This window comes from Budorcas taxicolor, chromosome X, assembly GCF_023091745.1.
Source record: "Budorcas taxicolor isolate Tak-1 chromosome X, Takin1.1, whole genome shotgun sequence".
Classification (NCBI taxonomy): Eukaryota; Metazoa; Chordata; class Mammalia; order Artiodactyla; family Bovidae; genus Budorcas; species Budorcas taxicolor.
In genome coordinates, this window is record NC_068935.1 from 106120488 (window position 1) to 106182922 (window position 62435).

Below are 62435 nucleotides of genomic sequence, written 5' to 3' on the forward strand. Positions count from 1 at the left end.
TAGGATTCCTAATTCTCCAGAGAAGAGAATTCTCTTCCCTGCTTCTCTTGGATGCCCGCAGATCCACAATTCCACTTCAAGGACACAAATACAATCCTACTAATCGGTATTCTCACAAGATAATTGGATGTAATTGTTCCTATTTTTTCAACATATGACTTTCTGCTGCTGCTGCTGCTGCTGCGTCACTTCAGTCGTGTCCGACTCTGTGTGACCCCACAGACGGCAGCTCACCAGGCTCCCCCATCCCTGGGATTCTCCAGGCAAGAACACTGGAGTGGGTTGCCATTTCCTTCTCCAATGCATGAAAGTGAAAAGTGAAAGGGAAGTTGCTCAGTCGTGTCCGACTCTTCGTGACCCCACGGACTACAGCCTACAAGGCTCCTCCGTCCATTGGACTTTTCAGGCAAGAGTACTGGAGTGGGGTGCCATTGCCTTCTCCCTGAGAGTTTCTTTATCAGGGACATATAATGCAAAAGGAGATAAGTACAGGATTTTGTTTTTGGAGGGGAGACAGGGAGCTTTCATATTCTTCCCAAATTCATCACCTTAGCTGAATTTTTTTTTTTTTTTTGGCTGTGCCACCTTAAGATTAATGTGGAATCTTAATTACCCAACCAGGGATCAAACTTGTGCCCTCTGCATTAGAAGCGTGGACTCATAAACACTGGACCACTAGGGAAGTCTTTGAATCTTTATTTTTTAAAAATGACAGGGCTTCCCTGGTGGCTCAGCAGTAAAGAATTCACCTGCCAATGCAGGAGACATGGGTTTGATCCTTGATCCAGAAAGATCCCACATGCCATGGAGCAGCTAAGCCTGTGTACTTCAACTACTGAAGACCACACACCCTAGAACCCATACTCCACAACAAGAGAAGCCACCGCAATGAGAAGCCTGAGCACTGCAACTTGAGAGGAGTCCATGCTCACCACAACTAGAGAAAAGCCTGTGCAAAAACGAGGCCCCAGCACAGCCAAAAATAAATTTTAAGAAATGAGAGTGGAATGTCAGATGGCCCAGCAAATGGCCATTTCCCCCACTTGTTGCTGTTTTCAGACTCCTATTTTTGTGGATGTTTTTCCTCCCATAAGCTAAAGGATAGTGGCCTCTTTGTCAGCCCCAAGGAATGACTGCTGTGTAGTCAAATGAAACCATGACAACATCATTCTGCTTGCCAGAGACAGCTTTAGAGGTAAGGATATGACAAGTCCAGCCAATAAGAAACTTACGGAATTCTGCTGAAGGGGATAGGTGGCTTCTAGGAAAGATTTCCTCCTGAAAGAAGAAAAATAGTTTTTCTAATTTTGGTTCAGTTGTGTACTTGTGACGCCTGGAGCCCAGGCTGTCATGTTGCAATCATAAGGAGGCAAATGTGAAGATGAAGCAGCAAAACTTCTTAGGTCAGATAACAAAATCTTATTGTTTAAGCCACTTCTAATCAGGTGTTCTTCAGTTTAGAAGACTTAAATTGAAGAAAGTGGGGAAAACCACTAGACCATTCAGGTATGACCTAAATCAAATCCCTTATGATTATACAGTGGAAGTGAGAAATAGATTTAAGAGGCTAGATCTGATAGACAGAGTGCCTGATGAACTATGGACGGAGGTTCGTGACACTGTACAGGAGACAGGAATCAAGACCATCCCCAAGAGAAAGAAATGCAAAAAAGCAAAATGGCTGTCTGAGGAGGCCTTATAAATAGCTGTGAAAAAGAGAAGTGAAAAGCAAAGGAGAAAAGGAAAGATATACCCATTTGAATGCAGAATTCCAAAGAATAGCAAGGAGAGATAAGAAAGCCTTCCTCAATGATCAATGCAAAGAAATAGAGGAAAACAACAGAAAGGGAAAGACCAGAGATCTCTTCAAGAAAATGAGAGATACCAAGGGAACATTTCATGCAAAAATGGGCTTGATAAAGGACAGAAAGGGTAGGGACCTAACAGAAGCAGGAGATATTAAGAAGAGGTGGCAAAAATACACAAAAGAACTATACAAAAAAGATCTTCATGACCAAGATAATCACGATGGTGTGATCACTCACCTAGAGCCAGACATCCTGGAATGTGAAATCAAGTGGGCGTTAGAAAGCATCACTATGAACAAAGCTAGTGGAGGTGACAGAATTCCAGTTGAGCTACTTCAAATCCTAAAAGATGATGCTGTTAAAGTGCTGCACTCAATATGCCAGCAAATTTGGAAACTCAACAGTGGCCACAGGACTGGAAAAGGTCAGTGTTCATTCCAATCCCAAAGAAAGGCAATGCCAAAGAATGCTCAAACTACCACACAATTGCACTCATCTCACACGCTAGTAAAGTAATGCTCAAAATTCTCCAAGCCAGGCTTCACCAATACATGAACCGTGAACTTCCAGATGTTTAAGCGGGTTTTAGAAAAGGCAGAGGAACCAGAGATCAAATTGCCAACATCTGCTGGATCATGGAAAAAGGAAGAAAGTTCCAGAAAAACATTTATTTCTGCTTTATTGACTATGCCAAAGCCTTTGACTGTGTGGATCACAATAAACTGTGGAAATTTCTGAAGGAGATGGGAATACCAGATCACCTGATCTGCCTCTTGAGAAACCTGTATATAGGTCAGGAAGCAACAGTTAGAACTGGACATGGAACAACAGACTGGTTCGAAATAGGAAAAGGAGTACGTCAAGGCTGTATAGTGTCACCCTGCTTATTTAACTTATATGCAGAGTACATCATGAGAAATGCTGGGCTGGAGGAAGCACAAGCTGGAATCAAGATTGCAGGGAAAAATATATGCAGATGACACCACCCTTATAGCAGAAAGTGAAGAGGAACTAAAGAGCTTCTTGATGAAAGTGAAATAAGAGAGTGAAAGAGTTGGCTTAAAGCTCAACAGTCAGAAAACTAAGATCATGGTATCCAGTCCCATCACTTCATGGCAAATAGATGGGGAAACAGTGGAAACAGTGGCTGACTTTATCTTTTGGGGTTCCAAAATCACTACAGATGGTGATTGCAGCCATGAAATTAAAAGACGCTTACTCCTTGGAAGGAAAATTATGACCAACCTAGACAGCATATTAAAAAGCAGAGACATTATTTTGCCAGCAAAGGTCCATCTAGTCAAGGCTATGGTTTTTCCAGTAGTCATGTATGGATGTGAGAGTTGGACTGTGAAGAAAGCTGAGCGCCGAGGAATTGATGCTTTTGAACTGTGGTGTTGGAGAAGACTCTTGAGAGTCCCTTGGACTGCAAGGAGATCCAACCAGTCCATCCTAAAGGAGATCGGTCCTGGATGTTCATTGGAAGGACTAATGTTGAAGCTGAAACTCCAATACTTTGGCCACCTGATGCAAAGAGCTGACTCATCTGAACAGACCCTGATGCTGGGAAAGATTGAGGGCAGGAGAAGGGGACGACAGAGGATGAGATGGTTGGATAGCATCACTGACTCAATGGACATGAGTTTAGGTAAACTCTGGGAGTTGGTGATGGACAGGGAGGCCTGGCGTGCTGTGGTTCATGGGGTTGCAGAGAGTCGAATATGAGTGAGTGACTGAACTGAACTGAATCAGGTGTTCTACGAACTGTAGCTGAAAGCACCTTGATAGAATTTCTTATGAATCCAAGGAAGTGAACTGAAGAATGTGTAGAAATCTCATTATTTTGATGGTTATCATGATAAATAATACATATCTTTTTAGTACTTTGAAATTGTAAAAGCGTTTCACCTTGATGACACACTTTGTGTAAAGGTAGATAATTTACTTCTTGAAGATAGAATACTCACAAAGTCACATTCAGTTCAGTTCAGTTCAGTTGCTCAGTTGTGTCCGACTCTTTGCGACCCCATGAATCGCAGCACATTACATTTTCAAAATTAAAAAAAAATATTTTATTGTCTCTTGAATCAAGCTGGAAATGAGAGAAGCCAAGTGATTTGTGTGTGAACAACTTTCATTTCAAAAGGAAAAAAGTAGACTTTAAATACATATGAGAAGATATTCATCAGTGAAAAAACTTTCTAGAGTAGTAATTCTCAACAGGGTGGGATAAATTTGGAGAATGGGACTGACATACACACACTACTATATATAAAATAGATACCTAATAAAGACCCACTCAATACTGTGTAATGGCCTATATGGGGAAAGAAACTGAAAAAGAATGCATACATGTATATACAATATAAAAGATTCATGTTGCTGTTCACTTGAAACTAACACAACATTGTAAATCAAATATATACCCCCCAAAATTAAAGAAAAAATAATTCCCCACACTCTCAATTACAAAGCAGGTCTTTTAAGGTCACCTCCCATATGATGGTGGTTGAATTTTTAACACCTGTTCAAGGTAGGGACTTGGGAGGGGGGGATGACAAAGTTACTTTAAATACAGTGACACTTTAAATCAGTCTTGTTCTATCACTCACAACAGCATCCTCATAGGTGTGAAAAACAATTGTACAAATGTGTGCCAGACATCTCTGAATAGTGTCAAACATCCCTTGTCAGTGGAGAGGAGTGCAATGCTTCTGCAATTGGTGGAGGTCTGCAGCTCTACAGCTGAGTACTGTTGTTCTAAAAAATTCTGCCGCTCTACTTCAGGTCACCTTGTCGGGAGAAGGCAGGGCAGCAGTTTCCTGTGCAGTGGACAGGGCGGAGGGGTGAGGTGGGGGGGGTGGTGATGGTGGTGGGGTGAGGATAGTCCTGCAGCCCCACTCCAAAACAGAATTTCTAAATCCTATTTTTTCTCTTGAGTGCCATCGCTCCTAAGAACCCGATTCATTAACTGTCAAATTTAGGTAATTAAAATAGGAAGCTGAGTGATAAGAAATGAAACCAGTATGCATAATGCAGATGTCTATGGAGGAAGATATTCCCAGGGCTCTAGGAAGCAGGCTAATCAGGAACTTCAATCAGGAACTCATCATTTGGAGACAGACAATTAATTCAGGACAGGAGGCAGGGAGGGAGCAGAAGCACAGGCAGAATCTTAAAATCTCTCTGGATGAATCTCTCGTTGGGAGAAGGCAGATGCTGAAACCTCACACGGGGGAGTCTGGGTGAGGTTTTCTGAAAAAACCACTGCAAAGAGATACTGCTGCATCCTGCTGTGGACTTCTCAAGGACGCTCTGGGTACAAAACCTGGCTTAAAACAGCACTGTTTTATACCTCCTTGGTCTAGACCTCCAGAGCGTTTCTAGAGAAACGACCACACAGGGAGGGTGACAGGGAGCCACAAGGCATCACCTTAGGTAGGCTTCTGCAGTGGACACACACATTCTTAGCAGGTTAGAGGCCTAGTCTGATGGGGTTTCTTGTCCCCTGGGAAAGAAGGGATTGGGAATATTTCTGAATTCCCAGCTCTCTTCATATCGTATGCTGATATGAAGTGCCTTTTTTGAAAAAAGGCTCAAAACATCACTCATTATAGTGTTTAGAGTTGGTATTTCTGAGCTCTTTCCCAGTTGGAAAGTTGTTCACAGAAAATATAGTCTCCTGGAATGGAGCACCTGGAAAAATGTGGTCATGGAGGAATAATATATACTGTACTTCCCTCACCTGCTTCCAAATCTTTAGAAACTTGGGCCTAAAAACTGTAAAATGAACTATCACAGTGGGATGGGGGCAGGGTATGAACTACACGTTCATGTATTAAGCATGATGGTTAAGATGGGGATCCATGAAAAAGCATCACCCATAGTTTGCATATTAAAAAGCAGAGACATTACTTTGCCAACAAAAGTCCCTATAGTCGAACCTGTGGTTTTTCCAGCAGTCATGTACAGATGTAATAGATCATAAAGAAGGCTAAGTGCTGAAGAATCGATGCTTTCAAACTGTGGTGCTGGAGAAGACTCTTGAGAGTTCCTTGGACTTCAATGAGATCAAGCCAGTCAATCCTATAGAAATCAACCCTGAATATTCATTGGAAGGACTGATACTGAGACTGAAGCTCCAATACTTTGGCCACCTGATGTGAAGAGACGGTTTATTAGAAAAGACCCTGATGCTGGGAAAGATTGAAGGCAAAAGGAGAAGGGAGAGGCAAAGGATGAAATGGTTAGATAGCATCACCAACTCAAGGGACTTAAATTTGAGCAAATTCTGGGAGACAGTGCAGGACAGAGGGGCCTGCTGAGATGCAGTCCATGGGGTCACAAAGAGTGAGATTCAACTTACCAGCTGAACAACACAGTTTGCCAGTAAACATCCCAAATTTATGCCATTAAGCCATTAGTACTGATAAAATGCATGTTTTCTTCAAATAGATTTTCAAAGTCTGCTCTAGTTTTCCCAGCTTTCACAGGGAGGTTACAATTTCATCATAACTTTAAACAAAGAGAACTCATAGAAGAGAACTGAGTAGATTCACATTGTTAAGGAAGGTTTCTGGAAACGAATTGATTCAATTGTTAAATGGAATATGAACTCTAGATTAGATACCAGTATCATAATCATGTTGAATTTCCAGAATTTGATCACTGTTCTATGGCTATGTAAGAAAATGACCTTGTTCAGTGTATAAATATACAGTGAAGTGTTTAGGAATAAAGGGGAAAAAGAGTAAAAGAAAGAATTATAAAGTAAACATGACACAATATTAATACATGAAACTGAGTGAAGGATAAAGGAATTCCTTGCACCATTCCTAAGGCTCTTCTATTAGCTTGAAATTATTTCAAAATAAAACATTTACAAACACCATATGAAGTAATTTTAGAATGACCTATTTAAACACTACTCTTGTTGACCTTCTGTTTTCTCAAGGGGTTGACTGAATACCAAGAGATCTCTTCCAAAAGACTTATCCTATAGCTAAGTCTTTCCAAATTGCAAGGTCACCTTCAGAGGCAAAGAAATGATTGCAACAATCCTTGTCTAGTTCATGCTCCAAAAATGACCCCTTTAATAACTGATAGTTTTTTTAGATTTCACATATAGGTAAAATAATACAGTATGTATCTTTCTTAAAATAAACAAACAAAAAACCCCTTATAGATATAGAGGGCTTCCCTGGTGGCTCAGATGGTAAAAGTGTCTGCCCACAATGTGGGATAGCCGGGTTCGATCCCTGGGTCAGGAAGAACCCCTGGAGAGGAAATGGCAACCCACTCCAGTACTCTTGCCTGGAAAACTTCATGGATGGAAGAGCCTAGTGGGCTATAGTCCATGGGGTTGCAAAGAGTCAGACATGACTGAGCAACCTCACATAGATATAGATAATAGATTAGTGGTTGCCAGTTGGGGGTGAGTGGGTAAAATCCACAGAGGGGATCTAGAGGCACAAACTTCTAGTCCTAAATAAGTCACAGGTATAATAAACAGCATGGTGACCAGAGTCAACAATATTGTACTGCCTATTTCAAAGTTGCTAAGAGAGTAAATCTTAAAACTCATCACAAGAAAAAAGTTTTGTAATCTTGTATGGTGACTGACAGATGGTAAGTAGAATTACTGGTTATCATTTTGCAATGTATACAAATATTGAATCATTATACATCTGAACCTAATATGTCAAGTATACCTCAATAAAAAAAAAATAATGCATTTTGACATGTAGAAAAAACCTGATTTTTTTCCAACCACAGATTATCATTTACAATTTGACTATTTGCTTATGTAACTATTAAGTCACTCATTTCATATCTTATATTTCTGGATCAGTATACCACTTACGTTTGAGCAGAATTTTAGGATTTAGCAGTGTAGCTTTAAAAAATGGGATAAAGGCTTATAAAACAATCAGAGGAATTTTATGGACTGCTGGTGTGTTGCCAGGCAGAGTGCTAGCACTCTCAAATGTCTCATCCTACAGACAAAATTTCCAGGTGAGATTACACAATCATAATTAATCACAAAAAAACCAGTTTCAATTTTGTTTCTAAAATAGTCCCTGAAGTAAAAAAGCCATGCAAGGACTCTAAGGCATGAAAAACAAGGAGAAATTGAAAAATTAATTTATTATATGAAGAAACATAAACAATATTTATTAGAGTGAATGGCTGCTGAGAAGCAGCCTGCAAAAGCTCTCATCCACAATGTACAGGCTGAGAAGTACTGATACATACACTCATAACCATAGCAATAATGTTCTAAGGAGGTTTCCAAGGAAATGCTACATTTAACAATCAATTTTAAAGTTTTATTTTTCCCATTTACAAGGCTGAAAAGATTATATCCACATTCAGTTAAAGTCTAGCAGGATCAGGCATTCAAATTGTAAAGCAAAATTAACAAAAGATGCTGTTATATCCTTTATGAAACATGACAGATACAAAAACGATAAGCTCATCTGCTATCAAAACCAATTTTTCAGATTTCGGTGGGTCTTTTTCCTCCAAGTACTATATGTTTGAGTGCTAATTTTTTACGTAACTGATGGTAAGAGAAAGGGCAAATGCTGAGTTCTCTCCAAGAGTAAAAGACCATTTACACTTGTCCTTCCATAAGGTAAAAGGCCGACATATTCCCTGAAGACACTCACATGAATGATATTTGTTTCTTTTCTAACAGTAAAACAAAAACAATAACCTGTTTCGGGATTTGAGTAACTATAAAAACAACTCCTTTAAACATGCATGGCACTTTAAAAACATTTTCAAAGCATTTTCACAGCTATTATTTAAATTTGTTCTGCTGACAACCTTGTGAGGTAGGCTGGGCAAGAATATCATGCAAATCTGATGGGTGAGGAAACTGAGGCAGAGATCAAGTAAGTAATTTGCTGGGTTATCAGGGTGATGCCAACCCCTATACTGCACTGTCTCCAGTAATGAAGAAAGTCTAAACATGTTTCATGACCTTGTTTCAATATATTTGGAGGAAATACTTCACTTCCACCCAGTCAAATGATAGTAACTCAGTTGGTGCATCTCTTATGACAAGTTAAGGCATGTAATTAATTAGACCAAGCACTGAGAGTTTTAAAAATTGGAATTATAACTGAAAAAGATGTTTTAACTCTCAAGATAGGAGATTTGCTGGTTTGTCTTTAGGGCAACCTAGTTCTGCATAATTTTGTCTTTTTAGAGGTATAATATAAATCATTAAAAATTTTTTTCTCAGTTCACTAGGATTTAAATTTTTGCCATGAAAAAAGCAGTGGTTTCTTTCCCCAAAGTGACTACATGTATATGGTCTCAAAGTGGGGGTATCTGCATATCAAGAGTTAAAGATGACAAAATATCCAATTTAGTTACCAAACCTTATAAATATCCTTATAAATGTGGCTTAAAATTGGGCTTTGGGAGTGTGACAGACCATCACTGTTAGATTGATTTGGGGTCACTCAATATGCTTACCTACATGCTACATTAAAATGATTTTAAATTTATTTGAAGGCCCAGATTTTGTAATGGTTCTTGAGACAGGCTTCCAAATGAAGGCTGGGGAAGTACTAGTCTCTCTATCCTGGTCTAATTCTGACCACAACTCCTGCTCAAACTCACCATTTTAACCTGTACCCCGACAAACTAGCTATTAGAAACTGGATGGTTCAGAAAGTTCAGCCATTAGGGTCCTAAGACTGTCAACCCTGACTGACCTGCAATGTCCAGGCTTGTCAGTGACAGGTCACCTGCTCCCAGGTATTTCATTATCAAGGTTTTTATGGTACAAATAATGGCACTAGATCCAGGCATTTTCCCTGGACAACTGAGGAGATTCTGCAGATCCTTTTACGAAAGAAACAGGGTTCCAAATTAAAGGAGAAATACTGAAGATAGGAGAGTGTAGGAGGATAAAATTGAAGTTCTTATTCAAATTAACTCATAATCATACCAAATCAAGGTACATTCAGTTAAAGATAAAAATCTTCTGGTCATGCCATCTCTGAAAATTTAAGTTTCTGAAGTCTGTATCTAACTGAAGGGGGGAACTCTGCTCCTTCAAATAATGAAACTTAAAATGCCCTATATACCTGTGCTAGGTGAGGAATTTCTATGGAGTTTTCTACTAGAAATTTCCAAAACTGTAGGATGGGACTGAATCTTGAAGAGGTTAAGCCTACCTTCTAGCAGAGTCACATCTTCAACCATCACAAGAAGGTAAGAATTCTGCTTATAAAAGCCAAAATCATTTTGATATTTTAACAATCCCCTCGATCCAGAGTTTATCCAACATATCAAAGGAACACTACTTCTCTAAAACTCTATGGCTTCCATAACCAAATTTAGAATTCAATTTTGCATCCATGGATTCTTAAGAATAGAGTTTGCAAATACAGACTTTTGAGTCAATGAGAAATAGGAGGCCAAGGTTGCTATGGCTGGTTATGTACAAAGAGCCCTAGTGAGATGAAAATGGAACATCTGTCTATTCAAAAACCAAACTTGAACAGCTTTCTCTGAAAACTCTGACAGGAATGATGTGGCTGATGGCAAAAACCCCAGTGACCATCTCTGGTCATCAGACAGCTCTTAGGTGAGAACTCTTCTCGGGGATAATAAAACATTAGGCTACCTAAACCAGTAGTCCAGAAAACTAGAACAGAAGAAATCCCCTGTCCTCATTCTATGTGATGGCTCTCAACAGCCAACTCAGTTATCATGGGTACTTTGTCAATGACAAGGCCAGTAACGTCTGGTCAACTGTGAATGGTGGTGCTTTAGGCTGCCTCTGCAACACTCACGGGTTCCCCTGACTTCTCTCCATGGTTCCCACTCACCTGACCAAGAGCTCTCTAAAGGGGAGCAACTCACAAGGAGTTGAGAGCTAAATTCCTGCTTTGTTAATTGTGCAGGGCCCATCACTTGCATGAAGAACAGGGATCAACCCAGCAAATACTACATCTGGGCCTCAAGAGATTCAGGTCCCACTAAGCAGAAGAGAGTTCATCAGTATTCAAGATCTGGCTGGGCATGGAACTTATTTTACTGCTAGAAGGGGTCTCCTCTCTGTCTGTGGGTGACCTTAGGTCTGTATTTTCTGCAGACTCGCAGGATTCCCGCCGCCTGCGGTTACAGCAGGCACATTTTAGCCACTCCTGAAAGCTTTCAGAAGCATTAGGGGAAAAGAGCTTTTTGCAAGGGTGGAAGAACTGATAGAACACAACCATGAACAGAATGGCTGTGCAGTACCCAATGAGCAACTGCAGCATCAGCAGGGGTGCACACACATACATATAGATATCCGTCTTGTAAAGATACCACATGAGGAGGAGGAAGGCATTCTCGATGAACCTCACCATGTAGTACACCAGGAGCCGGTACCAGTTCTGAGACTTGCTGATGAGGTCGGGGTTGTTGATTTTCAGCTGCACCGCCGACCAGCAGAACATGTTGATCCCGGCGTAGAGGAGGGTGAGGAAGCACAGCACAATGGTGGTGCCCAGCCGACTGAAGGCCTTCTCAAAGTTCTCAGGGAAGGGGGAGCCACTGCACCAGAAGAGGATCCAAGGGTAGAAGAGGAAGCCGAGGAAGTTGATGAGTATGTCTATGACCACCCAGGCCTTCAGGACAGAGGTAAAGAGGACCAGGACAATGACTCGGGTGACAATCTCAAAGCTCCTCCAGAGGAAGATACAGACATAGGCCAGGGGCTTCACCTTGACATCATATTCATCGTATTTGATCTTGATGGCTAGGATGTTACAGCGCAAGGCTCCGTACACAATGGACAATAGGGAAAGGACCATGAACAGACCTGAGGAGAGAAGAGAAAGAGTGCTCTCAAGTCTCACCTCCACCAAGAATCCTCCTGTGGCGGCCATGGTCACTCCCCTAGCTGCATTCCTTGGACCCTTCTGTTTTATATGCACAGGCAGACTGCCGGCTGTCAGGGTCACTCACTGTGCCTGAGGGCTTTTTTTCAGGGTTGCAGAAGCCTGCTGTGCCCAGGTGCCAGGCAGGCAGAAGTGCCCCGGAATTAATACCCTGGGAGAACCCTTCAATACCCCAACCCTAGCCCTGAAAAGAGCTGGAATATAACAAACCAAATTTCCCTACCCTTTGGGTAGAATAATTCGGAGATGTGTGTTCTGTACTCTTGGGGTTAACCAAAAAGTTCCTTTGTGTTTTTCCATAGCATTTTAAGGAAACATCAAGTGAACTTTTTGGCTCAGTATTTATCGGTGTTTCCTCACAGGATTATTTTCTAGTCACCCACAGAAACTGTTGCCTAATAATGCTCCCTTTATTGGCCACTTTCTCTTCCCTGTCTCACTACCCTTCTCCCATGGTTCTTACACCTTTGTCTAGAAAGACCTGTGCTCAGATTCCTTGTCTTGGTCTACTTCACGGTCAACTGAAACTAAAACACCTTTGGACCCCATCTTGCTCTGTCTGAATATGAAGAGTCCTTTACATGATCCTCAAGAAAAAGAAAGAAAAAATGGTTGTCTGAGGAAGCCTTACAATAGCTGAGAAAAGAACAGAAGTGAAAGGCAAAGGAGAAAAGGAAAGATATACCGATTTGAACACAGAGTTCCAAAGAATAGCAAGGAGAGATAAGAAAGCCTTCCTCAGTGATCAATGCAAAGAAATAGAGGAAAACAACAGAATGGGAAAGACTAGAGATCTCTTCAAGAAAATTAGAGATACCAAGGGAACATTTCATTCAAAGATGGGCACAATAAAGGACAGAAACAGTATGGACCTAATAGAAGCAGAAGATATTAAGAAGAGGTGGCAAAAATACACAGAAGAACTATACAAAAAAGATCTTCATGACTCAGATCACCACGATGGTGTGATCACTCACCTAGAGCCAGACATCCTGGAGTGTGAAGTCAAGTGGGCCTTAGGAAGCATCACTACAAATAAAGCTAGTGGAGGTGATGGCATTCCAGTTGAGCTATTTCAAATCCTAAAAGACAATGCTGTGAAAGTGCTGCACTCAATATGCCAGCAAATTTGGAAAACTTGACAGTGGCCACAGGACTAGAAAAGGTCAGTTTTCATTTGAATCCCAAAGAAAGGCAGTATCAAAGAATGTACAAACTACCACACAATCACACTCATCTCACATACTAGCAAAGTAATGTTCAAAATTCTCCAAGCTACGCTTCAATAGTACATGAACTGAGAACTTCCAGATGTTCAAGTTGGATTTAGAAAAGGCAGAGGAACCAGAGATCAAAATGTCAACATCCATTGGATTACAGAAAAAGCAAGAGAGTTCCAGGAAAACATCTACTACTGCTTCACTGACTACACTAAAGCCTTTGAGTGTGTGGGTCACAACAAACTGTGGAAAATTGTTCAAGAGATGGGAATACCAGACCACCTTACCTGCCTCCTGAGAAATCTGTATGCAGGTCAAGAAGCAGCAGTTAGAACCAGACATGGAACAATGGACTGGGTCCAAATTGGGAAAGGAGTACATCAAGGCTGTATATTGTCACCCTGCTTATTTAACTTATATGCAGAGTACATCATGAGAAACACTGGGCTGGAGGAAGCACAAGCTGGAATCAAGATTGCAGGGAGAAATATGTGCAAATGACACCACCCTTATGGCAGAAAGTGAAGAGGAACTAAAGAGCCTCTTGATGAGTGAAAGAGGAGAGTGAAAAAGCTTGCTTAAAACTTAATATTCAAAAACCAAAGATCATGGCATCTGGTCCCATCACTTCATGGCAAACAGATGGGCAAAACAACAACAACAACAACAACAGTTTTCTTGGGCTCCAAAATCACTGGAGATGGTAACTGCAGCCATGAAATTAAAAGATACTTGCTCCTTGGAAGAAAAGCTATGACCAACCTAGAGAGCATAATTAAAAAACAGAGACATTACTTTGCTGACAAAGGTCCATCTAGTCAAAGCTATGGTTTTTGCAGTAGTCAGGTATGGATGTGAGAGTTGGACCACAAAGAAAGCTGAGCACTGAAGAATGGATGCTTCTGAACTGTGGTGTTGGAGAAGATTCTTGAGAGTCCCTTGGACTGCAAGGAAATCAGTCCTGAATATTCACTGGAAGGACTGATGGTAAAGCTGAAGCTCCAATACTTTGGCCACCTGATGTAAAGAACTGACTCATTTGAAAAGACCCTGATGCTGGGAAAGATTGAAGGAAGGAGAAGGGGATGACAGAGGATGAGATGGATAGATGGCATCACTGACTCGACGGACATGAATTTGAGCAAGCTCCGGGAGTTGGTGATGGACAGGGAAGCCTGGTGTGCTGCAGTCCATGGGGTCGCAAAGAGTTGGACATGACCAAGCAATTGAACTGAACTTTACATGGTGTGTTTTGTTTCCTCGATTAACTTATAGGCTCCTGAGGAGTCAAGAGTGACCCGGTTAGATATTTCTTCTCGAGGTCTCAACATATAGCCATGTAGAAACCGAAACAGAGAACATGCCATAATATACTGCTCATGAGTTCCTCTCTATCTGTAGGATCTTTTAAATATATATACTGACTATAGATTGCTCACTTTTCTTTGGTCTTCAGTTATTTTCTTAAATTCTGTACATTGCTAAAGAAGTGAGGACCTCACTGTTGCCAAGAATCTGTCTGTCTTAGGCTGAAAGGCCTTAATATTTCAAGAAATCTCAACCCTACTTATTTATTTCTTAAAATGACTTATGGCTAATGGGTTTACTCAGTTTATATAGAGCAGCAGTATGTTGGGGGTGGGGCCAAGATGTGGCTCATTGAATGGACCATGGTACTATGTTTGAGAGCACCACACTGCTGGCTGTGAGTTCTATTATCTTAAAAATGTAGTGCTAACCCATGAGCACTACATGATGTTGAAGCTGAAACTGCAATATTTTGGCCACCTGATGCAAAGAACTGACTCATCTGAAAAGACCCTGATGCTGGGAAAAATTGAGGGCAGGAGGAGAAGGGGATGACAGAGGATGAGATGGTTGGATGGCATCACCGACTCGATGGACATGGGTTTGGGTGGACTCTGGGAGTTGGTGACGGACAGGGAGGCCTGGAGTGCTGTGGTTTATGGGGTCGCAAAGAGTCAGACATGACTGAGCGACTGAACTATACTGGACCCATGAGCACACACTGTGTGGTCAAAACTGGAATACAGTCACTTACTGTAGGCTGCCACCACCTCCAAATATTAGAGAAGGGAGGGACAGGAGGTGGGGTTTGGAGTTAGGAACCGAGAGTCTCGCTCTGGTTTACTCTGGTCTCTCCACGCCTCACTGGGGAAATGGTAATCTCCTTGGGTTTTGTTTTCTTGCCCATAAAATTGCTCTGTATAAACTGAAGCATCTTAAAATGCAAAGTTCCTATTACAAAATTGTCTTTATTTATAATTTAAATGTGTGGAAATAAAGGGTTCTTTCCCTTAAGTTCTGAATCAATGGAGCTTTGGTAGTTAAGTTTCCTGGAAGAAGCTCAGTTTTACTTAAAGCATCTGTTTCTCTCACAGTCTTGTTGCACAGATTTAAATCACTGATATCATTCTCTGGAAAGACTGTCATCTACTGATCAAATTTAAAAGACAGAAATACTATCACAGGAGTATACTGGGAAGTAATTGTACTGAATTATTTTTCCTGAGAGGTTAGTTCAATGGAGCATTATAAAGCAGTACATACTGCTGATACACTTTTTGTTTTTATTGAAGTATAGTTGATTTACAATGTTTATTAATCTCTGCCGTACAGCAAAGTGACTCAGTTGTACATATACATACATTCTTATATTCTTTTCATCATGGTTTATCCCAGGTGATATACTCTTATATGTGCTTGTGCTCAGTTACTAAGTTGTGTCCAACTTTTTGCAATCCCATGGATTGTAGCCCACCTGGTTCCTCTGTCCATGGGATTTCCTCCTCCACGGGATCTTCCCAACCCAGAGATGGAACTGCATCTCCTGCATTGGCAGGCTGATTCTTTACCACTGTGCCGCCTGAGAAGTCCATACTTTTATATGTGTGGTTACAAATTTCTACAGATCTTAACAATCTAGTATTGGATCCATTTCTTTTAGTCCTTATGTTTTTTCCACTATAAGAAAAATAACATCAAATGTATAAGGTGAGCTAAGCATAAATTATCGTTAATTATATATTCATATACATATATATGTATGTATATGAAGCGACTGAAGTGACTCAGCAGCAGCAGTCTTTATCTTTGGAGAAGGCAACGGCAACCCACTCCAGTATTCTTGCCTGGAAAATCCCATGGACGGAGGAGCCTGGTAGGCTGCAGTCCACGGGGTCGCTAAGAGTAGGACACAACTGAGCGATTTCACTTTCACCCGTTGGAGAAGGAAATGGCAACCCACTCCAGTGTTCTTGCCTTGAGAATCCCAGGGACGGGGGTGCCTGGTGGGCTGGCGTCTATGGGATCGCACAGAGTTGGACACGACTGAAGGGACTTAGCAGCAGTAGCAGCAGCAGCATACATATAATATTTACATTGTTATATTTATGGTTACTTACTATTATTTAAAATTACTTACTACTTTTAACAATGCAATGACCCAAACAATTTTTTAAGCATCTATCCATTTTTCTCTTGTTAGGTCAATTATTTCCAAATAACATGTTTTTCTCTACAAGAGAGTTAGCCAATTATCACCCAATTGGTGATCTGTAGCATTTAATCACTGAAGCCTTCTGCGAATGCAAGAAAATTACCTTGAAAGCACTGCCTTCAACCATCATTCCTATTGTTGGATGCTCCCTTCAAAATGTCACCGATAGAAAGGTACTTGGGAAGAGAGGTATACCTGGGAGACAAGGATCCTGTACAAAATGAGTGGAATGTACATTTCTACCTCTAGAATTAAGTGGTTATCTAATGAATGGCTAGGACGATATTCAGGCAAATACCTACTTATTCAGACTTAAATGGGGAAACATTCCTGACATCACTTCCCAACCTTCTCTTCCCAGAGTCAACACAAAAGAGGGTCAGTTGGAGGTCCCGCCCATTTATGTGGCACTTCATAGAAGCCTAATATCTCCTAATAATCTTATTCTCATATCTGATGAGTGTGTGTGGGGTCAGGGCGGGGGTCAGGGGGGCATTCTGCTGTTATTTTTTATTATAAGGCGAGACATCACTTGAGGTAAAGCTAAAAGGGAGGTTGTGGCAATATTCCAAATAGCTGCCACACTTAGAAAGCTTCTTCCCACTCAATTCCAGCCAAATCAACTCCTCCAAATAAAGTCTTCCTATTTCACAGAGAAATTCATTGCTATTAGGAATGAATTTTCTCATTTCCTGACTTGACACCAAAACCTTAATCTCTCTGTTAAGTGAGGGAGAACATTTTATTCCTCAGGATTCCTCTTAGGAGGGGAATTCTATTTGTAGGACAAGGTCAGCAGTTTCTCTGTGGCTTTGGAGAGAGAACCAAGGCTGTTTCCAAGATGGAGACCCACTGGGAAGTGGGGATTCTCTGTAAAGTGACTACTCTCCACTGGATCTTCAATAAAATGACTGAATTCACAAAACGCTTGGGTGGAATAGATTTTTCAAAAAATAGCTAATGACTTCAAGGCAGGAAGTGAAACAATCTGAAGGGGTACAGTACACAGCGGCAGAGGAAAATTGGAGGACTTAACACAGAAGTTTCTGGAAATGGAAATCTCAACCAGATTCTGAGAGGCTGTGAGTTTTGCCTCTTTTGCTGTTCCCTCAGTAGACAATGTGTCTTTCTTACTATTTGGAGCCAGGATCTCCACCTGTACTGTACTCCATCACTTGCCTTCTCCAAAATCTTACTCAATTAGGATCTTTCTCTTCTAAATTTTCAACTGCTCACAGACATCATAGATACCTTTATGTCATCACTTGGTACCTTGGGTTTAGTGCAAGCTCTTAGAGGTAGCCACTGTTTCATACAGATTTTTACTACTAGCACCTAGCATAGTGACTGGCACAAAGTTGGTAACTGATACATGTATGTTGAATAAATGAATGAATTGAAAACTGTATAATCCATGCTGCTGCTGCTGCTAAGTCACTTCAGTTGTGTCCAGCTCCGTGTGACCTCATAGATGGCAGCCCACCAGGCTCCCCCATCCCTGGGATTCTCCAGGCAAGAACACTAAAAGAAAAAAAAAAAAAAAACCTGAACAAGGAATTGAAGCTCTAAGCCTCTCACAGATGCAACTTAAGTGAGAACTCTTGAAGCTCCTTCCCAGAGGGTGACTTCTGGGGTTATAGGCTTCCTAAGCAAATATATCTGCTTTATGTGCCTTTCTCAATCATGAAGTTGCACCTGTTTCCAACACTTCCAGAAAAGTAGGATCCAAATTAGAAAAAGTCTTTGAGATCTAAGTTTAGACTCTAAAGAATCTCTTTTAGGTACATAAGAGACTTGCAAAACAAGGTTAGGAACAGAGCAATTTCTGGTCTCAGGACGAACTAAGGAAGCTAGTTACCGCTTCAGGATGTGGAGTGCAACCAGGATTAAGACAAGTCTGGATTATCTCAGCAGTGGTATCCCTGGTCAGTTATCCAGATCACTGTTCTTGCTGGAAACCATGGCTTATTCTTACTTGAGTTATTTTTCACCACTTATTATAGGACCCTGTGTTCTGCTTTAACTCCACCCTAGGCCCTGACAACTACAAATTGCTAATGAAAAGATTGAAAATGAGCGAGATCATCATCACTTTGAGCTCACACCCATATCTGCCACTTTCCCTCTCCAGCTGCTATCACAAATATTGCTTTGGTCCTTTATTGTAACAGCTTCATTGAGACATAATTTACATACCATACAATTCACAATTTAAACTGTGTAATTCACTGCCTCTTTAAAAGTAGATTCACAGATATGTACACCTGTCACCAGAGTCACTTTTAGTATGTTTTCATCACTTCAAAAAGAAATCCTATATATAAGGTCTTTAGTTTCTTTAGGAAGATATATTCCTAAGTATTTCATTCTTTTCGTTGCAATGGTGAATGGAATTGTTTCCTTAATTTCTTTTTCTACTTTCTCATTATTAGTGTATAGGAATGCAAGGGATTTCTGTGTGTTGATTTTATATCCTGCAACTTTACTATATTCATTGATTAGCTCTAGTAATTTTCTGGTGGAGTCTTTAGGGTTTTCTATATAGAGGATCATGTCATCTGCAAATAGTGAGAGCTTCAGTTCTTCTTTTCCAATTTGGATTCCTTTTATTTCTTTTTCTGCTGTGATTGTAGTGGACAAAACTTCCAGAACTATTTTGAATAGTAGTGGTAAAAGTGGGCACCCTTGTCTTGTTCCTGACTTTAGGGGAAATGCTTTCAATTTTTCACCATTGAGGATGATGTTTGCTGTGGGTTTGTCATAGATAGCTTTTATTATGTTGGGTATGTACCTTCTATTCCTGCTTTCTGGAGAGTTTTTATCATAAATGGATGTTGAATTTTGTCAAAGGCCTTCTCTGCATCTATTGAGATAATCATATGGCTTTTATTTTTCAATTTGTTAATGTGGTGAATTACATTGATTGATTTGCAGATATTGAAGAATCCTTGCATCCCTGGGATAAAGCCCACTTGGTCAAGGTGTATGATATTTTTAATGTGTTGCTGGATTCTGATTGCTAGAATTTTGTTAAGGATTTTTGCATCTATGTTCATCAGTGATATTGGCCTATAGTTTTCTCTTTTTGTGGCGTCTTTGTCAGGTTTTGGTATTAGGGTGATGGCGGCCTCATAGAATGAGTTTGGAAGTTTACCTTCCTCTGCAATTTTCTGGAAGAGTTTGAGTAGGATCGGTGTTAGCTCTTCTCTAAATTTTTGGTAGAATTCAGCTGTGAAGCCGTCTGGACCTGGGCTTTTGTTTGCTGGAAGATTTCTGATTACAGTTTCAATTCCCGTGCTTGTGATGGGTCTTTTATGATTTTCTATTTCTTCCTGGTTCAGTTTTGGAAAGTTGTACTTTTCTAAGAATTTGTCCATTTCTTCCACGTTGTCCATTTTATTGGCATATAATTGCTGATAGTAGTCTCTTATGATCCTTTGTATTTCTGTGTTGTCTGTTGTGATCTCTCCATTTTCATTTCTAATTTTATTGATTTGATTTTTCTCCCTTTGTTTCTTGATGAGTCTGGCTAATGGTTTGTCAATTTTATTTATCCTTTCAAAGAACCAGCTTTTGGCTTTGCTGATTTTTGCTATGGTCTCTTTTGTTTCTTTTGCATTTATTTCTTTCCTTCTACTAACCCTGGGGTTATCCATTTCTTCCTTTTCTAGTTGCTTTAGGTGTAGAGTTAGGTTATTTATTTGACTTTTTTCTTGTTTCTTGAGGTATGCCTATAATGCTATGAACTTTCACAGAGCTAGAACAAGTAATTTCACAATTTGTATGGAAATACAAAAAACCTCGAATACCCAAAGCAATCTTGAGAAAGAAGAATGGAACTGGAGGAATCAACCTGCCTGATTTCAAGCTCTACTACAAAGCCACAGTCATCAAGACAGTATGGTACTGGCACAAAGACAGAAATATAGATCAATGGAACAAAATAGAAAGCCCAGAGATAAATCCACACACATATGGACACCTTATCTTCAACAAAGGAGGCAAGAATATACAATGGAGTAAAGACAGTCTCTTTAACAAGTGGTGCTGGGAAAACTGCTCAACCACTTGTAAAAGAATGAAACTAGAACACTTTCTAACACCATACACAAAAATAAACTCAAAATGAATTAAAGATCTAAACGTAAGACCAGAAACTATAAAACTCCTACAGGAGAACATAGGCAAAACATTCTCCAACATAAATCACAGCAGGATCCTCTATGACCCACCTCCCAGAATACTGGAAATAAAAGCACAAATAAACAAATGGGACCTAATTAAACTTAAAAGCTTCTGCACAACAAAGGAAACTATAAGCAAGGTGAAAAGACACCCTTCAGAATGGGAGAAAATAATAGCAAATGAAGCAAATGACAAACAACTAATTTCAAAAATTTACAAGCAACTCATGCAGCTCAATTCCAGAATAATAAACGACCCAATCAAAAAATGGGCCAAAGAACTAAATAGGCATTTCTCCAAAGAAGACATACAGATGGCTAACAAACACATGAAAAGATGCTCAACATCACTCATTATCAGAGAAATGCAAATCAAAACCACAATGAGGTACCATTTCACACCAGTCAGAATGGCTGCAATCCAAAAGTCTACAAGCAATAAATGCTGGAGAGGGTGTGGAGAAAAGGGAATCCTCTTACACTGTTGGTGGGAATGCAAACTAGTACAGCCACTATGGAGAACAGTGTGGCGATTCCTTAAAAAACTGGAAATAGAACTGCCTTATGACCCAGCAATCCCACTGCTGGGGATACACACCAAGGAAACCAGAATTGAAAGAGACACGTGTACCCCAATGTTCATTGCAGCACTGTTTATAATAGCCAGGACATGGAAGCAACCTAGATGCCCATCAACAGATGAATGGATGAGAAAGCTGTGGTACATATACACAATGGAGTATTACTCAGCCATTGAAAAGAATATATTTGAATTAGTTCTAATGAGGTGGATGAAACTGGAGCCGATTATACAGAGTGAAGTAAGCCAGAAAGAAAAACACAAATACAGTATACTAACACACATATATGGAATTTAGAAAGATGGTAATGATAACCCTGTATGCGAGATAGCAAAAGAGACACAGATGTACAGAACAGACTTTTTGACTCTGTGGGAGAGGGAGAGGGTGGGATGATTTGGGAGAATGGCATTGAAACATGTATAATATCATATAAGAAATGAATCGCCAGTCTAGGTTCGATGCAGGATACAGGATGCTTGGGGCTGGTGCACTGGGATAACCCAGAGGGATCGTATGGGGAGGGAGGTGGGAGGGGGGTTCAGGAGTGGGAAAAAAAAGAGAAAAGAAATAGATTTATATTTGTCATTTAGTATATGGTGATTTTCAACTATATAATGTGTATTGCATTAAAGAAATCTGGAAAGAAACCATTACATGTAATTTATCAGTATACAGAAAAGAAACCAAAATGGCTTTGTCTGCTAAAAAAAAAAAAGAAGAAATCCTGTACCCTTTAACTCTCATTCCTCTATCCCTTCCCCCACCCAGTCATGAACAAGCACTAACTACTTTCTGTCTCTACAGATTTCCCGATTCTGGACTTCCATATGAAGAAAATCATGTAATGTGTGGTCTTTTGTGACTGGTTTCTTTCACTTAACATAATGTTTTCAACATTCATGTATACTGTAACATGCATCAGTCCTTCATTCATTTCATGGTCAAACAATATTCCATTGTATGGATATACTATATTTTGTTTATCCATTCATCAGCTGATAAAAATTTGGGTTGTTTCCACCTTCTGGCTATTGTGAAGAGTGCTGCTCCAAACATTTGCATATGGACATGTTTTTACTTGGGTCTATAGAAGTAGAACTGCCTGGTCATATGGCAACTTTATGTTTAATTATTTGAGGAATGGCCAGACTGTATTCCAAAGTGATTGAACCATTTTACATTCCCACCGGCAGTGTATGAAGGTTATAATTTCTCCATATACTCACCAGTGTTTGCTATTATTATTAACTTAAATTTTTATTATTAACTTTTTGATTCTAGTCATGCCAGTTGGTGTGAAGTGGTAACCTTTTCTGATTTCAGTTTCTATTTTCCTAATGACTAATGATATAGATTATCTTTTCCTGATATCATAAGGAAGGCTGAGTGCTGAAGAATTGATGCTTTTGAATTGTGGTGCTGGAGAAGACTCTTGAGAATCCCTAGGACAGCAAGGAGATCAAACCAGTCAATCTTAAAGGAAATCAACCCTGAATAGTCATTGGAAGGACTGATACTGAAGCTGAAGCTCCAATACTTTGGCCACCTGATATGAAGAGCTGACTCATTGGAAGAGACCCTGATGCTGGGAAAGACTGAGGGCAGGAGAAGGGGGTGACAGAGGAAGAGATGGTTGGATGGCATCACCGACTGAATGGACATGGGTTTGAGCAAACTCTGGGAGATAGAGAAAGACAGGGAAGCCTGGTGTGTTGCAGTCCAAGGGGTTGCAAAGACTCAGACATAACTTAGCAACTGAACAACAGTCTTCTCATGTGTTTACTGGTATTTGCATATCTTCCTTACTTGCTTTGGTTCTTAGCTATAGCACACACTCATAATAATTTCACATCATCTCATATGTATCCCCCAAACTGCCAGAATTCAAGGCCAGTTTTGCACAGACTGACTTAAGAACAATATATTAGCTTTATCAACAGCTGTCAATGAGCACTTAAAATGAAAAAAAAGAAAGTATAATTTGATCTTCTCATGCTTCTAAAATTCCCTATAAATGCATTAAAAAGCAAAAAAGAGGATTTCCATGCTGGCAATGGCAGATTAGTTTGTTCTGGTCCAATACTTCTGCCAAGAACAACTGTACGAACACCTGTTCAAAGGCATCAGAGATCTACCAAAGCCCTCAGTACTTTGGAGCTAAGATCTTAAAGAAAAGTCCTAAGAGAAAATTCTGAAGCTGCTTTTCCCCTTGAGACATTTGCCTGTATGATAGTAGTGGTTATACTATTACAGAATCTGAATACAGGTTTCATCAGTCTCTCAAATCTGGTGAGTGTGGGAGCAACTATTGACATTCTGGCTCTATAGTGGTCCTGGATACAGCCAAAGCTTTCTGGTGGGAACCTCAAAGACTAGACACTAGGAGTAAGGGTGACCAGAAATAGATAATCCCTCATAACAGCTGAAGTACGGATTTTAACCAACTCAAGTTATGACTGAATCAGTTCAACCTGTATCTAATCCAATATTTGCAATAAAAAAAAGTAAAATCTTCCTGGAGAAAGAAAACTCATTCAGAGCCTCAAATTATCTCTATTTTTTACTACAGATATCTGACATTTAGTTAAAAGTACCACAGCATGTCAACAACAAAAACAAAAGAAATGATCAAAATCCAAGAACTGAAATATACCCATAAGAAATAGAGATTCTGTAATTATCTAACATGGACTTAAAATATTCATAATTAATATATGCTCAAGAAATTATGACAAGAGAGAGAATTTATCAGAGACTGGAAACCATTCTAAAAACTAGAATAGTTGCTATGAAATAAAATGAAAATTCTATAACTGAAAAATAAAATAAGTGCAATTAAAAAATCAACAGTGGCTTTAATATATTAGAAACAGCTATAAAGATAAATAGTACTAAGTAGAAGGCAAGTCAGAAGAAAATGGAGAAACAAAAAGCATGAGAGACCCACAGAAAAGTAAAAATGTTGGCGAGAGAGACAGAGATAGAAAAAAGAAAAAGAATGGGTCAGAGGCCATAAGAATTTCCCCAAACTGTTAAAATATCAAATTAAACTCCAAGTAGGACAAATACGAAGAAAACCTCAATAAGCATACATATCGTGTTAAAATTGCTGAACATCAAAGTCTAAATGAAAATCTTAAAAAGCAGTTAGAAACAATCAAAAATGAGATAAACTTCAAAGGAGCAACAATAATAACAGCTGGCATCTCAATCGAAATAATGGAAGCCAGAAGACAAAAGAATGGTAACATCAAATTGGGAAGAAAATAACCACTAACTTAAGTTTCCCATATACAGAGGTCAAGGGAAAAGAAAGGTATTTTATGACAAAACAAAAATGAGGGTACTTGTCACTAGACCTGCTCTGAAGAAAATATTAAAGGTGGCATTTCAGACCAAATGAAAATGATCCCACATGGAAGCATGGAGATACATGAAGGTCTGAACAGGGACCAAAAGGATACATGTGGCTGTTGTTTAGTTTCTCAGTTGTGTTCAACTCGTTGCGACCCTACGGACTGTAGCCCGCCAGGCTCCTCTGTCCATAGGATTTCTCAGGCAAGAATACAGGAGTGGGCTGCCATTTCCTCCTCCAGGGGATCTTCCTGACCCAAGGATCAAACCCACGTCTTTTGCATAGACAGGCAGATTATTTATTGCTGAACCATCAGAGAAGCCCCAATAATACAACTCAATTTTTATAATGACTTGAACAATCACTTCACACACACACACACACACACACCCCACGAAATGGTCACTAAAAACATCAAAAGGAAGTTAAGCTCATTAGTCATCAGTTCAGTTCAGTTCAGTCGCTCAGTCATGTCCGACTCTTTGTGACCCCATGAACCGCAGCATGCCAGGCCTCCCTGTCCATCACCAACTCCCAGAGTCCACCCAAACCCATGTCCACTGTGTCAGTGATGCCATCCAACCATCTCATCCTCTGTCATCCCCTTCTCCTCCTACCCTCAATTTTTCCCAGCATCAGGGTCTTCTCCAATGAGTTGGCTCTTCACATCAGGTGGCCAAAGTACTGGAGTTTCAGCTTCAACATCAGTCCCTCCAATGAACACTCAGGACTGATCTCCTTTACGATGGACTGGTTGGATCTCCTTGCAGTCCAAGGGACTCTCAAGAGTCTTCTCTAACACCACAGTTCAAAAGCATCATTTCTTCTGCGCTAACTCTCACAACCATATATGACTACTGGAAAAACCACAGCCTTGACTAGATGGACCTTTGGTGGCAAAGTAATGTCTCTGCTTTTTAATATGCTATCTAGGTTGGTCATGGGCTTCCCTGGTGGCTCAGAGGTTAAAGCGTCTGCCTGGAATGCAGGAGACCTGGGTTCGATCCCTGGGTCGGGAAGATCCCCTGGAGAAGGAAATGTATGGTTGGTCATAACTTTCCTTCCAAAAAGCAACTGTCTTTCAATTTCATGGCTGCAGTCATCACCATCCACAGTGATTTTGGAGCCCAGTAAAATAAAGTCAGCCACTGTTTCCACTGTTTCCCCATCTATTTGTCATGAAGTGATGGGACCAGATGCCATGATCTTCATTTTCTGAATGTTGAGCTTTAAGCCAAGTTTTTCACTCTTCTCTTTCACTTTCATCAAGAGGCTCTTTAGTCCCTCTTCACTTTCTGTCATAAGGGTGGTATCATCTGCATATCTGAGGTTATTGATATTTCTTCCGGCAATTGTGATTCCAGCTTGTGCTTCCTCCAGCCTGGCATTTTGCGTGATGTACTCTGCATATAAGTTAAATAAGCAGGGTGACAATATACAGCCTTGACGTACTCCTTTTCCTATTTGGAAGCAGTCTGTTGTTCCATGTCCAGTTCTAACTGCTGCTTCCTGGCCTGCATACAGATTTCTCAAGAGGCAGGTCAGGTGGTCTGGTATTCCCATCTCTTTCAGAATTTTCCAGTTTATTGTGATCCACACAGTCAAAGGCTTTGGCATTGTCATGAGGAAATGCAAATTCAAACTAAAACGAGACACTACTACACACCCACTGTATTACTGAAAGTAAAAGCAAGTGTTGGCAAGATGTGGGGCAACTGCAACTCTTACACACAGATTGTGAGAGTGTAAAGTGGTATAACCACTTTTGTAGTTTCTACGGGAGCTAAACACAGGCATTTCCTGTGGCCAGCAATTCTACCTGAGTACAGATGTAACAGAACTGCATATATATGTATACAAAATGCATGTATAAGGATATTTTAGCAGCATTATTTTTAATAATCCCAATCTGAAAATAATCTAATGAGAGGAATGTATCATGTGGTATATTCATATAATGGAATACTACACAGCAATGCTAAAACACAAACTTCTGCTACAAGCAACCATGGATAACTCTCATAAATATTATGTTGAATGAAAGATGCTAGACCTGATTTCACTTATATAAAATTTTTACAAAATAATAAAAATTAATCTGTGATGTTAGAAGTCAGCTTTCTTTTTTTTCTTTTATATTGGAGAATAGCTGATCTATAATGCTGTGTTAGTTTCAGGTATATGGAAAAATGATTCACTTATACACATATATACATCTATTCTTTTTGAGATTCTATTCCCATATAGGTTATTACAGAGTACTGAGTATAATTCTTTGTACTATACAGTAGGTCCTCAGTGATTATCTATTTCATACATAGTACTGTGCATAAGCCCAACTTCTAATTTATCCCTCCCCTCCTACCTTTCCCCTTTGGTAACCATAAGTTTGTTTTCTTTTTTTTTTTAATTTTTATTTTTACTTTATTTTACTTTACAATACTGTATTGGTTTTGCCATACATTGACATGAATCCACCACGGGTGTACATGCGATCCCAAACATGAACCCCCTCCCACCTCCCTCCCCACAACATCCCTCTGGGTCATCCCCGTGCACCAGCCCCAAGCATGCTGTATCCTGCATCGGACATAGACTGGTGATTCGATTCTTACATGATAGTATACATGTTTCAATGCCATTCTCCCAAATCATCCCACCCTCTCCCTCTCCCTCTGAGTCCAAAAGTCCGCTATACACATCTGTGTCTTTTTTGCTGTCTTGCATACAGCGAGTCTGTTCCTCTTTTGTAAATAAATTCACCTGTATCATTTTTTAAGATTCCACATATAAGTGATTCCATATGATATTTGTCTTTGACTTACTTCACTTAGCATGACAATCTCGAGGTTCGTCCATGTTGTGCAAATGGTATTATTTCATTATTTTTTATGGCTGAATAATATTCCATTGTATTTATGTTACTACATATTTATCCATTCATCTGTCAGTGGACATCTAGGTTGCTTTCATGTCTTGGTTATCGTAAATGGTGTTGCAATGAACAGTGGGGTACATGTATCTTTTCAAATTAGAGTTTGCACCAGATATATGCAAAGCAGTGGGATTGTGGGGTCATATGGTGACTCTATTTTTAGTCATTTAAGGAACCACCATACTGTTCTCCACAGTGGGTGCACCAATTTACATTCCCACCAACCATGAGGGTTCCCTTTTTTCCACACCTACTCCAGAATTTATTGTTTGTAGATTTTTTGATGATGGCCATTCTGATTGGTGTGAGGTGAAACCCCCAATAGTTTTGATTTGCATTTCTCTAATAATTAGTGCTGTTGAGTATCTTCTCATGTACCTGTAGGCCATCTGTATGCCTCCTCTGGAGAAATTTTTATTTAGGTCTTCCACCCATTTTTTGATTGGGTTGTTTGCTTTTATGATACAGAGCTAGAAGAGGTGTTTACATATTTTAGGGATTAATCCCTTCTTGGATGCTTCATTTGCAAATATCTTCTCTCATTCTATGGGTTGTCTTTTTGTTTTATTTATGGTTTCCTTTGCTATGCAAAAGCTTTTCAGTTTAATTAGGTACCATTTGTTTATTTTTATTACTCTAGAAGGTGAGTCCAAAAAGATATTGCTGCATTTTATGTCAAAGAGTGTTCTGCCTATGTCTTCCTCTGAGTTTTATACTAGCCACTCTTACACTGATGTTTTTAATCCATTTTGAGTTTACTTTTGTGTATGGTGTTAGAGAATGTTCTAACTTCACTCTTTCACATGTAGTTATCCAGTTTTCCTAGTACCACATATTGAAAAGGCTACCTTCTCTCCATTGTACATTCATGCCTCCTCTTTCATAGATTAATTGACCATAGGCCCCTGGGTTTATTTCTGGATAGAAGTCAGCTTTTTGCTTAGTGGTCACCCTTGGGAAGAAGGGCTGGGAAAAGTGACAGAGAAGAGACAAAGGCAGGCTTCTAGGAGTGCAGATACTCTTTTGTTTCTTGACCTGCCAAGAGTGCTACATATGCTAGGGGAAGCACACTGATTGAAACCACCCACCCTGGCCAGGCTCTCTAGTAACCATTTGCATGAGTTGTTTTACGACAGGAAATCCTGGTAAGGAACATGGAACTAATAAGCCACCACCAATTGGAAGAGTTCGGGAAAGGTCAAAAGGAGACACTACGTGTCCGTCCACCTCCCAGAATCCCTCTCGCTAGCATCCATCTTGGCTGAGCCATGCGTGTGCTAACAGGAAGGACTGAGTCAGCATGACTGGCCAAAGGCAACCCAGAAACTAATCCAATCAACATAAAACCCAAGACTGCAAGCCACATGGCAGAGAAGTTCTCCTGGGTTCCCTTACCCTGCTGCTGTCTGTCTGGGTGCCCTCTTCCAATAAAATCTCTTGCTTTGTCAGCATGTGTCTCCTCAGACAATTCTTTTCTGAGTGTTAGACAAGAGCCCGCTCTTGGGGCCCTGGAGGGGGCCCTGCTTCCTACAGCACACAGGTGTGTTTACTTTTTGATAACTCATCAGATTTCACCCATATGAGTATAATTTTATATATACATTTTATACCCCAACAACATTTTTTATTTAAAAATATTTAGGTGTATTAATACTATTCCTAGGTAGTGCTAGTGGTAAAGAACCAGCCTGCCAATTCAAGAGATGGAAGAGATGCAGGTTCAATCCCTGGGTCAGGAAGATCCCCTCAAGGAGGGCATGGCAACCCACTCCAGTATTCTTGCCTGGAGAATCCCATGGACAGAGGAGCGTGGTGGGCTACAGTCCATAGGGTCGCAAAGAGCTAGACACGACTGTGCAACTTAGCACACAGCACAACTACGCAAGTCAATAAATGTTTATTAAGTAGACTTTTTTAAAGGCAAAAGACTACTCTCTCATTACTGTAATGAAATTATTTCATGAACAGTTTCCTTCCCTACCCTGGCAAAATGCCAAGTAGAAAACAAACATAAACCCCTACCTGAATCACTATAGCAAAACCTGTTATACAGATGTAACCAGAACAACATCCTAATACCATAAAACACATTTTAAATTTCTAGTGACTAAGACCTTACTGTTATCAAGATGCTTCTTGAACATCTGCCAGTTTACCAGCTGTTTAGTCAGAACTTGAGGATTTCCCTTTTAATACATATTTGTAGCTTGTTTAATATTCAGAATTGTCAGAACAAATATTATGGCATGTCATTCACAGCACATATGATGTGAATGCTTTTGCTATTTTTCTTCCAGATATATTTCAATTTCTTACCTAAGGAAACTGGATGATATGATCTGTTCCAGCTCATCTGTCTTATGCTCAAAAAAACTACTGTACTCAACTCATGTCAGTGACTATTGTAAACACTTTACAGGTACTAATCACTTAACAACAATTCTATAAAGTAGACACTGTTATTATCCTCATTACACAGATGGGAAAACAGGAACTCAAAGGTGCTAAACAACTTTCCAGAAAAAACTCAGCTAGCAGAACTGGAATTCATACCTAAGCAGTCTTGCTCTTGAGTCTTGGTCTTAACCAACAGGAAATTCTGCCTAAATAAATATTAAATATAACGAGGTCTAGCAGTGGTCTTAACTCTACTTTTTATCTCCTTTATCAACGGGCAGCAAGAAGCAGGAATCTGCTAACCTTAAAACTGTCCAGGGCCTCAAAAAGTCTGGAGAATCCCCTCTTGCCTACAGCACTGTGGAGAACTATCCAATTCTTTTTTTCCCACTGAGCCCAAATTTTATACCTATTTCCTATTGTATGAGTATTCTATATATAAAAGCTTCTTGAAATCATGCTATCTAGGCACTTAGGCGTTGGTAAGCCTCATTGCACGAACTTTGTTTCTGGGAATTGCCTCCCAAGGCACAACCAATGATCAGAAACAAGAGGGACAGGCTCCTCTATCTGCCTACCAACTTTCTTATCAATCTGCCTCAGGCAGAGAGAAGAGGCATCAGTGTGTTGAACTAGAGAAAGGAACAGCCTTGCTCTACACAGCCACACAAAGGAAGTTAGTACCTGACCCATGTGCAAGGCCCTCTATTAGGTTTTCTAACAGCAGAACAGTCAGCAGGTCCACTTAGAAACCTGTATTCTGGTACAGATTCTCACCTCTGGCAAGGCACAGCAAAGCTTCTTAAAACACAGTTACTTATGTTTAGTGAACTTTGTAAATAATCAGGCACAGCCACTTGACCCTCCAAAACTGAAATAAGCTTTTGCATTTTCTATCTTTGACACCACTTGAACCAAAGATGCTCACAAATATTTGCACACACATCCTTACCTGCACTAGTCATTTCGAGTATATTTTTATTTTTCCTTCCCTCTTTTCAAATGCTTTATTCTATTCTCTTACATAATGGTCTTGTTTTATATGTGTTTATGCCTATAATGGTGGCTCAGATGGTAAAGCATCTGTCTACAATGCGGGAGACCTGGGTTTGATCCCTGGGTCAGAAGATTCCCTGGAGAAGGAAATGGCAACCCACTTCAGTACTCTTGCCTGGAAAATCCCATGGACAGAGGAGCTTAGTGCAGGCTACTGTCCATGGGGTCGCAAAGAGTCGGGCACAACTGAGTGACTTCACTTCACTTCACTTCACTTTTATGGCTATAAACCTTTTAGAAATATATAAGAAATAAAAAAAAATTTAAATGGATATATAGGGGCTTCCCTGGTAGCTTAAAGGTAAAGAATTCACCTGTCAATACAAGAGACACTGGTTCCATCCCTGATCTGGGAAGATCCCACATGCCAAGGGGCAACTAAGGCCGTGCACCACAACTACTAAGCCTGTGCTCTAGAGCCCAGAAGCCACAACTATTGAGCCCATGGGCCGCAACCACTGAAGCCTGTGCTCCACAACAAAAGAAGCCACCACAATGAGAAGCTTGCACACTACACTGAAGAGTAGCTCCTGCTTGGCACAGCTAGAGAAAAGCCCATGCAGCAGCAAAGACCCAGCACAGCCAAAATAAATAAATAAATACAATTATTTTTTAAAAAGCCTTTCCCTTGCCAAGGTTAAAAAAATGGATAAACAAATGGCTTGGACCTTGCAAAGAAAACGTCAGTTCTCCTGTGTATGACTGTACCTGGTCAACATGCCTGATTCTAAGCTACATCACCAGGCCCATCAATACTTACTTTACAGAGACATGAGTGAGGAATCAGAAGGTCCTATGCTAGATTCTTCAAACGTAGGCTCTAGAAGGAAAACTGAGAGGCTACATAAGCAACATTGCCAGCCTCCAGTGAACTCAAATACAGCCTTGACATGAGGGGTGGGGAGGAGTGTGTATCTCCCCATCAAGTAGCATTAAGTAACTTCCACCAGCTTGTGGCCACAGACTCCAGGAAAGAAAATTGGAATCCATACCCAGGCAAAAGCCAAGCCGGAATGAAAAGTCTTGGTGGCACATAGAAGCACTTTTCCTCCAGCACATTTGGGGTGAGTTTAATTTTGGAGGAATGGATATGAACTCACCCTCAACTCCTACACACTTCATATTGTCTTACACATTGACATTCACTATTACACAATCATTTAGACCATTGTTTAGACGGCTATAGCAGTTATATATATTATACTAAGTATGGCTGAAAATGCTCTTTGGTGTAGAAAAATATAAATAAATAGTTAATACCCATGTATGTGTTAGTCGCTCAGTCGTGTCCAACTCTTTGCAACCCCACGGACTCCTATGTCCATGGAATTCTCTACTGGAGTGGGTAGCCATTTCCTTCTCCAGTTAATACCTCTCTCTCTCTCTCCATATATGTCACTTATTGGATCTGCAATAGTCAAATTCATCTGATATAGGTAGTTGAGAGTAATGTGGGATCCAAATCACAGACGTCTAACATGAAGTATTAACAGAAGTCTGAGAAACTTTCATACTGGAGCAGTCAATACAATACAGCTCAATCAACCTTAGGGTAAGAAGAAAACAAACTAGAGTAAATGTTTTACTGCTTTACTGATGAATAATTTATATATAAATAACTGCACATATTTAATGGGTACAGTGATGCTTTTGGACACATGCATGTAAAATTTTCAGAAATTAAAATTAAAAATAACCACAAACTTCAATTTGCCCATATTTAATCAAGTTTCCAATTAATCAATGGTCTATTTTTAGGTGAAAGAAAAATATTCATATAGAATATTTATATAGAATAGAATATAAGGTCAATAAAAACATTTTGTTTTATTCACTGCTGTCTGGGATGGAGTATAGTGCCTGGCACACAGTGGGCCTTTAATAGTTATTTGTTGAATAAGTTAATTGATAACAAGGATTTATTATCAAATTAAAAAAAAAAAAAACCACTGTATCCGAGCCAGTGCTACATAGCTTCTTCATTTACCAAACCATATGCTATTAATACAAACATGTTCCAAACGATGCACCTCAATCCTTGAAGAACATTTCTAAAATGTATAGGATCTTCTCCAAAGAAAGGTATAAAAATAACAAATATAAGGCTGAAAAACACACAAGCAAAATATATTTCTGGGTGGCCCACGTTTACCAGAAAGTCAGATGTTTAGAAATCTCCATTCCCTTTGGATTGTTTGAGTTTCATGGCACATTTGACACATCTATTCTGCCAGGCACTCTTACTTTGAAAGAGAAGAAATTGGATAACCAACGCTCTGCTCAATGTATTGTCATTCTTTTTACTAAGCATTGACTAAAACAATTCAAATGAGCTTCTAAAAGGTTTAAAAATGAATAAAAAACTTTGAAATCAAAGTTTCCTAGATTATTTCTAGATATTCATCACTTTACACACATACACTTCCTTTAATTAAGCTTGACATTTGGATCCTGGTCCACATATGAAAGAGAACTCAGAAAATGTTAGCAGAAGCAAATGGTAACAACTGCTCTGTCCATAAGTAACTAATTCTCACCAAGTCTACAGTCGTGAATTTTACTGTCTTACTTTTTCCTGAACATAGTGGACATATACCATTGTAATAACCTTGTTACAAGATGCTTTGCATTTACGTTTACTATTATCTTCCCTAGAGAAAATTCAATTTCATTCTATCCACTGAGCCCAAATTACTTTTTGGTCTCCTGAGACATAATCAGAAATACCAGAAATAGCTTTCAACTTGAAGTAAGCATTAAAAACTACTTATCTCTGGAAATATAAAGACTGGCTATCTCAATCTTCTTCCTCAGACTCCTACATGTGGAAAAACTGCAGAATCAGCCTTAATAAGGAAAGGCCAGCAACATCAATGACTATTACCCATATAATCATATAGCTGTGAGAGCTGGTCTGACCCTTTCTACAGGCTCCTCTTGCCCATGTTTAAATCTCCGACCCTCAGCCAATCTAAGAGTAAGGTGATCTTTAACTGCAGGGGATGTGGAAGGATTGAGTATGTCATACCTGAGAAAAAAAATATGTGAATTCAGTTCAACTTTAAAAAAAATGCTTTAGTACATCCACATACCTGTCACCAGGCTAGGTACTATTAACTATGTGTTTAAGGCATTTAGAAAAGGTGTTTGTAGTAACAGATGAAGGACACTACTATTTTTCTCAAATTAAAGTTCCCATTTGGGGATAGTTTTTAAAGTAGACATACAAAAGTTGGTTCTTTGAAAAGATCAACAAAATCGATAAACTCCTAGATGGACTGATAAAGAAACAAAAGATACAAAATGAATTATGAATATCAGAAATTAAGAAATAGCATTACAGTCCTACAAACATTAAATCGTATAAGAGAATATTACTAACAACAGTTGCCAATAAATTCAGCAACATAGGTGCAATGGACAAATTGGTAGAAAAATACAACATACCAAAAGTGACACATGATGAAGTTAAAAATCTGAATAGCTATCTGGTCATTAAAGAAATTAAATTACTAATAAACCCTTCCCACAAAGAAAAATTAATTCATCATTGTTTTGCGTTAAGACCAGAGAAGGTGCTGAAATACTGAATCCAAGCTCACCTTACTCACTTTTTGAAAAGTTACAAATTTTATTAAAATCCATTAAAGCTACCATTGTTATACAAAAAAAGAGAAAAGTAGGCACATACCCTTTGTGGACTTGCTGTCTAGTGCAGTGATCCTAAAGGGGGACCCTCTATAAGTAAACAATAAAGTATAGTAATTAACCTTCATAGGTAAAAATATAGCAAATTAACCTCTAATAAGCATTTCACCAAGGGCCTGCACCACATACTAACATTTTAAGCTTATCTCATTTAATTTCCACAACAATCTTGTGAAACCTGTGTTGACAGATGCAGTTGACAGATGAAGAGCCAAAAGGCTGTGAGGTGAGACTGGTCACATAGCTATTTGGTGGCAGAACAGGCCATCAGCCCAGACCTTAGACCAAGCACATTTAAACAAAATAACAGCTGTGTTCTACTAATAGGCTGCCTAGAATGAGTGTGCCTCCTGAATTTCGCAGCCACTGATGTCCCAGAGCTGCAGAGAAACCACCGGCAAGAATGTAACACTATACACTTTGGGCTCAGGTCTTCCCAATCAATCTCCCACTGCCCAACAGTGTCTACCTATGTGTCTCAGTCATCTACATTTCTCAATGAGCTCCCATATTTCTTCATGGAATATGAAGGAGTAAAAAGGAAGGAGAGAGGAAAAAAGAAAAAGAAAGTGAAAAGAGAGAGAAGGCATAAAAAAGCATTAAAAAACAAAACATTTCAGGGACTTCCCTGATGGTCCAGTGGTTAGGACTCTGCACCTCTACTGCAGGGGGCACGGGTTTGACACCTGGTGGGGGAATTAAGATACCACATGCTGTGCAGCATGGGAAAAAGCAACATTTCCAAGCACTTTCATGTCTATCATCTGCCTTATCTTCCTACTCTTTTGAGGAGGTAGGCAAGGCAGTCATTCTGTTTTATAAAAAGGGAACGTACGACGTAGGAAGCCATGTAAATCAAAAGGAGGATGGAGAAACAGTGTGAGTCAGACAGGACAGGAGAACAGAGGTTGGCAATCTAAACCCTATTTTTGTACAGTATGAGAGTTAATAGTGCTTTGCACACTGTTAAAGGGTTATAAAAACAAACAAAAACCAGGAAGACTATGTGACACTGACCATTTGTTGTTTAGTTGCTCAGTCATGTCCGACTCTTGAGACCCCATGGACTATAGCCCACCAGGCTCCTCTGTCCAAGGGATTTCTCAGGCAAGAATACTGGAGTGGGTTGCCATTTCCTTTTCCAGGGGATCTTCCTGACCCACGGATTGAACCCGCATCTCCTGCATTGGCAGGTGGATTCTTTATTGTTAATCGAAAACATTTATTGTCTATCTCTTAGAAAATTGTTCCTTGCAATAGAATACTTAGCCACAAGAAAGAAAGAACTAGCGCTACATTCATCAGCATGGAGCATGTATAGTTCTTGAAATATTATGTTGAGCAAAAAATGCAAGTTACATAATGATATCTACAGTATGCTAAAGTTTAAATACCTACAAAACCAATACATAATAGTCATAGAGACAGTGTAAATGCAGTTAAGTCATAAATCACACATGAGAATGATAAACTCTGAAATTATGATGAGGAAGCATCATGGGGTGCCCCAATTGTACTAGTATTGTTTTATTTCTTAAACAGAAAAAAAAAATTTCTGAAGCAAACATGTAATGTGAATATTCAGTAAAGCAGACAAGTAGGTACATGGGTGTTTCTTATAATATTCTTTATTCCTGTCTACATGCACAAAGAAAAGATATCTGCAGCTAATAAGTGGGTATATATTATAGATATTGTGTATGGTTTTCAGCAAGGCCTCCAGAAAAAGCCCCATAAAACAGAAAAAGCCCTCTCATGATGTCCTTGTGGACAAGTTAGAGAAAATGCATACGCTAGTGCGAGTGCAGTGCAGATGGATTTTCAATGAGATATGCAATATGTACTCATACGCTTTACTACTTCCTTCCAGGCCAAAGGGCAATTGTCAAGGAGTGCAGAAGGCTGTAGCTTTGGGGCTGTCCTAACCTCACTGTCTTGTCAACTGCTGCATGAAGACATAAACTTATAGCCAGGACAAAACTGGGAAGACAAGAGAATCATGATTCACAATTATCTGAACAGACTGATATCCTGGGCTTGAAGCCAAGAAAAGGAAATAGAACAAGAAAAAAAAAAAATCAAACCCTACCTTTATATATGTAAAATTATACTAAGTAAGTACAAGATGGGTAAATCTTGATTTAGCTGCTCTCAGTATGGAAAAAGAAATGGGACAATTTATCAGATCATCTATCAGTATAAACCAACTGTGTGATTGAGCTTTCCCAAAAGCTACATTTGGGCACATCAATAAAATCGCAGAGTTCAGATTAAAGCAAAAATAAAGTAAAACATTTCACTGCTATAAGCTCATCATATATTCCTACAATGTCACATGCAGTTATGAATGCCATGTGTTAAGAGTGACAAGTCAGATGAACCAGACTGTATTTCAGATACAGTGACCTTGATGGCTACCAAGCATGCCATTAGAGAAATGACTGGAGGGTTTAGAGAACGGAAAAGAAAAGGAAGACAGGACACTTGTGAAAATGTGAAGACCTGCCATGTCATAAGGGAAGTAGTTGTGTTAGTGTTGCTTCATCAGGGAAAAATCAGGTCTAACCAACAGGCTAAAAATTAAAGGAGGCTAATTTCCATATAATACAAGTGAAAATGCTCTACTGAGTAGTGTCAACTTAGTGGCGTATTATCATGAAAGGGATTTCATTTTCTCTCCTGATCTCTTCTCAATTGTGCTAAGTGGAAACAGAATCTGGAAGAAGTGACAATGTCCCAATTCTGAGCCTAGACCACAAGAGGCTGGGCACGCTGTGACTCTCTCAGAGCCCTGCCACCACCAGGGCAGGCTTCTCAGGAAGTAAACACATGGAAGAGAGCCATTCCAAGTGCTGCCATCCTAGACCGATTATTCCCAATTGACCCCCAGACTGCATGTGAATTCATGGGCAAGCTTACTCAACATCAGCCTAGACAGGCCCAGACCAGAACTGCCCAGTGGACCTGTAGACTACTGAGCAACAATAAATGCTAACTGTTTAACCCACTAAGTCTTGGGTAGTTTGTTATTCACAATAGCTAGCTGATACAGTGGAGACCTTTTGCCCCCTTTCCAGGCATATTACTCCATAGTCTCTCCCTGCCCAGGCTATTCCCTCAAGTGGCCCTCCATGAGAATCCTACAACAAGCTCTGAAATCAAATGAATCCTCTATTTTCCCTCATCCAGCTAAGAATCCCTGGGGCACAATTTCAGCCTATCTCTTATACAAACCTCTCTATTCCTACCCCTCTATTCTTTCACAGCCTCCATCAGAACGTGTGCCCTTGAAGAAGTTAGCTGCCTTTTCCATAGCTGCACATGCCTGGCCCACTTTGACTGAAGAGACCACCTCCATTCAGATGACAGCACTAATGACAGAGCCTGAGACAAGCATCTGGATGCAGGCAGTTCATTGGGAGGGGAGCCTAGGAAACAGAGCGAAGGAGGGTTCCGGAAGCAAGGCTCATAAAGACTACATGACACTGTCAAGCTGGTTCCCACTGCGGCCAGTGGGCATCATTTCCACTGGGGATCCACCATACGTATTGGATCCCGAATTATTCACCTTAAGGACAGAGGCTGAAGCTTTATTCATTCACTACCATCTTCCTTAGTTTGCAGGTAGCCCAACAAGCATTACCTTGCCCACACTTTCCAACACTAACTGAGCTGTGTTCCCTGGCATAGGAGAAAATCCTAAGACAGAAAGGAAGAAAAATACCTCTCATGGTGTGCTGGGACACAGGCTGGACAGGGGATGTTAGCAATGTCCATGGAACTTTTCACCACAGCTATGCTAAAATCAAAAGGGCCAAGGACATGTGGCTCGGAGTACAGAAGAGCCTGTTACAGGCCCTACGTTCAGCTCTCCAGGCTATGAGTCCATTCATTTCTCCTGACTAAACCCATCAACTCCATGAGCTCTCTCCTTTCAGATATCCCACAGAAACTTTCAATTCACAATGACAGAAACTGAGAGGAGTCTGGAGCACACCCATGGATCTAAACTCTAGCTACATTTGCTGATAGCAGCAGCATGGGCTCCCTCAATTGTGAGTGGCTTAGCCAGTGGATGAGACTCTGAGGGCCCCTGCCAGGCTCTGGAAGCAATTCTTCCTGAATTGGGACATGAATTGGAGAAATGGTCACATCCATAAAGAAGAGGTAGAGCTCAGGATTGGGCACTGCCCTTTCCACATGTTGGGGGCGATGCACCTCCTGTGGTGGTCGTGGGCCTGTCGCTTGCTGGCTCCAAGATCCAGGCTATCAGGTCACAGATACATGACAAAATGCATTGTCCAGCAGAGGTTCAACTGTCGCCCCCCCCCCCAACACGATGCAATAAAACCAGTCTTGCTTCCAATTACACACTTCTTTCAATATTCCTGCTCAACATTCTTTTGTTTTCTTTTGAATTCGTTTTAACATCTGATAAGATTTCATCCTTTTTGAAAAATATCTTTTAACCGCTTTGGAGCTCACAGTGAGATGCCCAACAGATTCACCTGTCAGAGCCAGGTAAACATTGTTCACGGAGAAGTGTGCCTGGTGTGCGGTGAAAGCCCAGGTGTGTCTTTTCTTAGCTCTCCTGGGTGAAGCCAGAATGCCAACAAAACTGTGAGGACTCTGTGTTCTTCTAATTTAAAATTGCCTCTCTACTAATGTTTTATTTTGGTTTATTTATGGCTGATAAGTTATTCCCTATCATTGGCAGAAATGGATGGGGATTTGGTACGAGGGTCTGACCATCTGGAGCTCTCTCTAAATGGGTTCATGGTTTATAGATATTCAGGTCTATATGATTCAGGTCCCTGCCCACAAAAGAGAATCCGGTTTGTCAGCCTTTTTATTTGTTAGTCCATTTTTTATCTCAAATCAATTCAAAATTTCATGCCCTTTGGGAAGAAAACAGCTATTTGAAATCTGGACTAGGGAGATTTTCTGCTTGTGTTTACACTTAAGCCATGACTGAAATTGTAGAACTGAAGCTATGTCTCAGTGGCTATATGTACCTGTGTCTATAATTCAGAAATTCCTTCAACTCTGATTGTGTGAGGATGTAATGTTTTCCTACCTTTGGATACATGTCAGTGTTCAGCACAGCACTGTTTACAATGGCCAAGAAATGGAAGCAACCTAAATGTTCATTGACAGAGGAATGGATAAAGAAGATGTGGCATATATATACAATGGAATATTATTAAGCCATTAAAAAGAATGAAATAATGCCATTTGCAGCAATATGGACAGACCTACAGAGTGTCATACTGTAAGTCAGACAGAGAAGGAGAAATATCGTATGACTTCCCTTTTATGTGGAATCTAAAAAGAAATGATACAAATGAATTTACTTATGAAACAGAAAGACTCACAGACTTAGAAAATGAACTTATGGTTGCTGGTGGTGGGGGGGAAGTGACATGGAGTTCGGGAAGGTCATGTACACACTGCCATATTCAACATGGATAACCAACAAGGACCTATGGTATAGCACATGGAACTCTACTCAATGTTTGGTGCCAGCCTGGATGGGAGGGAGCTTTGGGAGAAAATGGATAAATGTATATGTATGGCTGAGTCCCTTCACTGTTCACCTAAAACTGCCATAACATTGTTAATTAGCTAGATCCCAATATAAAATAAAAAGTTTAAAATTTCAAAAAAAATACAGGACCTCTATTCTGATGGCATATCTAAATAAATAATTGCTTATATAGACTGAATATAACTAAAATTTCCTAAAATATAAAAATGAGCTACTAATACTTTAAAAGTGCTAGATTTTAAAATATTTTAAAAGTTCAAATTGACATAATTCACGTAAATCTTTGAGCATGATGACTAGTATAATATTTTGGGTTTAATGACAACTAGGTCTTCTCTGATTCATCAGTGTTAATTATAATACAAGCGTACATTTTTAAGCCTCTTGGGTATATTTTTCCTACAGGTTTATGATCAAAAGAACTAGAATTACTCCTACTGAAGGTCTAAGATTATAGGAAAAAATCAATTTATATTTAAACAAATAGAGTGAGTCATTGTTCTGGTAAACCTGTATTTTCCACAGTAATGAGATTTTGGAGTATGTTCTGTTGAAAAACATTTCTAAAATCTTTAGATAACTGAAGGCTCTGCAGTGATGAGATGATTAACAGAAATTCAATGGATACCTAGAAAATGTCTAAGAAAGAATACTAAAACATGGATTACTAAGCATGATTTGAGTTGATATATTTTTGTTATGCTACAGAGGCTGTATCTTTGGATTTATAAATGAGTATGTTCATTTCTGCCAGGATGTGAAACTATAGAAAGGAATTGCATGGCTGAATAAAGCTGGCTTGAATGTATTCAAAAGCTCTGCTAAAATGACAGAAATTTACAATGATCTACCCCCTGGTTTTCTCCATGAAATACCTGTGACTGCTTAAAAGTTATAATTTATGTAAATGAGACTCTATAAGAATGAGTCTCTACTATAAGTCTGAAGATGATGAGACATTTTAAAAATTAAGGGCAGAAAAAGTGTTTGGGCTGAAGTAAAATGACTTGTTCCAGAATGGGAAAGAGGAAGAATGGTGAAGAAAAAAAAATGAATGAATATAGAAAGCAGTAAGTCTGTGGAAGAATCTGAAAGGTAACACAAATCTGTGTTAAACTTTGCCAAATCTGGCTCAGTTTATGGGTTTACTTGTAAGTTTATCAAAAAGAGATTGTGCGTCCTTTAGAATCAAATATTACATTGAAGCAAATCTAGAATTTATTTGCTCTCCGTGAAAATGAGCCACTTTTCTTGGAGTATTGGTCTGCTCCTAATAAGAGATTGTAAAAGGTTACTCTGCACCTGTTATTAGTTTCCTATGGCTCCTGTAACAAATTATCACAAACTTGGTGGCCTAAAACAACACACCTTTATTCTCTTACAGCTTTGGGGGCCGGAAGTCTCAAATTAGTTTCTCTGGGTTAAAATCAAGGTGCCAATAGAGCCATGGTCCCTCCAGAGGCCCAAGAGAAGAATCCATTTCCTTGACTTTCTAGCTTACATTCCTTGCCTAGTGGCCCCATCCTCCATCTTCAAAGCAAGCATATAGCATCTTGCTCCAGTCCTCACATTATCATCTCACTCTGTAATCAAATCTCTTCCTGACTCTCTCTTATAAAGACATTTGTCAAATGTCAGCTGTGTATCAGTCATGAATTATAGGACCTCCTATCAGTTCATAAGGAATTAGAACAAGAAGAACAGATAATACTGACTGTACACTGAAGATAGTTTGAGAAGCCCTGTACTATAATACATCATTAAAGGAGAAAATTGATCCTTATGAACACTGTGAACTTAGACTTAATTTGTGGTGTGAGTAACAAGTTCAAGTCTCTATAGTGTCCAGACTATAGTGGCCACTATGAGTAAAGTGGGTGAGAAATGAAATCCAAAAGAGAGAAGTGGCAAACCAAAGGCCAACCTTAATGGGATAGTATCTTGTATTTGCAGCTGACTGCAACCACATGGACATCCAGACATTTTGGTTTCACGAAAGAAGTCAGAAATCCAGATACTGAGGTTGAAAGTTTGTGATTCTAAGTGTCAGCACTTATGAATTTTCTTTTAAGATGTCTGCAGAGGACTAACAAACACCATCCAGATCAGGTTTGTGAGCTGCCACTTTGCAATTTATGCTTTAGGAAAGAATGTATTAGAGGTTACTAAATGGTCCCTCATTTAGAAATTCTATTTTGGGGATCTAGAGACCTATTCTAAAGAGTTACAGCTACATGACTGTAGGACCTGTCAGATTCAGGGGCCAGGGGAGCCTGGGCCCTCGAAACACCTCTTCTCAGAGGCTGTCTTCAGAGGGAGGCCAGCCTTATTCCCAGGCCTGTGTTCACGCCGACAGCAATCTGACATTCCTCTCCAAGGTCTTTCCAGGCTGGACTCACTCGGGCTCATGTCATCTCACACGTGATGTTTTCACCTGTGCTGACCTGTGTCTGTGTCTGACCCCGGCCTGCCCTGACACTGCTTTTGGTTACAGACCTGGTTTGGCAGGCACGCCCTCCCTAGCCCTTGCTCCCACTCACACTGGTTTTAGTTTTCCCACTCCCAACAGGGCACTGGTTATCACTGGTCTCTGCAGGGCTCAAGTTAGAACAAATCCTCCCTCACCAGTCCCCTTCCGTCTTTTCCAAATGCACGAAAAGCCTAACCTTGGGTGACTCCTGCTTTCCCAAGGGCAGTGGTTCTCAGCCTCTGCCTGCCTTCCTCCCCTGGTGGAGGACCCCTGGTCCTGGGGAGGAGAGGAGTGTGGCAGGGTGCCGCAGTTAGCTGGAGGACAAGCTGCCCAGGGCCCCCGTGTCTCCTGTGAACCCACAGGCACAGCTGTGAGTTCTTAAAGGATGGCGGTACAGCTCTGCCTGAGTCTCCCCTGTCCACGTGACTCTGCACATGGCCTGCCCACACGAGGTCAGAAAAGCTCAACCTCCAAACCTAGTCATCAAACAGAGAGTCTAAAGAGCCCAGGAAGCCTGGCTCCCTGCAGGTGTCACAGGGGCCACTAGTGCTGACACGGCATGGACTGTAAGGTGACACTGAGCACACAGACCTGCTAACCTGACACAGTTTATCCACCTACTATGACTTCTCTGGTCCTCAGTGGATCCTCTGGTGTGACTTCTGGTGACGTATCCTGGAGACTACATCTTGTGCTAAAACATGCCACAGCCATAAGCCAAAATCAACCACTTTAAGCAACCACACAGCTATTTAACCAACCTGGCAGGATGTGAGTACCATGATTGATTCCCTGGTACCACCCACCCTGGAGGCACTCCCTGTTGTCTGAAAGTCACTGGAAGATGAGGTACCATGCCCTGGACATAAAGATGCTCCACTTCAGGGACAGGGTGGCATGGCTGGTGTCCTCATGTGAGCAGCTGAAGGACACTCTCTACCTGCCATCGCTGGGGAGAAGCCTCCTGGCCACTCAAATAAGCAGGAGGGTAAGAGGGAGGCTTGCCTGAGTCCAGAAGGGCTTTATGGCTCTTGTAACGATCCACAAATTTGTGCGGTGAACATCTTGACAGTGAGGCATCTGGTTGAAGGAGCACCAGGTGTCAAGAAAGGTTTCTTGGATTAAACAAGCACCTGCTCCACCGAGCTGTACACATACCCGACATGGTTACTCTCAGACACTCCTGAGAAGCCAGCAAAGGCTAAGCCAGTGCCAAGCTTCCATCAGTGGAGGAAGGAGGGAGATAGAGGGTGTCACTAGACAGAAGGGAGCAGAGAGGGAACCAAGGTAAGGACTGTGTGGTTCCCAGATGTAGCCCTGGCTTCCTCCTCTGCACAGCACTCTACCCCCACAAGGTGCAGCAGGCCAGGCTGGGGTTCTCACAGCCAGAGGCCTAAGCATCCAGCAATCACATGAGAACCAGGCCTGGCCGTCCTTTGGGGGACCTGTCTAAGCAGCTGGGGAGGGAGACACAGGCAGCCATCTGTTAAGGGTGTGGCCTGTGCCAGGCTCTGTGTTAAGTCACAGTTTATAGGCACATGGTGACTTCATCTCCAAGATGGAGGAACTCTGATTATCCCTGTCTTACAGGTGAGGAAGCTGCTGCTCACAGGAGACAGACGGATGTTCAAGATAACACAGCCGGAAAGTGGTGAACTGGGATGGCGAACCCAGGTCCACTGACCCCACTGTTAAAGCTGGCTGGGCAGCCTAGTCCTGTATGACAGGCCAGGAGCAGCAGACGGGGGCCCTTTGGCATCTGATGAACAGGAGAAAATGTCAGACACTGAATCAACTAATAGGAGAGTAATTAGTTTCCTTCTTCACTTGATGTGACAATTTTTTTTTTCAACCTAACACAGCATGTAGAGTGTTCATAAGAACTGTGTATATATCTGAGTCTATCACTTAGGATAGAATTTATATACTTGTACATCTTAAAACATGTATTCAGCCACTGATAACTTTGTTCCTCTCTCAAATAAATGGTGTTAGAAAGGTTAAGTATTTCATGTGAGAGTGAGATTTTTAATTGTGCTTACAATGAGACACATTCATAAATAAGTTCAGTAATCTTTAGTAATCATATGAACTGCATGAATTACATGTTTTAGTCCAGATGATATTTTTATATAATATTACCATTTAATTTACCAGTTTCCACAAGAGCAGACAGAAGGGTATATTCCACAGAGAGTATCATAGCACTAACTAATAAGCCCTGTCACCAAGTCCATTTTTGGAATGAGGCAGGGTATAAATCAACAATATATGTCAGGAACTTGGGAACTATGTCTGACATCTGCCTTTGTCCCACCTTCCCATTCAATCAATCATCACCTTGTTCAACTTCTGCACCAGTAATATTGCTCCAATAACCCATTTCTACTATTACAGCCTAAGCTATTATTGTTATCAACTTGACAACTGTAGCAGCCCACTTCTGGGCCTCCTTGTTTCTCCCCTCACTCCCTTCCAGTCCATTTTCCAGAGTAATCAGCTTCTAAAACAAAATCTGATCATGACACTGTGACGTTTAAAACTCATCAGTGACCTCCTAGTGCCTCTGGGATAAAGTCTGAAATCCTGGGATACCCTTTCCTTCTTTTATTTCACTTGATTCATCTACCAGATTTTAGTTTATACTTAAGTTCCCCTGGGAAATTTTCCCTTATCTCCCAGACTCAGTTAGAGTCTCCCAACAGACTTTTACTTTGCAGGATTTACCTGAAATAAAATAAATATATAACTAATTATTTGTATCCTATTTGCTTATCCTGTTCCAGAAGGATATAGCCCTGTCCACCTTATTCACCACTTTATCCTTGGAGCCCAGCACAAGGTCAGGAACACAAAACATCTTCAATACATATTCATTGACTTCAATGAGTGAATTCACATAAATCTAACCCTACGTCCTGCCTCCTCTGGGAGACTAGGAGTACAATTTTCATCCTTAAGAAGATGGAAGTAATCAGATCTATCTCACAGGGATGCTGTGAATGTGAAACAAAATCATGCCAATCACAGTGCCTGGCACAAAGCAAGGATCTGAGAAGCAGTCATCATTACTACCAACATTACCACCTTGACTAGAAGAGAGAAGGATACTTGGAGATCCAGGCAGGCCAAGTGGCATGCTGCAGAGGTCTTCACAGAACACAGAAACCTTGGTGAACTCACCTGGGCCTCAGACCAACCTATCCTCCAAGGTCCAGTGACTTAATCAAGTGCCCTGAGAGCTGACTAGTCTCACTCAAAGGATGAGGGTCACAGACAGTGTCCATTATTCACTGACTATGGGGGAAGAAACTCTCCAAAAGTATATGATACCATTTATATGAAGTATGAAAAACAGACAAATTCATAGAGACAGAAAGCAGATTAGTGATTGCCAGGGTCTGGAGAGGGGAAATGAGGAGTGACTGCTACTAAGTATGGGATTTCTTTTTGATGTATCAAAAATATTCTAAAATTAGATAGTGATGATGATACAACATAGTAAATATCCTAAAATCCACTAAATTGTACATTTAAAATGGTGAACTTATTGTTGTATGAATTATATTGCAATTAACAAAAACCTCTCCAGTGGACCATGTGGCTGGCTCCACCTCCCCTCCAAGATCTGCCAAGGCCAAATTCATCAGCATTTGCTAAGTGAGCATAGGATAAGAGAGAAAAGAAAACTATACAGTTTGAATGTTGAACGGGATCAGGTTTGGATGGACTTCATGTCCTCTCCTATCAAGAATGGATATTTTTATTGGTCTCAACATATGGTATGGCAGACAGTGTCCTCCTCCTATATTTTAAGAAAACATAATTTTGTTGTGGGTGGCATGGGCCCAGCCCTAGGCAGGCTGTGACTTATCTAGTCCAGTGTTCCCAAACTGTGCTAAACATAAAAATTACCAGGAGCACGTTTAAAAAACAAAAGAGAAAAAAGATCAAAAGACCTATCTGAGGCTACCATCCCATACCTAGCAAATCACAATTTCCAAGAATGAAGCCTGTTTTTCTGTCGATTTTTTAACAAGCTCCCCAGCTCCCATCTCTGGTCACATCATCACCAGAGAAGTTGAAGGAATGTTGTTCAAAGCCACTGGTTGTAACTGTCCTATGCCCAGCTTCTCTAGCATTTCTTGAACCAAGGTGATCACATGACCAATCCTGGTCAATGAGACCTAAATGAGGTTTATTAGGGAGGTTTCTGGGAAAGCTTTTACTAATAATCGGGAAAGGAGTACATCAAGGCTGTATACTGTCACCCTGCTTATTTAACTTATATGCAGAGTACATCATGAGAAACACTGGGCTGGAAGAAGCACAAGCTGGAATCAAGATTGTCGGGAGAAATATCAATAACCTCAGACATGCACCCTTATGGCAGAAAGTGAAGAGGAACTAAAAAGCCTCTTGATGAAAGTGAAAGAGGAGAGTGAAAAAGTTGGCTTAAAACTCAACATTCAGAAAACGAAGATCACGGCATCTGGTCCCATCACTTCATGGCAAATAGATGGGGAAGTGATGGAAACAGTGGCTGACTTTACTTTTTTGGGCTCCAAAATCACTGCAGATGGTGACTGCAGCCATGAAATTAAAAGATGCTTGATCCTTGGAAGGAAAGTTATGACCAATCTAGACAGCATACTGAAAAGCAGAGACATTACTTTGCCAACAAAGGTCTGTTTAGTCAAGGCTATGGTTTTTCCAGTGGTCATGAATGGATGTGAAAGTTGGACTATAAAGAAAGCTGAGTGCTGAAGAATTGATGCTTTTGAACTGTGGTGTTGGAGAAGACTCTTGAGAGTCCCTTGGACTGCAAGGAGATCCAACCAGTCCATCCTAAAGAAAATCAGTCCTGAATATTCATTGGAAGGACTGATGCTGAAGCTGAAACTCCAATACTTTGAACACCTGATGCGAAGAACTGACTCATTTGAAAAGACCCTGATGTTGGGAAAGATTGAAGGCAGGAAGGGAAGGGGACGACAGAGGATGAGATGGTTGGATAGCATCATCAACTCTATGGACACGAGAGTGACTAAATTCCAGGAGTTGGTGATGGATAAGGAGGCCTGGCATGTTGCAGTCCATGAGGTCGCAAAGAGTCGGACACAACTGAGTGACTGAACTAAAGGAAGAAAGACATTCCCCCTTCTGCTTCATGCTTTCCTTCCTACCTTGAATGAAGCCATGATGGATTCTATGCAGTATCAACCCAAAAGAAAGGCCAATGGAATTGTAGGGACATCAACTTTATCAGTGTGAGCAGCTGATATAATGCCAGCAATGGCCTAACTCCAATTTCTTCTTAGATGAGCAAAATAGTGGGTTGTCTAACCTTGTAGTCACGTGTTTGTTTCTTGCACCAAATGCATTCCTAATCATATGACAGATACTGCCCATGGTGTCCATGACACACCCCAGCCTGTGCTCTAATTATAACTACCTTTCCCCTTCCGGCTGAGGGATTACTTCCTCAGATATGCTAAGGCAGTGATTAGGGTTAGCCAAAACCTATATAAATTGCAGTTATCTGTATTTTTAAGAGGACCATGCCCACTTCCTTTCTCTATACATATTTGATTTATCGTTTAATTCTCAGGGGACTTATATTATTCCAAGTTCTCGGGGGGCATGTTACAGATATTCTTTGTGACACTGACATTTTATGAGATAGGTTTCATTTTCCTGAATAGAATTCCATCTGAAAAACTGTAATGTGGGTTGGCAAACTTTCTGTAAGGAGCCCGACAGTATATACTTTATGCGCTGTGGGCCACTTATTTTCTGTTGCAACTATGCAACTACTCAACTCTGCTCAAAGGGAAAAAAAAGGCAGACATAGACAACAAGTAAATCAAAGGGCATGGCTGCGTTCCAATAAAACTTTATTTACAAAAACAAGCACCCCCTGATTACATCCACGGGCTGCTATTTGCCAACCTCTGAGCTAAAAGACAACTTCATTTTCAGTAACTTGAGAAAAAAAATTGAACCGACATGTAAAAATCAAATTGGCTATCACCATATCTGGTCTCTTGCTGTGTTTCTGCCACATGGAAAACAATGAACTGGGTAAAGGGTATATTGGCATGCAGAGGACTCACCTTGGTCAATGCCCATTCTAGTTATAAGTCCCTAGAAAACAAGGATGCTGCTGCATTTATTGAGCATCTACTGTCTACCTGGGGCTGTGGAAGGTGTTTTCACAGGTGTTAATCCACCAAGGTCCAAGATCTCAACTTAAAGTTCTGATATATCTTAAGAATCAGTCATTCTTATGTAACCTGGATAAGGGAGACAGTTGTGATACACAAATAACCTGTGACTCAGCCATAAATTAATGACATTTTACCATCCAGCCTAGATTAGAGGCAGAAAGAAGACTGAGGGAAGTTAAATTAATAAGGGTGATTTATTTTAAAATATTCCAATTTCAGTGTTATCTTAAATATGTATTTTTAAATTTAAGGCTTTTAACTCATTTTTGCTTATCTGTATAGTAAAACTTACCAGAATATCTGGTTTTCATTTACTTACAATATTAATATTTGCAAAGGATTATTTCCTCTTTTCATATGAAGGTTTTTCACTTGTGTCCAATGCATATGCAGTTTTTTTTTTAATCTGGCTTAATCAAAACCTGCCCTCAACTTGATGATGTTAGACTAGTCCAAAGGTTAGAGAAGTGTGTTTGTTTTGAAGATGAGATCTATTAGAACTTCAAGAAGACAGGAAGGAACTCCTGATGCCCTCATTCACCACAAAGAAGCTGTTACAACTGTCTCAGCTGCTTTACAACTATCGCTGAGTGACAGAGGCACAGTCTGAAGAGGCCCAGCCCCTGGCAGCCATCCTTTCAGCCTATGTACAGCAAGTTGTATTTTCCACAATGATCACAGCTGTGAACCTCTAGACTGTGGCCATTCCCCAACAAAAGTCAGAGCTTCCTTTCTTCCCTTTGGCTTGAGCCTCAACAGGATTCCTAGGTGTATCAACAAAGAAAATGGCAGCAAAAGTAATGTTGCATGACTTCAAAACTGGATCACAAAAGGGATACCCTTCCACCTGGCCCTTTCTCCCTCTCAGGATACTCGTTCTTGAAAGCAGCCACCATGCTGTGAGGAGGCTCAAACTAGCCCACATGGAGAGACAAAGTGGGGAAGATCTGAGGCTCCAGCCCAGCACCGACCATAAGAACTGTGAGAGGATGAGCCCTCAGTGGATTCCAACTCCCCATCTTTGAGCCACGCCAGTTAATGCACAGTGGAGCTGAGGTGAGCCCTCTTGAGAGCTGCCTAAACTTCAGATTCATAAGCAAAAGAAACGCTATTATTTTAACTCACTACGTTTTGAGCTTAGTAACTGGAACACAGACTTCGGATGAAAGGCGCATAGAAATGAATTTCACCTGAAACAAAACAGACCTTATGTTTTGCTCTCCATGCTTCCCAAATGCAAACAGAAATAAAAAATATACATACATCGTCCGATACTGACATCCTGCTGCAAGACACTTATATACAGCTGCAGGGTCAGCTGGGGGGCTGAGCCCAGGAAAGCCTGGATCACCGATGCTCGGCTGAATGCAGATCGGTGGGTGAATAGCTTGCCCTCTGCCTGGCCCACTTCCTTCTCAATTTCCTCTGAGTGGCCATTTTTTGGTATCTGCCGCTTCTTGGTGATGCTGACATAAGGTTCTTCAATGTGGTTTGACTGACAATAGATGCAGAAGACTTCAAAACACCTGGAAACAAACCAGCAAGTCATGATCATCAGAGGCAGACAGGATCCTGTCTTTTCTCAGTTACCTCGCTTTCACTTAGCTTTCTCAAAGCCTTGGCTTGGTTACTCTGGACTGCAACTTGCCCCCCAGCCCCGCCACTAAAATCATCCTATCTAAGGACCAGTTGTGAGCACGCAGTCTTCTAGAGGCCCTCCAGCAGGCCAACTGGCCTGAGCATGAACCACATTGAGAGGTGACACCGAAGGCCACTGAGGCAAGGAAACCAAGTTGAGAATGGCATGGGAAGTGGTTCAGGCTCCAGAGCTCCAGAAAAACGTTCCATTTCCCTTCCTAACACTTACTAGCTGTGCACCCTTGGACATGTCTTTTAACCCAAGTTCTGTCCCTGAATTATAAAGAAGAGATAAGACCTACTTTGCCACACTGTCATGGAGATAATGCAGTATATGGGGGGGGGGGGGTGCAGTGTGCACGTGTGCATGTATATACAACACTCACCCCCACACACATATTATATATATATATATATATGCACATATACTTTTTCTAGATCCAACAGATACCCCAAATCACTTCAGTTAAAACAGCAGCTGTGGTTGGGAGATCCCCCAGCAGAGAGCAGCCTCCCACCTAGAATTCCCCTGGAAGACCACACTACCTATTTCTGCTCTCTTAAGCCTTTTCAGAACAGGACTAAAGTCAGTCATACCTGGAAGCCTGCCAGCTGTCTTATCTATAGAGTTTCAAGCTTGCTCGAGGATGGAGCCCAAACCAGTCACCTTTCTAGACCGATAGAGTAGTTGGCTTTTAAAACCATTTTCCTCTCTAGGTAATCATATGAATAGCAAAGAGAGGAAGAGTACTGATATATATGATTTACACACACACACACACACACACACGCACACTTACAAGTGAATTGAGGGATTGATAGAGGGATGGATAGACATGTGAAATAAAACGTTTAACTGTAGAATCTAGGTGGCAAGTATTTGGGTGTTCTTTGTACAACTCTTTCAAGTTGTCTTCTGTATGTTCAAAATTTTTTAAACAAAATATTGGGGAAAGTGTTTTTCTTAGTAATAAAAAATGTTCATGGCTTTAGGTTTCAAAATTGTTAAAGGACATTTTTCCCCAAATGTGCATTTTTATAACAACCTTATAATGCTGCCAGAAGATTTTATGGCTTTATTTATTTTATTGAGCGTTGTTAACTTTGCACTGTCACCTGGAGGCAACCAAGGAAATGAGAATACATGTATAATTTGAAATACTAAAATAAAACCTGAAGTAAGAAAGGAAATGCAGGAACTTCTTTCTTTAGTGAGTACAAAGTGGATATATTTTGTGATTATCTTTGTTCCTGGGAGAAAACGAGGTACACAGTAGTGTGGTTGTGCAAGGGGGTGGGGAGGGATGGGGAGGGAGAGGCAACTGTCTGCTACATTTTGTCCACTGGGGTCACAGATACTTTAATATATTAGTTGTGTTTGACACTTTGCAACCCATGGACTGTTTAGTCCATGGGATTCTCCAGGCCAGAATACTGGAGTAGGTAGCCTTTCCCTTCTCCAGGGGCTCTTCCCAACCCAGGGATCGAACCCAGGCCTCCCACAGTGCAGGCAGATTCTTTATCAGTTGAGCCACAAGGGAAGCCCAAGAATACTGGAGTGGGTAGCCTATCCCTTCTCCAGCGGATCTTCCTGACCCAGGAATCAAACTGGGGTCTCCTGCATTGCAGGCGGATTCTTACCAACTGAGCTATAAGGAAAGCCCCAATATATTACATGAAATCATGTAAAACAATGTGGATCAACTTGGTTAGCTGAAAACAATGAAGTTCAAGGTTTTGAGCTAAGTCTAGCTGATCCAACTGAATCTGCTCTGAGGAAAAACTCAGATCTATGACTGAGGGCTGTATGAGGCCTTGGAACTTGACAAGGTTGGCCCACTGATCACAAGCACTGGAAGACAGAAGAAACTGCCCATTGCATCCGGTCCCATCACTCCATGGGAAATAGATGGGGAAACAGTAGAACAGTGCAGACTTTATTTTTGGGGGCTCCAAAATCACTGCAGATGGTGACTGCAGCCATGAAATTAAAAGAAGCTTACTCCTTGGAAGAAAAGTTATGACCAACCTAGACAGCATATTCAAAAGCAGAGACATTACTTTGCCGACTAAGGTCCGTCTAGTCAAGGCTATGGTTTTTCCAGTGGTCATGTATGGATGTCAGAGTTGGACTGTGAAGAAAGCTGAGAGTCGAAGAATTGATGCTTTTGAACTGTGGTGTTGGAGAAGACTCTTGAGAGTCCCTTGGACTGCAAGGAGATCCAACCAGTCCATTCTGAAGATCAACCCTGGGATTTCTTTGGAAGGAATGATGCTAAAGCTGAAACTCCAGTACTTTGGACACCTCATGTGAAGAGTTGACTCATTGGAAAAGACTTTGATGCTGGGAGGGATTGGGGGCAGGAGGAGAAGGGGACGACAGAGGATGAGATGGCTGGATGGCATCACGGACTCGATGGACGTGAGTCTGAGTGAACTCCAGGAGTTGCTGATGGACAGGGAGGCCTGGCATGCTGCGATTCATGGGGTCGCAAAGAGTCGGACGCGACTGAGCGACTGAACTGAACTGTCTTTATTCTCAAATATGTAATGAATGTGGATGCACTTTGGTAAGTGCTGTGGGGAATGCAAAGATAGTTGCACACTACTGTCTCATTCAGAGATGTACATAATCTAAACAAGAAAACAGGACCTAACTAATATAAGTAATATTTATATAGCACTTTCAGTTTGTAAGATATTTCTCATAGATTAACTCACTTAGAAAGAAAGGTTACTTCAAAAATCTGAATACCATTATTTTTAATGGTAAAGTTCTGGGAAAACTCTAAAGGTCCCTAAACAAAACAATGATTAAGTAAATCCTAATATGTATATTCAATGAAATATTATTCAGTCCTTAAAATTGACAGTATATACATATATATACTGACATACAAAAAATCTGTATCATGTTTGGTAAGAAAAAGGAGTAATGTATCAAAATGGAAAATACAGAGAAAATTCCATTTTTAATAAAAAGAAAATTACATATACATATAGATACACACACATATACACATAAACAGTGGAGTGCTTCAGCTGGCTCATACTGACTCATGAGACAGCTAAATGGTTAGGAATTTTGTGAGGCAGTTCTTAAACAACTCAGTAGCTTGAAATAGGCCATGATGGAAATCTTTAAATCACAGAAATCAGCGAAGACTGCAAATCAGGGTCTTCCTTCCTACACCCCCTCCCTCCCTCTAGATGGTTCATGGTTTACCAGCTTAATGACTGTAAAAATATTAGTGAGGATATATAACAAAATATTAAGAATTGTTCTCTTTAGTTAGTCAAATTAGAGCTTTTAAATTTTTTTAGTTGTGCTTATCTGTTTTCTGCCCTTCTGTCGTTCCAACAACAAATGTGTTTTACCTGAATAGTAAAATCAAGCTCAGAATTTTTAATGACAAACAAGCAAATGAAAAAACAGCACATATTAAGAGCTGTATGAATAAAATGAAGGTCCAGAGGAAAAAGCAAGTCTCTGGATGCTGAGGAGAAGGCTGTGTTTAATGGAAAATATTTGCAGAATTACAGACAAATGACACTTCTTTGTCTACAGTGGAAACGAAGGAAGATCCCAGAATGAACTAATCACAGAGGTGGCCCTGAAACCCAGGTGCATGTGTTAGTCGCTCAGTCACGTCCAACTCTTTGCGACCCCATGGACTGTAGGTCACCAGGCTCCTCTGTCCATGGAATTCTCCAGGCAAGAATACTGGAGTGGGTTGCCATTTCCTTCTCCAGGAAACCCAGGTGTACCCTCCTGCAATTCACTGTTTTTCTCAACTAATAAAAATCTTAGCACAGAAGTTTACATGTAGTAGGTATTTAATGAATTTATGAAAGGCCTTAAGACTTCCACTGTTTGCCACTACTGGTTAAGAAAACTGATAAGAAACACACTCTACTATTTATTCTTTCTGGGATTCTGCAAGACTCATCCAATTACTCCAAATGGTTTGTTGTTGTTGTTGTTTTGTTTTACTTGAGAAGTTGCCTAAATGAAGCCATAAATTAAGTATTTTCATCACAATCATTCAAGATAGTTTTTCAGTTTGACCAAGGGTTGCCAAACATTTCGTGTATTTACAAAGAGTAAATATTTTAGGCTTTGCAGGTCATGGTCTCTACTGCAACTACTCAACTCTGCCACTGTAATGCAAAAGCAGCCACAGACAACACAGAAGTGAATGGGCTTGCCTGTGTTCCAATAAAACTTTACAAAGACAGGCAGTAAGGGGATTTCCATGTGGGGCACGGTTTGCTGATCCCTAATGTAGGTAATCAGCAGGCTGATCCTTTTTTATTTTCATTTTATTCCATTTTCAAACATCATAGTGGAACCAATTTATTAATTAGCTGAAACCATGCATGTTGGTGTCAGCATAAATAATCTGTGGTACCAGAGACCCTCTGAGGTAGTTACTAAAAACACATTTTCAAAAGAAATACTGATTATGATTTCCTCTATGCCACATTATCTTCCTATGACATACATGCTCTGTGAAGCTACACAAGAACCAAACTGGTTAAATAGAAAGCTCCCTGTGACCTCTGAAAAGCCACTTGCGTAATCTCACTGAGCCTCAATTCTCAACTGTAAAAAAAAGATAATGACAGTTAGCTCACAAGGTTTTACATTGGATGGAATTATATATTGTATGCGAAAGCACTTTGCAAGCAACAACAAAAAAAGCTATTGATATTAAAGCTATCGTTATTTTTAAAGTCTTCTCAAAGTTTACAGAAGAGAGAAATACTAGGGTATTTCGCAATGTTTTTCATTGCAATGAATCATTTTGTAATGTTCTGTCAAAAATACTAGACTCACAGATCCAGAGAACACACTAGTGGTTACCAATACGGAGCAGGAAGGGAGAAAGGCAATATAGGGGTAGGAGATTAAGGGGTACAAACTCAGATATAAAATAAGCTACAAGAATATACTGTACAACATGGGGAATATAGCCAATATTTTATAATAATAACTACAAATGGGGCATTACCTTTAAAATTGTGAATCACCATATTGTACAACATATAACACTGTACATCAACTATACTTGAATAAAAAAAATTACTAGAACTTCTTAGCTTTTATTTTATAAAGCTAGATTTTTAGGTACCATTTTTCCTTCATTATACCAATAAATAAGAATGGGGGCAAATTCCTTGAACCTGTAACTCATTTATATTTATTCCTTCTCCCAATTAATTTATAAAATGAACATAATTGTAAAAGAATGAGAAATAAATTTTGTTTGTTGTTAAGAGGTGCTTTTCCCCCATTCTGCTTATCCAGAATGTCTATTATCATTCACAATAAGATTGTCCTTATAATAGTAAAAAAGAAATTCAAGACATTATTTAATGTTCCTATCATCCCAACCTAGCCTTCATGAGGAAACAATTCTTCAAACTGCAACTACAGTTTTAAATATGAGGCTGATATAAATGAAACATGGTGCTCTCCCAAAGCCTCCCTACATGAAAGGAGGAGCAAAGCCTAGTCTGTAGTGTTCAGTCCACCATCATTACAATGTAATGAAATGCGACTGAGCTGAGTGAATCCAAAACCAACATCTCACCTAAAAAGAACAGGAGTTTGGCTAGTTAGTACCCATCCCGAATTAAAGAAAACTAAATTTTCCCCAAACAGTTTTAAAATATTACTAAGTCCAATCGATAAGAAGGGCAGAGACTCTCCTTTGTTTGGGGGAAATAATTTTGATCTTTATGTAAAGCTGACGTCTTAGAGTTAGAATAAAATCAAACAGCAGGAAGAACTTTCAATAAGATATTAAGGCATGCTAACACACATCAAATTGCTTTTCTTTTCATCTGGAAGATAAGAGGCTTGGAACCACATTTTGTGTATCTCAGCATGGTTCCAGCATCTTCTTGAAAGTGCCTTTGTTGAAGGAAGTAGGTTGTTTGTTCCTTTTTTTCTTTTTATGTGTTATTCTGTTTTTTCCCCCAAAGCACAATGACCTATTCAGAATTTTCTGGAAATAGGTCCCTTTATCGTATTGAAACTTTATATATATATATATATCAGTTGAGAAGTTATCACTCCAAAGTACCAAACTTTTTCTTTTTTTAGATAAAGTTAAAATATTTTTACGATAAAAACTGAAAAATGTAGAGAAGTATAATATAATAAAGGAGTAAATGATGTACTTTTCTATATTTTTCAGAAAAAAAGTGAAAACTGCCCCATAACTCCATCATCCTGAAATTACCACTCTTAACAAATTGGTATATTTCTCTGAGCTTAGGTCTATGAGTACCATCCTGTTTTTATACATACTATTATGTCATTAGCTTTGTCTTGGGTCACTCAGTACTTAGAAACATTTTAAACGTTAGTACTGATAAGGTATTCTCATTTACCAAGATGGCAACTTAGGTTGTGCTTTTTCAATTTTGCCAAGATGACCAAACTTTCTTAAGATGGAACTATAGATAAAACACATTCCACACTCCTCAGACTTCTTTCACATAATTAAGCCAATTCCACTTGTAAGTAGCCTTGTGAATGTGGTGTGGGGTCTCATTTTCCTCATCTATAAAATGGGAACAATTATATCTACTTTATGGTGAGGAGTCAATGAACTGAGAGAGAGAAACCACTACCTACCAAGCCATTTAGCACAAGAAGCATTTAAGAACTGTCAGTTTCCCTGTCACTTTACTCAAATAGCATGGGCAATGAACTTTCTTTTCACAAGATGGAGCTAAGAAATGATGAGTGCCTTGTCCACGAAGAGCGAATTGCACTGATCCACTGAGTGGGCACACAATCAGGCTGCTGCGGCATACTTGGCCACGGAGGACTCGCTCATTCTCTGGCCCTAGGCGGCAGGGCTTTTAAAATTCCCCTCACTTTCTTTCTCTCTCTCTGTTCCCCTCCCCCCCAGCTCTTCCCTTGCTCTCATGAGGTTGGTAGCAACTTCTTACTCCTGCCAGTGCACCTGTTTCTCTTCCTCTGTAGAAGTCTGTGGCGTTCGAGGTTGGGAAACTTGTTCACCTGGTTTGTTCTGACACTGTGTAAACTACAAGTCAGTATTCTGAGTGTCAGCTGGGATGACTGTCTCTAATATGAAATGCAAAGTTTTATAATAGGGCCCTGTAAAATCTATTTTACTACTCGACTGTGTATGTATATAAGGCTCTGTAAAATCTATTTTGCTATTCGAATGTTTTGTGTGTGGTATGTTGGTGGGGGAGATATTTTGCTCTGTGTGTGTTTGTGATGTGTTGGCTGGGGAGATATTTCCTGGTAGGAAAGATTCCCAGCTGGCTGAATTTTTTTTTTTTTTTACTTTAAACTTGTTTTTTTTTTAATTTTTATTTTTACTTTATTTTGCTTTACAATACTGTATTGGTTTTGCCATACATTGACATGAATCTGGCCTTTCTATCTCTTCCCTTTTCTCTCCCACCTATATCTAAAGTTCATATTATAAATTTGTTTCTAATCCAGATAGAAACCCTTTGTTTCGCTTTTCCTACAGAGATGAGAGGTATCAAAACAACACATTTTAAACTCTCTTCATGGTCCTCCGATAAACCAAACTCTACTTCATTACCAGAAAATATTTTACTTGTTTTGTGTTCCTACAATTTCCAGAAATGTCACTAATAATTTTTTCTTCTCTTTACACACAGCGAGAGTTGGGGTCTCCGTGGCACTTGTGTTCCAGCTTCATCGGCTAAGTTTACAAGTCAGGCAGGGCCCTGAGGACATTTCTACCCTGCTCCCCACCCCCGCCCTCCCCCCTCCATGTTTCCACATCGGACAGAAAAGACGGCTGCGTGGATTTTTAGGGTCGTGTATAAGAATTACATAAGTTAGTATTTGTAACTGAGCTTAGAACAGTGCCTAGTACAGTCCACTCCACGTGTTTGTTCAATTTATTTTCAATTCAATCAACTGTGCCCACTTCGATTCTAACGGCCATTTAGAACCCTCTTCCTAAGGCCCCGTCGCGACACGAGCTCATCCTGCCAGAGCCCACCAGGCCGCGGTGTGGGTTGAGGGGCCCGAATTGGCCCTTTCCGCTGGTCAAATTCAGTCGACTGTCGGCAATTTCCAACGCTAGCCCCTAACAGGAAGGCGGTACGCCCCGGCTCCATTCCCACCCTCCCAGGTTCCTGTCGCATTCCTGTGACAGGGACGGTGGTGGAGCGGAGGAGCCGGGCGGGCCGGCCTGGGCCCCCGTCCCCGACCCCGGCCCCCTCCCCCGGGAGGCCCGGCCCCCGCCGCCGGGGGCCCCGCACGCACCTGAAGAGGGGCCCGAGCTGCAGCAGGTGCAGCAGCAGCACGAGCGGCCGGTCGCGGGTGAAGTCGCGGTGCACGAAGAGCAGCGTGAGCTGCACCAGAGCGCAGGGCAGCAGCGAGAAAAGCAGCGTCAGCGCCTGCCACATGCCGTCCCCACCCGAGCGGTAGGTGCTGCTCAGGTACAGCGCCGCCGACGTCTCGGCCACGAACAGGAACACGGACGCCAGCACCGAGCCCGGGAATTTCATCTCCGCGCGTCAGCGGCGCGCACCGGCGACGGACGCGGTGGCGGTGGCGGTAGCGGTGGCGGTGGCGGCGGCGGCTGCCCCGGGGGCTCCCGGCATGCCCGGCCCCAACTGCTCCCGCGCTCTGCGCTGCCCGCCGAGGGCGCGGGGCCCGGGCGCTGGAGCTGGGCCTGGGGGCGAGCGACCCAGCGGGGCTGGGGCGGGGCGCGCGGACGGGGCGGGACACGCCCACGCGCACCGAGCGCCGCCCGCGCGCCTCGGCGCCCGTCGCGTCTCTGCGGCGACGAGCCGCGGGCGGGCCGCGAACCCGCGTCCGGCGACCGCCCGCGCCGAGCCGCACAGGAGGCGGCGGGCCCCGCCGGCCCCGCGCGCAGCCGCTGGGTCCTAAAGCCCTTAGGACGACGCTTCTGTGGGAAACCTTCACATCTCTTCAAAAACCTGCAGCCCCGCGGGACCCGGAATTGGGATCAGGATGCCTTTCCAGCCTGGGCTCTGTTTTCTGGACCTAAATAACGCCGAATCCCTCAAAGGATCAGCGTTTCCGGTCACTTAAAAAAAATAAGCAGAGCCCGCAGATGCTTTTCAAAGTGCAAGTATATCGTCACGCACCCGGAATGTACCTTTTCACCCGACCAAGTCTGAAGCATTGCTTTCAAAGTGAAAGAGCATCATGGTAATCCCTAAGAGCTGACGCTTTCCTTCCCAGAAAACCTGCTTTCAAATATATTGATACATTCCTTCATAACTGACTAATTCAGCCCGCTGAAGACCAAGACCTAATAAGGAAACGATTTTCTAGGCCACACGATATCTCCTCTGCTTGCTGCTCTGTGCCAGCCCCAAGACTAACACAATGCCCTTTCACTCATTGGATCGGTGACAACCTTCTGGACATCAGGATGGGCTCAGCGACCCCTCCCTTTGTCGCTCAGAGCTTAAGCCTTCATTAAATCTCTACAACTCGAGTTCTAACCTGTTCCATAAGAGACTGGACTTGAATAATTGTGAGATCCCTCTTCCCGCCGAAGTTAGGTGATTTCATCCATCTTCAGGCATCTCTGGCATTTTTCTATTTAGGAATATGATGGCAACACAAATAGAATGTGAAGATGCAAGAGGAATCAAGACAAAAAATGTAGAGAGAGAACATGAAGGACTGTTTTTCTTCATTCTTCTGTGGCATGGGAAAATCTATTTATAAGGGTTAAGGGGAGGTATTCAGCCCACAGCTGAGAAGTGCCAGGCCCATTCTCTAAAAGGATTACTAATATCTATTTATAGCACCCAGCAGGTCATCATGTTCTGGATCAAGATACACACACTGTCACAAGTACAGAATAGGCAGCCACACTCCATAAAGTATTCATTTGATATTTTATTTGACACCATCTTAACTTTTAAAGGAAAAATTAACTTGTAGCTTAAAATTATGTTAGAGCACACTCAATATTTAGCATTAGATTTTATTTTTAAGGCAAAGGATTATCACAGGTTTTATATTAAGTAGACTGTACATAAACAGGCAGGGTGTGATAAGCCAATAAATAACATTGCTTTAAACACTATAGAGTCCAGTTTATGGTGTATTATTTTCTAACAGTACAAAACTAATACAGAAAATACATTTGGAAAGATCACAGTGTTTAGAACATTGTATAACAGCAGTTTTAAAGACAGTAAGGTGCATCTCTAAGCTTCTGACTCAACCCTGCTTCCAGAGAATTCATTATACCATGCAGTGGCTGTAAGCAAATCCCCCATGCGAAGGGGAGGCGACATCAACTGACCTGTAGCACTTCCCCCGCCAGGAACAACCAAAAACAAAAGCTAAAACCCCATGAGCATTGATTGGCAAGTTGATCCTGTTCAGCCAGGCACCAGCTAACTTGCCCCAGTGACCATGTCTTTGTGTATTAAGTGTTTGCCATTTTGTCCTTGAGAATAATGTATGCATTCGAGCTTGTGATTGCTAGTTTCTCTGTCAAATACCTAAATGGATTGTGACTAAAGATCAATTGAATGTCATGTATTGCATTATACTTTCTTGCTCTGACTGAAATACCCATTATTGTCTTGAAATATTAAGTACACAATAACAGACTTCTAGAAAGTGGTTTTTTTGGCATAATAATATGTAATATACCAGAATACTTGATAATTTGGTTTTATTATAAAATACAGTACTACAACATTTTGTGATATAGCAAAATATCTGACACAATGTGCTGCTCTAAATTTAGATGTAACTGCTACAAATGTCTTTGAAAGCGCCTCAGAGTAGCCCTAGAGGAATATAATAATTAGCAATGGGTTGTAGAACCAAAAAGAAAAAAAAGGCATTTTTGAATAAGTCTCTCATTTTGTGTGCAAGGCTTTCAAAATTTTAGTTATATACAACATATAACTGGTGTTGGATTTAATGCTATTGGAAATTAGGCTTTTAAAGTCATAATAACTAATCTATGTTATTTGGTGTATTTTAAAATAAATTTATGTTTTTAACTCTGCATGTGTGCTGAGGCAAATGCATTGTAAAAAGAGTACAATTTTATTAATACTACTAACTTATTGAGCAGTTCTTCAAAATTCAGTAATACCTTAAATCATGCATGCGTGCAAAATCGCTTCAGTCATGTCTCTCTTTGCAACCCCATGGACTGTAGCCCACCAGGCTCCTCTTTCCATGGGACTCTCCAGGCAAAAATACTGGAGTGGGTTGCCATGCTCCCCTCCAGGGGATCTTCCCTACCCAGGGATTGAACCCAAGTCTCTTGAATTATCATATGTGTTCATTCCTAAATACAGTTAGGAATAAGCAGTTCTATTCTATTGACAGATTATTCTTTTGTATCCCCCCAAATAATTAAGGAATTACACTAGTTTACTAGTGATTGTGAAATGTAGCATTTACAGAGGTGAGCTTTTTTCTCCAATGATACAACCATATTTCTATAAGTATCATGAATCATGTAAAATCTTTTCGGTGAAGTAAATTCTGTTCACTTGGGACATGCACATTCCAAAACTAGCACGTGGTGTTTGACTATTCTCTAGTATATGGCTTTGCAACCAAGTGACTTCCTCTAATAATTGGATTCTACTACAAAATCTATTTGAAAAATGTTAATTTAGTGCCATTAAATCCATGAGACTAATTCAGATTTCCTTTCCAAGTAGAGCTCCCACACATGTTCAAAATTGGGAAGGCTGTTACCTTTTTTGAGAATGGACTGCTCTTCCAAATCAGACAGATTCTAAAACCAAACTTTTGCACTTAGAATGTCCCCCTCCGACATCTGGAAAGTCTATATAAAACCTCATGGTATATAATCTTCA

The 62435-nt window shown here is 40.6% G+C and overlaps 1 protein-coding gene across 1 annotated transcript; it reads right to left on the bottom strand.

Annotated features, from left to right (window-relative positions):
* Positions 1-7942: 7942 nt before the first annotated feature.
* XK (X-linked Kx blood group antigen, Kell and VPS13A binding protein) lies at positions 7943-59171 on the bottom strand. Its single transcript, XM_052663333.1, has 3 exons — positions 58858-59171; positions 50187-50449; positions 7943-11637 (listed from the first exon to the last, which is right to left on the bottom strand). The coding sequence occupies exons 1-3, from the start codon at positions 59100-59102 to the stop codon at positions 10811-10813; spliced, it is 1335 nt and encodes a 444-aa protein (XP_052519293.1). The 5' UTR covers positions 59103-59171; the 3' UTR covers positions 7943-10810.
* Between the last annotated feature and the right edge of the window lie 3264 nt (positions 59172-62435).

Bases quoted from the DNA above. Each gene is read 5' to 3' on its own strand.
- XK (XM_052663333.1), bottom strand. From the start codon at position 59,102: ATGAAATTCCCGGGCTCGGTGCTGGCGTCCGTGTTCCTGTTCGTGGCC. The intron at 50,450-58,857 runs GTGCGTGCGGGG...GTTTGTTTCCAG, and splicing joins CAGCTCGGGCCCCTCTTCAG to GTGTTTTGAAGTCTTCTGCA. The intron at 11,638-50,186 runs GTATGTATATTT...TTCTCTCCTCAG, and splicing joins GGATGTCAGTATCGGACGAT to GTCTGTTCATGGTCCTTTCC.